The following is a 72,089-nucleotide window of genomic DNA, read 5'->3' as shown; positions in this document are numbered from 1 at the left end:
TCTCAGGCCCCATAACAATCATAATTCAGTCTTCTCATTGCCCATCTCATTGCCCTTGACAATCATAATTGAACCTTCTCTTTGCCCCATGACAATTTGCCACATCTCATTGCTCCATGACAGTCATAATTATACCTTCTTATTGCCCCATGGCAATTTATCCTATCTCATTGTCACGATTCGGCAGGCTGGAGGTGGATCCTCTGTGCCAGAGAGGGATTGGCGTGGACCGTGTCAGTGGACCGGTTATAAGTTGCTACTGGTATTCACCAGAGCCCGCCGCAAAGCGGGATGGTCTTGCAGCGGCGGTAGCAACCAGGTCGTATGCACTGGCAATGGCTCAACCTCTCTGACTGCTGAGATAAGCGCGGTAGAAGGGAGTAGGCAAGAGCAAGGTCAGACGTAGCAGAAGGTCGGGGCAGGCGGCTAGGTTCGTAGTCAATGGAGGAATAGCAGGAGGTCTGGAACACAGTATGGGTAACACAGTAAAGCTTTCTCAAGGAACAAGGCAACAAGATCCGGCAAGGGAGTGCAGGGGAAGTGAGGTATAAGTAGGGCAAGGAACAGGTGCAAGCTAATCAGGGTGATTGGGCCAGGCACCATCATTGGTGCACTGGCCCTTTAAATCTCAGAGCGCTGGCGCGCGTGCGCCCTAGTGAGCGGAGCCGCGCGCGCCAGAGCATGACAGCCGGGGACCGGGACAGGTAAGTGACCTGGGATGCGATTCGCGGGTGGGCGCGTCCCGCTATGCGAATCGCATCCCCGCCGGCCATGTCAGTGCAGCGCTCCCGGTCAGCGGGTCTGACCGGGGCGCTGCAGGGAGAGAAACGCTGCGAGCGCTTCGGGGAGGAGCAGGGACCCGGAGCGCTCGGCGTAACAGTACCCCCCCCCTTAGGTCTCCCCCTCTTTTTGTCGGGATGTCGCTCCACAGAGGACGAGGACATCGGGAGCGATTGTAGAGTCTCCTTCTGGGGGACAGTGAAGTCCTGGGTATAAACATGAATGGCAGACCGGTCAGAAGGAGTGGGAATGGGGAGGGGGGGCAGAGGGTGAGGCTTGGCACGGGGCAGAGTGTCACCAGGACGGGGACTATGAGGGGGCACGGCACAGTCCTGACAGGCCTTGGGGAGACCAGGCACAGGAGGAGACACTGAGGACCGACAGACTGGGCTGGGAGCAGATGTGAGGTACTCCTTGCGGCAAGCAGGATCCCAATTCTTGATCTCCCCGGTGGTCCAGTCAAGGGTGGGAGAATGGTGCTGGAGCCATGGCAGACCGAGGAGGATTTCAGAGGTACAGCCGGGCAAAACCAAAAATTCAATTTCCTCGAGATGCGGTCCAATGTTCATAAGCAGGGACACTGTGCGATAACGCACAGTGCAGTGCAGCTTGACCCCGTTGACCAAAGAAATATAGAGCGGCTTGATGAGACGGGTCACCGGGATGCAGTACGTATCAAGCAAAGAGGCCAGAATAAAATTTCCAGAAGAACCAGAGTCCAAGACGGCCACAACAGAGAAGGAGGAGTTGGCAGAAGGAGAAACCCGTACGGGCACAGAGAGAGATGGAGAAGCAGACTCCGTACCCTGAGACGCCAGGCCCACATGAGCAGGTTGCCTGCGTGCATTTTCCAGACGTGGAGGACGAATAGGGCAATTCACCAAGAAATGTTCGGTACTAGCGCAGTACAGACATAGATTTTTATCCCTACGGCGAGACCTCTCTTCAATAGTCAGGCGAGACCGATCTACTTGCATAGGCTCCTCGGCGGCAGGCACAGGGGTAGATTGCAAGGGATACCGAGAGAGAGGTGCCCAGGGATTAAGGTCTTTTTCCTAGCGGAGTTCCTGGTGTCTTTCCGAAAAACGCATGTCAATGCGGGTGGCCAAATGGATAAGTTCATGCAGGTTGGCAGGAATCTCTCGTGCGGCCAGCACATCTTTGATGTTACTGGATAGGCCTTTTTTAAAGGTCGCGCAGAGAGCCTCGTTGTTCCAAGATAATTCGGAAGCTAGAGTACGAAATCGGATGGCGTACTCGCCTACTGAAGAATTACCCTGGACCAGGTTCAGCAGGGCAGTCTCGGCAGAAGAAGCTCGGGCTGGTTCCTCGAAGACACTGCGAACCTCAGAGAAGAAGGAGTGTACAGAGGCGGTGACAGGGTCATCGCAGTCCCAGAGCGGTGTGGCCCAAGACAAAGCCTTCCCAGACAGGAGACTGACCACGAAAGCCACCTTCGACCGTTCTGTAGGAAGTTGGTCCGACAACATCTCCAAATGAAGGGAACATTGTGACAGAAAACCACGGCAGAGTCTAGAGTCCCCATCAAATTTGTCCGGCAGGGACAAGCGGAGGTTAGGAGCGGCCACTCGCTGCGGAGGAGGTGCAGGAGCTGGTGGAGGAGATGGTAGCTGTTGTTGCAGATGCTGTAGTTGCGACTGAAGTTGCTGTACCATGGTGGACACTTACGACAGCTGGTGACTTAGATGGGCGATCTGTCGGGATTGCTGGGCGACCACCGTGGTGAGGTCAGAGACAACTGGCAGGGGAACCTCAGCGGGATCCATGGCCGGATCTACTGTCACGATTCGGCAGGCTGGAGGTGGATCCTCTGTGCCAGAGAGGGATTGGCGTGGACCGTGTCAGTGGACCGGTTCTAAGTTGCTACTGGTATTCACCAGAGCCCGCCGCAAAGTGGGATGGTCTTGCAGCGGCGGTAGCAACCAGGTCGTATCCACTGGCATCCACTGGAAGGGAGTAGGCAAGAGCAAGGTCAGACGTAGCAGAAGGTCGGGGCAGGCGGCTAGGTTCGTAGTCAATGGAGGAATAGCAGGAGGTCTGGAACACAGTATGGGTAACACAGTAAAGCTTTCTCAAGGCACAAGGCAACAAGATCCGGCAAGGGAGTGCAGGGGAAGTGAGGTATAAGTAGGGCAAGGAACAGGTGCAAGCTAATCAGGGTGATTGGGCCAGGCACCATCATTGGTGCACTGGCCCTTTAAATCTCAGAGCGCTGGCGCGCGTGCGCCCTAGTGAGCGGAGCCGCGCGCGCCAGAGCATGACAGCCGGGGACCGGGACAGGTAAGTGACCTGGGATGCGATTCGCGGGTGGGCGCGTCCCGCTATGCGAATCGCATCCCCGCCGGCCATGTCAGTGCAGCGCTCCCGGTCAGCGGGTCTGACCGGGGCGCTGCAGGGAGAGAAACGCCGCGAGCGCTTCGGGGAGGAGCAGGGACCCGGAGCGCTCGACGTAACACTCATGCTCCATGACCAACATAATTTAGCCTTTTCATTGCCTCATAAAAAATGGTCCCATTCTATTACCCCATGACAATTATAATTTAGCCTTCTCATTGCCTCTGGAGAATTTACCACATGTCAATCAGGTCCCTTTAATATTGATAGCCTATCCTTGGGATCCTTACGGCCAGTTATATCAAACCTATAGTCCTCCAGATGTTGCAAAACTACAACTCCCAACTGTGTGGCTTCTACCTGAGAAGCCACCCAGCCTCAGTGGAGGAGAAAACGCTGAAAACCATACATTTTAATTTTTTACACCTGACCTGTAACACCTGACCCCTACACCAGCTGAACAGTCTCTGCAAGTAAACACTCTGACCCCTCTGACTCAAAACTGGTTAAGCTGTTTTGTACTTTAGACACAAAAGGAGGATCCCATTAAAAAATATAAAGGGGTTGTTGTAGGACAATCCATTCAAGCTGCACCCATACTGAACTGAAACATCCTTTAAAATAATAACATTGCAGTTACAGTAATAAGAATATGACAAACACAGCGTCTGTAAGATTTCTCCACACTCTCCCCAAAAGCACATTATGCCATCCAAATATTTCTTTCAGGTACATAATATTTCCTTCACTGTCTTAAACTCTCTCCAGGTCTGTTTTTCTGTGGCTACCAAATTGTTTCTCATCTTGGAAACATAATTCAACGCTGATTTTTTCCCCATTCTTTTTTTTTTATATATAAATTGTACAAATGGGCTATACAAGGTAACAGGGGGATATAACAGAAATGTCTCAATTTATTTCAGAGAACGCAAACCAGTGGTTAATGTTACCCTTGGTCAACACAATGTTCCCTCTCGTCTATTATTATCCTATATTCTTAAAAATGTCAGCCTATTCTGCAGGAATATAAAAGGAAGGAATGAAAACGACTGGAAATGAACTCGATATAGATTTTACCGTTGGGCAATGATGACTATCTCCGGATTCTACCTGGGCACATGTGAATGACTGTTTGGCTCGGTACTAGGAGGCAGACACTGACGAAGTGCATCATTTATTAAGAGAACGACACCAGATTGGGGAAGCAAATTTGTTCTCTTTTATTCTAATAGCGTGAATTTAGCACGTAACCATGTAAATCTAAAATAATGTGTCCGTAAAATTCATCCGGAATAGTAGACATGGGACCATTATTTAGAAAGCAGTTATACGGAGATTAAAGAGGTTTGTTCACAGAGCCTCTACAGAGACTCATGGGGTCCCTACGAAGCTGAAGGCACTCAATAAGCCGCCATACGGTATCTTTATTTGACACCATGTTGCAGATACATTCTACCCATAGAAGCAATGTTTTGGGAAATTTGTAATTTCCTAATATGGCACCTGATAACGCTTGAGACAATGTTTTTCTGTTGGGCTCCAAGTGAAATGGAAAAAAAAAGAGAACCAGAGAAACACAAAAGTACTGTAGAGCCCAATAGACTTTATGGGTGATCAGCTACACCTCTTTATAAATTGCCACTTTTATACAGTCATAATGTGGCTATGAGCATTTAGGAAATTTAACAGGGCTAATTTAATATCAGCTTGGCACCAAGTATTTCTTGCTCAAAAAATTGCTATTTCGCGCCAGTTATTCTACTTTCCAAAAAGTGGTTGGAACTTAGCAAAAGGTGCTTCGGACACATTTACTATAAATGACTTGAAATTGACATGATGTATATGTTGTAGATTTCAGTGTGCAGCACAAGGACAGTCAAAGATGCCCCAAATTTAACCCCTTAGGGACTCAGCCTATTTTCACCTTAAGGACTCAGCCCTTTTTTGCAATTCTGACCACTGTCACTTCATGCATTAATAACTCTGGTATGCTTTTACCGATTATTCTGATTTCGAGAAAGTTTTTTCGTGACATATTCTACTTTAACACAGTGGTAAATTTTCATCGTTACTTGCATCCTTTCTTGGTTAAAAATACCCAAATTTAAGGAAAATTTTGAAAATTTAGCATTTTTCTAACTTGGAAACTCTCTGCTTGTAAGGAAAATGGATATTGCAAATAAATCATGAGGTTGAAATGTTTTTCTTTTGAAAGACATCAGAGGGCTTCAAAGTTCAGCAACAATTTTCCAATTTTCCACAAAATTTTGAAGTGGATTTGAGGGGTCTTCTTATTAGATATAGCCCATAAATGCCCCCATTATGAAAACTGCACCCCCCCCCCCAAAGTATTCAAAAGGTTTCACAGGAATAGCAGCAAGGTAAAGGAGAAAGTTCAAAATCTTCATTTTTTACACTCACATGTAGACCCAGTTTTTGAAATTTTACAAGGGATGAAAGGAGAAAAAGCCCCCCAAAATGTGTAACCCAATTTCTCTTGAGTAAGGAAATACCTCATATGTGGATGTCTCTGTGTGTGCACTACATGACTCAGAAGGGAACGAGCGACAATGGGATTTTGGAGAGTGAGTTTTTCTGAAATGGTTTTTGGGGGGTATGTCACATTTAGGAAGCCCCTATGGTGCCAGAACAGCAGAAAAAAACCCACAAGGCATACTATTTTGGAAACTTTACCCCCCAAGGGACATAACAAGGGGTCCGCTGAGCCTTAACACCCCACAGGTGTTTTACGACTTTTCGTTAAAGTCGGATGTGTAAATGATTTTTTTTTCACTAAAATGCTGGTTTTCACCCAACTTTTACATTTTTACAAGGGGTTATAGGACAAAATTCCCCCCCAAATTTGTAACCCCATCTCTGGGTATGGAAATACCCCATATGTGGAGTACTCTGCTGGCACACTACAATGCTCAGAAGAGACGAAGTCACATTTGGCTTTGGGAAAGCATTTGTCTTTGGGGGGATGTCGCATTTAGGAAGCCCCTATGGTGCCAGAACAGCAAACAAAAACCACATGGCATACCATTTTGGAAACTACACCCCTCAAAGAATGTAACAAGGTGTACAGTGAGCCTTAATACCCCACAGGTGCTTGACAAATTTGAAAATGAAAAATTATATTTTTTTCACTAAAATGCTGGTGTTACCCCAAATTTTTTATTTTCACAAGGGGTAATTGGAGAAAAAGCCTCCCAAAATTTGAAACCCCATTTCTTCTGATTAATACCCCATATGTGGATGTAAAATGCTCTGCGGGCAAACTACAATGTTCAGATGAGGAGGAGCACCATTGGGCTTTTTGTGAGAGAATTTGGTTGGAATAGAAGTGAGAGGCCATGTGTGTTTGCAAAGCCCCCTGTGGTGCCAGAACAGTGGACACTCCCACATGTGACCCCATTTTGGAAACTACACCCCTCAGAGAATTTAATAAGGGTGCAGTGAACATTTACACCCTACTGGCATTTGACAGATCTTTGGAACAGTGGGCTGTGCAAATGAAAAATTATTTTTTCCATTTTCACGTACCACTGTTGCAAAAATCTGTCAGACACCTGTGGGGGCGTAAATGCTCACTGTACCCCTTATTACATTATATGAGGGGTGTAGTTTCCAAAATGGGGTCACATGTGGGGGGGAGTCTGCTGTTCTGGCACTATGGGGGCTTTGTAAAAACACATGGCCTTCAATTTCAGACACCTTCTCTTGCCAAAATCCCAATGCGCTCCTTCTCTTCTGAGCATTGTAGTTCGCCCGCAGAGCACTTTACATCCACATATGGGGTATGTTCTTACTCAGAAAAAATGGGGTTACAAATTTTGGGGGATTTTTTTCCTATGCTCCCTTGTGAAAATGAAAAATGTAGGGTGACAACAGCATTTTAGTGAAATTAATTTATATTTTTTTATTTTCACATCCAACTTTAACGAAAATTTGTCAAACACCTGTGGGGTGTTAAGGCTCACTATACCCCTTGTTACATTCCGTGAGGGGTGTCGTTTCCAAAATGGGGTCACATGTGGGTCTTTATTGTCTTGCGTTTATGTTAGAACCGCTGTAAAATCAACCACCCCTGTGAAAATCACCAATTTAGGCCTCAAATGTACATAGTGTGCTCTCACTTCTGAGCCTTGTTGTGCGTCTGCACAGCATTTTACGCCCACATATGGGGTATTTACGTACTCAGAAAAAATTGCGTTCCAAATTTTGGGGATCTTTTCTTCCTTTTACCGCTTGTGAAAATTAAAAGTATGGGGCAACACCAGCATGTTAGTTTAAAAACTTTTTTTTTTTACACTAACAGGCTGGTGTAGACCCCAACTTTACCTTTTCATAAGGGGTAAAAGGAGAAAAAGCCCCCCAAAATTTGTAACGCAATTTCTCCCGAGTAAGTAGATACCCCATATGTGACCCTAAACTGTTTCATTGAAATACGAGAGGGCTCTCCGAAGCGAGAGAGCACCATGCGCATTTGAGGCCTAAATTGGGGATTTGAATCCCGCCACAAAAATACCCTATGACAGTGTTTGCCAAACAGGGTGTCTTGAGCTGTCGCAAATCTTCCAGCATGCCTTGACAGTCAGTGGCTGTCCAGCAATACTGTTGATTTTCAACAGCTGGAGGCTCCGTTTTGGAAACAGTGCAGTACACGACTTTTTTTTTTATTGGGGGGGGGGGGGGGGACTGTGTAGAGGTATGTAGTGTTTTACTTTTTATATTGTTAAGTGTAGTGTTTTTAGAGTACATTCACATGGGCAGAGGTTTACAGTGAGTTTCTCGCTGGGAGTTTGAGCTGCGGCGGAAAATTTACCACATCTCAAACTTGCAGCAGAAGTCTTTGTAAACCTGCCCGTGTGAATGTACCCTGCAAACCTGCAGCTATTGCAAAGCTACAACTCCCAGCATGCACTGACAGACCATACATGCTGGGAGTTGTAGTTATGCAACAGCTGGAGGCACATTGGTTGCGAAACACTGAGAGTTTAACTCAGTGTTTCGCAACCAGTGTGCCTCCAGCTGTTGCAAAACTAGAACTCCCAGCATGTACAGTCTCTCAGTGCATGCTGGGAGTTGTATTTTTGCAGCAGCTGGAGGTACACTGGTTGCAAAACACTGAGATAGGTAACAAACTCTGTTTCACAACCAATGTGTCTCCAGCTGTTGCAAAACTGCAACAATCAGCATGCATTGACAGCTGAAGGGCATGCTGAGAGTTGTAGTTTTGTAACAGCTGGAGGCACATTGCTACAACTCCCAGCATACCCTTTGATAGTCTATGCATGTTGGGAGTCTTAGTTATGCAACAGCTGGATGCACTTTTTCATAGAAAAAATGTGCCTCCAGCTGTTGCATAACTACAACCCCCAGCATGCACAGACTACCAGAGGGCATGCTGGTAGTTGTAGTTGGAACTCCGGCTGTTGCAAAACTACAACTCCCAGCATGCCCTTTGGCTTTGCATGCCGAGAGTTGTTGCTAAGCAAAACCAGGAGGTGAACAGGCCTCACCTCCTTCTGTATCCTGCCGCAGGGACCGCTGCCACTGTATCCTGCCGCCGGGACCGATCCTGCTGCTCCTGTCACCACCACCAATCCTGAGGGGACCCCCGCCGGACCAGGGCAAGGTAGGAGACCCCCGCTGGCGCCGATCTCCAATCCAATCGCCGTCCCGATCAATCACGTGAGGCACCCATGCCACCTGACTCCTGCTGAGTAAGGGTGAATGGGGCTGTCCCGGACAGCCCCATTCCCCCCTGTTTTTCCGGGTCACCAGAGACCCGATTGACCCAGAATAATTGCAAATCGCAGGTCTGAATTGAGGCGCGATTTGCAGCGATCGCCGATATGGTGGGACCTCAGGACCCCCCTCAGCGATGATTTCAGCAGGCATCCTGGTCAGGTCCCCACCCGGTGAGCAGAGGGGATTGGAAATACTCAGGGCGTACAGGTACGCCCTGAGTCCTTAAGGACCAGGGATAAAGGGTGTATGCATGAGCCCTGCATCCCCAAGAGGTTAATATGAGGCAGGCCTCTCTTGCTCCAGCGCACTTTGCATTAAGACCATCATATGATATACTAGTCTTAACAAATCAACTTTTTCTGTGTTTTAGGGAATCTATATGATGGGGAGAAAATGGTTCCCTGCCTGACATACAGATGAGGTACTGTGAGGCTTTTTGGTGGACAACCCTTGTGAGATGAGTGCTCATGTGAGATACCATAATTACTAAGATGCACTGAGAGGGCTCACAAGACATAATATGTTTAGTGGATGACCATTTCCCAATTTATTAGATTTTAGGATGCTGAAGGATCACTGCATTAAGAACAACTGGCACCTGACCTTTTTTGGCTAATAATGGGATATGAGTGCTTAACAATTAACTCTCAAATAATGCATTGCTCTCCTCTACACAGCAAAAGGCAACATTTGTCAGTCATGGATAAATATGGTGACTTGAATGCCTTTGACCATGGGAATATTTTTGGGGACCAGGCACGTATTGGCTGTTCTTTAACCATGATATGAAGAGTATAAAATGACAAGATGAACCATGAACATCCAACAGAAGATCACAAAGTGGCAAGCTAACTGTGGTTCCCCCATGATCTCAGGATTAATGTACCACACTGGACAAACTTTCCCACAGTAAAACAGCAGGTAGGTACAGCAAATTTCCACAATAACTATGTTATAACTATGTCATGCTTTTACTGGGGTTCAATAGCTAAAGACTGACAAGTAAAGTAACAAACAATGCCATACGTGGGCCAAGGAAGAATGTCAATGAAGATCATCTGACAAGTGTTTTTTCCTGCTTAACAATACCTATGGCCGGGTCTGCATCTGGCATAAACAGCATGAAACTGTATCTTGTGCATCCACCATTGGGGTTCAACAGTCTGGTGGTAGTGAATATGTAAGCTGACCACTATCTTCAGCAGGTCTTCCTTAGCCACAGTGCCATCTTGCAACAGGACAATGCTAGGTGACATTAGACTCAGATCAATTTGGAGTGGATGGAGGAACACGACAAATAATTCTCCACACTGCCCATTGAACAAGATTAGGATATGCTGGAATGGGTTATGAGATATGTTTCCACTCCTCCGTGAACATGGGTCAAGTATGGAGAATGTTTGTCATCTTGAGGAATCAGTTCTCCAATGTCTTCATGATCACCCAAAAAAGGCGAACCAACCTGTTATTGAGTCAATGTTTATGAAAGGTTCTGTTGGCTCTGTGGCGAGCAGTGTTCTCTTGCAGGGCTGTGGTCCAGATTCACATCCCACCAAGAACAACATTTGGAAATAGTTTGTATGTTCTCTTCGTGTTTATGTGGGTGTCTTCCCACAGTTTAAAACTTACTGATTGTGAGTCCTAATGGGGACAGAGGCCAATTTGAGTGTACAGTGCTGAAGAAGCTATGTGCGCTATATAAAAATAGCATTAATATTGTTCCAATTGTATTAAACAATAACATATGGAGGCTCTATATGTACATTCGTACTAGTCAACAGAAATATATAGAAAAAGACAGAGGAGACACAATGCGCATCTAAGCGTAGTAAAAAAAATATATATAGATAATCTGAGTGTAAAAGAAAATAATTAAATTAAATTAAAAATGGATGTCGGCTCCAAGGAAGGGGGGGAGCAGCCGTTTCCAGATTCGTGTTTTCAGTTGTTAAGTTAGGTTTGCTCACCTTTCTGTGTTGTACCGTGGGCACAACACCAGTAGACGCTTGTTTCCCACTATTCTGGGGGACACAGATTGGAGGAGTGCAGCCGGCACTAGACCCATTCTCACCGGCGGAGGACGGTCACTGGAATGGAAGAATATCGGTCCCGTGGTCCCGAGAAAAAAGAGAAGTGCTTCTGTGGGCGCTCACCTCCGTCACAGATGTAGTCCGTCACAGGTATGTGGAAGTTTCCGAGAACTTGGAAAAATAAAACCGCTTGGACACGGATGTATTTGGGAAAATAAAAAGAAGGTTTATTCCTTCAGCATGCAATACAGCAACGCGTTTCGAGGGGCAGGGACCCCCTCTTCATCAGGCTATCTGATTGGGCAGTGTGGATGTCCTTTATTTATACCTCATTTGCCCACGAAAATCACATGTGTGTGTTACATAACATGAAAATAAAACAATAAAGAAAAAAAAAAAAAGAAAAAAATTATCAAAATAAATAAATAAAATCCATAGAAAAGAAGACATGTGTATTACATATCACAAGACATGTGTATTACATATCACATATGCAATACAAGATAAGGTGCATAATATAATGGTTAGTCAAAGTGACCATCTGTGGGTTATTTTACAGAATGCTCACTTCCATTTTTAATGTAAATGTCTTCTTTTCTATGGATTTTATTTATTTATTTTGATTATTTATTTATTTATTTTTTTTTCTTTATTGTTTTATTTTCATGTTATGTAACACACACGTGATTTTCGCGGGCAAATGAGGTATAAATAAAGGACATCCACACTGCCCAATCAGATAGCCTGATGAAGAGGGGGTCCCTGCCCCTCGAAACGCGTTGCTGTATTGCATGCTGAAGGAATAAACCTTCTTTTTATTTTCCAAAATACATCCGTGTCCAAGCGGTTTTATTTTTCCAAGTTCTCGGAAACTTCCACATACCTGTGACGGACTACATCTGTGACGGAGGTGAGCGCCCACAGAAGCACTTCTCTTTTTTCTCGGGACCACGGGAACGATATTCTTTACATTCGTACTAGAGATGAGTGAGCTCTTGAAAAATTAGATTTGGCCGATTCGCCGAATTTTACTAAAGAATTTCGTTCAGTCAGAATTTCCAAAGTTTTAATGTCCCGGGCCCCTGCGTGTGGTTACAAAGGACCAAATTTAACAAGGAATCACATGTCACATAGCGGCACAATGACAGAGCCTGAAGGTGGCATCAGTATGAGGTATAGTGACTGAATGACCGCCTGGAGTTTGAGGCAACATGAGGAGATCGTATAGTGTCTGAATGGCACAGCCTGGAGTTGGCTGAAGCATTAGGAGACCATATAGTGGCTGAATGGCACAGCCCGGAGTTAGCGGCAGCATGAGTAGAACATATAGGTGGAGATTTATCAAAAATTGTGCAGAGAGAAAGTTGCACAGTTGCTCATAGCAACCAATCAGCTTGCTTGTTTCATTTTTAACAAGGCCTCTGTAAAATGAAAGAAGCAATCATATTGGTTGCTATGTGCAACTGGGCCACTTTTCCTTTGCACAGGTTTTGATAAATCTCCCCCTGGAGTTTGTGATAGCATGAGGAGACTATATAGTGTCAGAATGGTACAGCCTGGAGGTGGCTGAAGCATGAGAAAACCATTTAGTGGCTGAATGTCACAGCCTGGAGTTGGCGGCAGCATGAGTAGAACATATAGTGGCTGAATGGCACAGCCTGGAGGTTGTAAAGCATGAGGAGACCATATAGTGGCTGAATGGCACATCCTGAAGTTGGCTGAAGCATGAGGAGACCATATAGTGGTTTAATGATACAGCCTGGAGGTGGTAAAGCATGAGGAGACCATATAGTGGCTTAATGGCACAGCCTGGAGTTGGCGGCAGCATGAGTAGAACATATAGTGGCTGTATGGAACAGCCTAGAGTTTGTGGCAGCATGAGGAGACCATATAGTGGCTGAATATCACAGCCTGGAGTTGGCAGCAGCATGAGGAGACTATATAGTGGCTGAATTGCACAGCCTGGAGTTGGCGTAAGCATGAGGAGACCATATAGTGGCTGAATGGCACAGCCTGGAGTTGGCTGAAGCATGAGGAGACCATATAGTGGCTGAATGGCACAGCCTGGAGGTGGTAAAGCACGAGGAGACCATATAGTGGCTGAATGGCACAGCCTGGAGGTGGTAAAGCATGAGGAGACCATATAGTGGCTGAATGGCACAGCCTGGAGTTGGAGGCAGCATGAGGAGACCATATAGTGGCTGAATGGCACAGCCTGGAGTTTGTGGCAGCATGGGGAGACCATATAGTGTCTGAATGGCACAGCCTGGAGGTGGCTGAAGCATGAGGAGACCATATAGTGGCTGAATGGCACAGCCTGGAGGTGGTGAAGCATGAGGAGACCATATAATAGCTGAATGGCACAGTCTGGAGTTGGCTGAAGCATGATGAGACCATATAGTGTCTGAATGCACAGCCTGAAGTGGGATGAAGCATTAGGAGACCATATTGTGGCTGAATTGCACAGTCTGGAGGTGGCTGAAGCATGAGGAGACCATATAGTGGCTGAAGCATGAGGAGACCATATAGTGGCTGAAAGGAAAAGCCTGGAGTTGTCTGAAGCATGAGGAGACCACATAGCGGCCTAATGTCAAAGCCTGGAGTTGGCTGAAGCATGAGGAGACCGTACAGTGGCTGAATGGCACAACCTGGAGTTGGCAGAAACATGAGGAGACGATATAGTGGCTGAATAAGACAGCATGGAGGTGGCAGCAGCAGCATCAGGAGTCCTGAAAGTGACCCAGTGACAGAGTGGTGCGGTGGGTGGCAATACCAGTACCCGGTGATGAAGCTGGGTGAAAAAAGGTCTGATGCGGAGTCATGTTTTTAACTGGGGAGCAGCACTTTAAATCTGTTTGGCCCTATCCATATTTGTGAAGTGTTGGTGTGGCACCATGGTCAATCTAGTCTGATGCATCAGGCATTGGTGGGTGGAAATTCTGGCTGATCCATCCCTGATTCATCTTCCCAAAGGTCAGTCTCTCCACATTTTTCTTGGACAGACAAGTTCTCCTTGAGGTGAAACACCCGCTCTGATGGAACACTACTAGCCGGGTAGGACAGCTTTTCCAGGGAAAATTCTCTGCCAGTTGTGCCACAAATCAAGTTTGGCTGCCCAGAAGTCCAGCGGATCTTCAAAGTGTGTTGGCATGGGCATGTGAAGGTATGCCACCACCTGCTGGTTCAGGTCTTGCTCCAGGTCTACCTGCTGCTGATGAGTTGCTTCAATATGTGGGTGAAGAAAGTTACTTATGTACTTATGTGGGTATAAAAAGGCCCCCCATTTTGTGGCGTTAGCAAGGGTCCAATAAGGTGAAGAGCAAGAAATCATCCCGCTGCTGAATGATGACAATTTGGCTGTCACTAAGCAAGCAAGTGAGCATCCATCGTGCCATTTGTGCAAGAGACTCGGAGGGACTCGATTCCTCCATCTCCTTTGCATACTGCCACGGTGTGTCTGGGTCCTCTGTCTTGTCTTCCTCATAACCCTCTAGCTCCTCTGGCTGCTCCTGCTCCTCCTCTCCTGCCAGATTTCTAGAAAAACCACCCTTTATGGTGAAACCTAAACTGTGCTCCACAGTGCTCCTCCCCCTCCTCATCCAGTTCAGCACCCACAGGGCTCATGTGGCTGTGAGATGTAGGCGCCACATATTCATTGCCCTGACCAGCCATTGTTTCCAACATGTTTTGTAAGAACTGAAGCAGTGGAATGACTTTGTTCATCCTGTAATCCTGGCGACTTACTAATAATGTGGCTTCCTCAAAGGGCCTGAGCAAACGGCAGGTGTTATGTATGAGCTGCCACTGGTTCACATTGAAGTTACACAGGGTAGTACCCCTACCTGTTTGGATCATAAAGAAATCGGTGATGGATTTTCTCTGTTCATATAGTCGGTCCAACATATTGAGGGTGGAATTCCAATGTGTGGAAACTTCACAAATCAGACTATGTTGGCGGATACCGTTCTGACGTTGGAGCTTAATGAGGGTTTGCTTTGCCTTGTATGAGTGGCCGAAGTGCATGCAAAGTTTCCTTTCCATTGTTAGGATTTCTTGCAAATGGGGGGAACACTTCAGGAACCGCTTGACAACCAGATTGAACACGTGTGCCATGCCGGTGCCATCCCAGTCACAGCACAGATAAGATGTTCTACCTGTTATCAGTCACCGTGGTTCCCATTTCCAGTTTTCGTGGAGTGAGCAATGCTCAGATTTCTTTACAAATGACTCTTAGCAGTTCCTCCCCTGTGTGACTCCGTTCGCCATGGTATGCTGAAGGGGCACGGAGACTTGTCTGGCAGTGGAGGCTGAAGACACGGTGGAGGATGGGGAGGTGGTGTCGCACACTGTCACAGGACTGCTCCCAGGCCAAGCCAACTATGGGTTGTGTCTGAGGAACCCACCGACTGTTGACTGGGGATATCAGATGTTACTTGTGATGAAGTGGATGACCGTGTTAACTAATCGATTACAGCAGATGGGTTGCTGGTCGAGACATGACTGCTAGCTGATACCAGGAGCTCAGGCCTCTTGCTGCGACTCCTGCTGCCACTCGCCCCTAGTCTGCTGCGACCTCTGCCTGCGCCTTATGAATTTAGGCCCCTGCCAATCCTCTTGTCACATCCTGGCACTTTTCTGCCTGACATACTTAGTGCATGTATGAGGGGAGTTCAATACGCTTCACTACGCTTAAAACAGTATTTGTCTAGAACAGCAGCAGGTGTGTACTTTTGGCTGTCCTTTCACAGCGCTACAGTACGCTTAAAAAAAAATATTTTAGTAAAACACCAGCTGGTGATTACTTTTCCCTGGCCTTTCACAGTATCTAAGCCCTTGAGAGTTTAACAGGTACAAAATAGTACACTACTTAGATGTACATATGTGGTATGCACTTATCAGGGCAGAAAATGTGCTACAGTACGCTTAAAAGTATGTATTTTTGCCGAACACCAGCAGTAGTGTTGAGCGGCATAGGCCATATTCGAATTTGCGAATATTCGCGAATATATGGACGAATATTCATCATATATTCGCGAATATTCGCATATTCGTAATATTCTCGTTTTATTTTAGCATATGCGAAAATACGCATATGCGAAAATTTTCATATGCGAAAATTAGCAGATACGAAAATTACCATAAACAGAGATTCGCATGTGCGAAAATTAGCATATGCAAATTTTCGTATATGCGAAAATTCGCACACCAGTCTCATACAGTAGTATTAGAGCCTTCTTTACCTCACACAAGCTGGAAGCAGAGAGGGGGTGATCACTGTGATGTGTACTGTGAAAAAAATAAAAATAAAAAAATATTCGTAATTACGAATATATAGCGCTATATTCGCGAATATTCGCGAATTCGCGAATATGCGATATTCGCGAATAAAATTTGTATTGCGAATATTCGCGAGCAACACTAACCAGCAGTACACAACAGTGCTGCAGCACACAGGCGCTGTGTACTAAACCAAAAATTGCACTTTCTCACAGACTATTAGGAATGGATTGCTGGGTATGAGTTATACCATCCACAGACTAGTATAACCAGCAGACCATTTGTGGTGGAACAAACAGGGCAGAAAAATGTGCCACAGTATGCTTCAAAAAAATGCATTGGAGGAAAACACCAGCCGGTGATTACTTTTGCCTGGACTTTCACAGTGTGTAGGCCATTGACAGATTAACAGCTACAAAATAGTACACTACTTAGATATAGGTATCTGGTATGCACTTATGAGGGCAGAAAAATGCGCTACAATATGCTTTAAAAAAACATATGTTTTCAAAACACCAGCAGTGCACAACAATGCTGGAACACACAAAAGCTGTGTATTAAACCCAAAATTGCACTCTGTTAAATACTATTAGGAATGGATTGCTGGGTAGTATACCCTCTACAGACTAGTAAAACAAGCAGATGATTTCTTGTGGAACAATGACACAGAATTGCACTGAAAAATTATTCCTCCCTCCTTGTTGAAATGTATTAGGCAACACAGGTGTCACGATGCCGGCTGGCAGGTAGTGGATCCTCTGTGCCAGAGAGGGATTGGCGTGGACCGTGCTAGTGGATCGGTTCTAAGTCACTACTCGTTTTCACCAGAGCCCGCCGCAAAGCGGGATGGTCTTGCTGCGGCGGTAGTGACCAGGTCGTATCCACTAGCAACGGCTCAACCTCTCTGGCTGCTGAAGATAGGCGCGGTACAAGGGAGTAGACAGAAGCAAGGTCGGACGTAGCAGAAGGTCGGGGCAGGCAGCAAGGATCGTAGTCAGGGGCAACGGCAGGAGGTCTGGAACACAGGCTAGGAACACACAAGGAAACGCTTTCACTGGCACGATGGCAACAAGATCCGGCGAGGGAGTGAAGGGGAAGTGAGGTGATATAGGGAAGTGCACAGGTGATAACACTAATTGGAACCACTGCGCCAATCAGCGGCGCAGTGGCCCTTTAAATCGCAAAGACCCGGCGCGCGCGCGCCCTAGGGAGCGGGGCCGCGCGCGCCGGGACAGGACTGACGGAGAGCGAGTCAGGTACGGGAGCCGGGGTGCGCATCGCGAGCGGGCGCTACCCGCATCGCGAATCGCATCCCGGCTAGAGGCGGTATCGCAGCGCCCCGGGTCAGTGGAACTGACCGGAGCGCTGCAGTGAGGAGAGTGTAGCGAGCGCTCCGGGGAGGAGCGGGGACCCGGAGCGCACGGCGTAACAGTACCCCCCCCCTTGGGTCTCCCCCTCTTCTTGGAGCCTGAGAACCTGAGGACCAGACTTTTGTCCAGGATATTGTCCTCAGGTTCCCAGGACCTCTCTTCTGGACCACAACCCTCCCAATCCACTAAAAAGAAGGTTTTCCCTCTGACCTTTCTTGATGCTAAAATCTCTTTGACGGAGAAGATGTCCGAGGAGCCGGAGACAGGAGTGGGAGGAACAGATTTGGGAGAGAAACGGTTAATGATAAGTGGTTTAAGAAGAGAAACGTGAAAGGCATTAGGAATACGAAGAGAAGGGGGAAGAAGAAGTTTGTAAGAGACAGGATTAATCTGGCGCAAAATTTTGAAAGGACCAAGATAGCGTGGTCCCAACTTATAGCTAGGGACACGGAAGCGGACATATTTAGCGGAGAGCCATACCTTGTCTCCAGGGGAAAAAATGGGAGGAGCTCTTCTTTTCTTATCCGCGAATTTCTTCATGCGTGAAGAAGCCTGTAAGAGAGAATTTTGGGTCTCTCTCCATATGATGGAAAGATCACGAGAAATTTCATCCACAGCGGGCAGACCAGAGGGCAAGGGGGTAGGGAGGGGAGGAAGAGGGTGACGGCCGTACACCACGAAAAATGGGGATTTGGAGGAAGATTCAGAGACTCTGAAATTATACGAGAATTCGGCCCAAGGTAGAAGATCTGCCCAGTCATCCTGGCGGGAGGAAACAAAATGTCGTAAATAATCACCCAAGACCTGGTTAATTCTTTCTACTTGTCCATTGGATTGAGGATGATATGCAGAAGAAAAATTTAATTTAATCTTGAGTTGTTTACAGAGAGCCCTCCAGAATTTAGACACGAATTGGACGCCTCTATCCGAGACGATCTGCGTAGGCAACCCGTGAAGACGAAAAATGTGTACAAAAAATTGTTTAGCCAACTGAGGCGCTGAAGGAAGACCAGGAAGAGGGATGAAATGTGCCATTTTGGAGAATCGATCAACGACCACCCAAATAACAGTGTTGCCATGGGATGGGGGTAAGTCAGTAATAAAATCCATACCAATCAGAGACCAAGGCTGTTCGGGGACAGGCAGAGGATGAAGAAAACCAGCGGGCTTCTGGCGAGGAGTCTTATCCCGGGCACAGATAGTGCAGGCTCGCACAAAGTCCACCACATCAGTCTCTAGAGTCGGCCACCAATAGAAGCGAGAGATGAGTTGCACAGATTTCTTGATGCCCGCATGACCTGCGAGATGGGAGGAGTGACCCCATTTGAGGATTCCGAGGCGTTGGCGTGGAGAAACAAAGGTCTTTCCTGGAGGAGTTTGCCTGATGGAGGCTGGAGAAGTGGAAATCAGGCAGTCAGGAGGAATGATGTGTTGAGGAGAGAGTTCAACTTCAGAAGCATCTGAGGAACGAGAGAGAGCATCGGCCCTAATGTTCTTATCGGCAGGCCGAAAGTGAATTTCAAAATTAAATCGGGCAAAGAACAGAGACCACCTGGCCTGACGAGGATTCAGCCGTTGGGCAGACTGGAGGTAGGAGAGGTTCTTGTGATCGGTGTAAATAATAACTGGAAATCTTGATCCCTCCAGCAGATGCCTCCATTCCTCAAGTGCTAATTTAATGGCTAGAAGCTCTCGATCCCCGATGGAGTAGTTCCTCTCCGCCGGAGAGAAGGTCCTAGAAAAAAAACCACAAGTAACAGCATGCCCGGAAGAGTTTTTTTGTAGAAGGACAGCTCCAGCTCCCACTGAGGAGGCATCAACCTCCAATAGGAAGGGTTTAGATGGGTCAGGTCTGGAGAGCACGGGAGCCGAAGAAAAGGCAGACTTGAGCCGTTTAAAGGCGTCTTCCGCTTGAGGAGGCCAAGACTTGGGATCGGCATTTTTTTTGGTTAAAGCCACAATAGGAGCCACAACGGTAGAAAAATGTGGAATAAATTGCCTGTAATAATTGGCGAACCCCAAAAAACGTTGGATGGCACGGAGTCCGGAGGGGCGTGGCCAATCTAAGACGGCAGAGAGTTTGTCTGGATCCATTTGTAGTCCCTGGGCAGAGACCAAGTATCCTAGGAAAGGAAGAGATTGGCATTCAAACAGACATTTCTCTATTTTGGCATAGAGTTGATTGTCACGAAGTCTCTGAAGAACCATACGGACATGCTGGCGGTGTTCTTCTAGATTGGCAGAAAAAATCAGGATATCGTCCAGATATACAACAACACAGGAGTATAGGAGATCACGAAAAATTTCATTAACAAAGTCTTGGAAGACGGCAGGGGCGTTGCACAGGCCAAAGGGCATGACCAGATACTCAAAGTGTCCATCTCTGGTGTTAAATGCCGTTTTCCATTCATCCCCCTCTCTGATGCGGATGAGATTATAAGCACCTCTTAAGTCCAGTTTGGTAAAAATGTGGGCACCTTGGAGGCGATCAAAGAGTTCAGAGATGAGGGGTAGGGGGTAGCGGTTCTTAACCGTGATTTTATTAAGACCGCGGTAGTCAATGCAAGGACGTAGAGAGCCATCTTTTTTGGACACAAAGAAAAATCCGGCTCCGGCAGGAGAGGAGGATTTACGGATAAAGCCCTTTTTTAAATTTTCCTGGACGTATTCAGACATGGCAAGAGTCTCTGGGACGGACAGAGGATAGATTCTGCCCCGGGGTGGAGTAGTGCCCGGGAGGAGGTCAATAGGACAATCATAAGGCCTGTGAGGAGGTAGAGTCTCAGCTTGTTTTTTGCAAAAAACGTCCGCAAAGTCCATATAGGCCTTAGGGAGACCGGTTACAGGAGGAACCACAGAGTCACGGCAAGGGTTACTGGGAACCGGTTTTAGGCAGTCCTTGGAACAAGAGGGCCCCCAACTCCTGATCTCCCCAGTGGACCAATCCAGGGTTGGGGAATGGAGTTGAAGCCAGGGAAGTCCAAGGAGAATTTCAGAAGTGCAATTGGGGAGGACCAAAAGTTCAATCCTCTCGTGATGAGATCCGATGCACATTAGAAGGGGCTCCGTGCGGAAACGTATGGTACAGTCCAATCTTTCATTGTTTACACAATTGATGTAGAGGGGTCTGGCGAGACTGGTCACCGGGATGTTGAACCTGTTGACGAGAGAGGCCAAAATAAAATTTCCTGCAGATCCGGAGTCCAAGAAGGCCACAGCAGAGAAGGAGAAGGCAGAGGCAGACATCCGCACAGGCACAGTAAGACGTGGAGAAGCAGAGTAGACATCAAGGACTGTCTCACCTTTGTGCGGAGTCAGCGTACGTCTTTCCAGGCGGGGAGGACGGATAGGACAATCCTTCAGGAAGTGTTCGGTACTAGCACAGTACAGGCAGAGATTCTCCATGCGGCGACGTGTCCTCTCTTGAGGTGTCAGGCGAGACCGGTCGACCTGCATAGCCTCCACGGCGGGAGGCACAGGAACAGATTGCAGGGGACCAGAGGAGAGAGGAGCCGGGGAGAAGAAACGCCTCGTGCGAACAGAGTCCATATCCTGGCGGAGCTCCTGACGCCTTTCGGAAAAACGCATGTCAATGCGAGTGGCTAGGTGAATGAGTTCATGTAGATTAGCAGGGATTTCTCGTGCGGCCAGAACATCTTTAATGTTGCTGGATAGGCCTTTTTTAAAGGTCGCGCAGAGTGCCTCATTATTCCAGGATAATTCTGAAGCAAGAGTACGGAATTGTACGGCATACTCGCCAACGGAAGAATTACCCTGGACCAGGTTCAACAGGGCAGTCTCAGCAGAAGAGGCTCGGGCAGGTTCCTCAAAGACACTTCGAATTTCCGAGAAGAAGGAGTGTACAGAGGCAGTGACGGGGTCATTGCGGTCCCAGAGCGGTGTGGCCCAAGACAGGGCTTTTCCAGACAGAAGGCTGACTACGAAAGCCACCTTAGACCTTTCAGTGGGGAACTGGTCCGACATCATCTCCAAGTGCAATGAACATTGGGAAAGAAAGCCACGGCAAAACTTAGAGTCCCCATCAAATTTATCCGGCAAGGATAGTCGTAGTCCAGAAGCGGCCACTCGCTGCGGAGGAGGTGCAGGAGCTGGCGGAGGAGATGATTGCTGGAGCTGTGGTAGTAACTGTTGTAGCATAACAGTCAGTTGAGACAGCTGTTGGCCTTGTTGCGCTATCTGTTGTGACTGCTGGGCGACCACCGTGGTGAGGTCAGCGACAACTGGCAGAGGAACTTCAGCGGGATCCATGGCCGGATCTACTGTCACGATGCCGGCTGGCAGGTAGTGGATCCTCTGTGCCAGAGAGGGATTGGCGTGGACCGTGCTAGTGGATCGGTTCTAAGTCACTACTGGTTTTCACCAGAGCCCGCCGCAAAGCGGGATGGTCTTGCTGCGGCGGTAGTGACCAGGTCGTATCCACTAGCAACGGCTCAACCTCTCTGGCTGCTGAAGATAGGCGCGGTACAAGGGAGTAGACAGAAGCAAGGTCGGACGTAGCAGAAGGTCGGGGCAGGCAGCAAGGATCGTAGTCAGGGGCAACGGCAGGAGGTCTGGAACACAGGCTAGGAACACACAAGGAAACGCTTTCACTGGCACGATGGCAACAAGATCCGGCGAGGGAGTGAAGGGGAAGTGAGGTGATATAGGGAAGTGCACAGGTGATAACACTAATTGGAACCACTGCGCCAATCAGCGGCGCAGTGGCCCTTTAAATCGCAAAGACCCGGCGCGCGCGCGCCCTAGGGAGCGGGGCCGCGCGCGCCGGGACAGGACTGACGGAGAGCGAGTCAGGTACGGGAGCCGGGGTGCGCATCGCGAGCGGGCGCTACCCGCATCGCGAATCGCATCCCGGCTAGAGGCGGTATCGCAGCGCCCCGGGTCAGTGGAACTGACCGGAGCGCTGCAGTGAGGAGAGTGTAGCGAGCGCTCCGGGGAGGAGCGGGGACCCGGAGCGCACGGCGTAACAACAGGTATCTTCCCCTCTGTAATTCAATGCTGTAGAAAATGACTGGGAGGTTAGTGGCTGCAGTAAAAATCATTTTCAGTGAAAAAAAGCACTGCTCTCTGTCCACCAGAAAGCTGATGTGACGAAGTGAAATGCTGCAGGAAAAAGCTTTTCTGTGTAACACACACATAGGCTGTCCGTCCTATCTCTCTGCAGTGTAATGAATGAAGTGACTGGTCGCAATATGGTTACCGATAAAGATGAGCGAATCGAAGTTGACGAACCCGAATTTGTTACGAATTTCATCAAAAATTCGATTCGCAACTAATGCGAATATCGCCGCGATTCGATCGCGCGAATCGCTTCATTAAACTCCATTTCACAGCATTCCAGGCTATTGGAGACCTATGTTGGCGGATCCACATGTGAGTACATGGACAGGGGATTATGGGAGGGCGGGAAACAGCGGCGGGAATGAGATTCAGCCTATCAGTGTTCACTGACCCCTGTGATGTCACAGCCCCTATATAATCGGCGGCCATCTTGCCTCTCTTCATTTACTCTATGCACTCAGATGGAGAGGACGGGACTGTGTGTGTGTGAAAAGCTCATACCACAGCGTTACACTGCAACTGCTATTCACATTAGCATTAGGGAAAGACAGGAGTGCAGAGTGCTTTGCTGTTACACTGAGAAGGATCATTGATAGCTAAACCTCCTATTCACGTTATTGAGCATTGCAGTAGAGAGGGGCAGATTGCTGTCAGCTGCCTCATACAGATCTCCAAGCTGCCCGAACTTTCTGAAGCATCTTATCTCCTCATTTTTCAGCCCAATTGAGTAAATTTTTTTTGCTCCACAAATCTTCTGCTGTTCAGAATTGTGTGACAGAGTGCAATTTAGGGTTTAATCCCTGGATTTTTATTTTATTTTTTTGTGGTGCTGCACTGTTGGGTCCTGCTGCTGTTCAGAAATACATAGTTTTTTCTGCATATAATTACGCATATATAACTGCCCTCATCAGTGCATACCGCATAGGTACATCCAGGTATTGTACCATTTAGTAGCTGTCAAGGTGCTCCATACCGTCAAAGTCCAAACAATAGTATCCACCAGCTGGTGTTTTACAAAAATACAGAGTTTTTTCTGCATATAGTTATGCTTATTACTGCCCTCATCAGTGCAGACCGCATAGAAACATCCAAGTATTGTACCATTTACTACCTGTTAATCTGTCAAGGTTCTCCATACCGTCAAAGTCCATACAATAGTATCCACCGGCTGGTGTTTTACAAATATACAGATTTTGTTCTGCGTATAGTTAGGCATATTACTGCCCTCATTAGTGCAGACCGCATAGGTACATCCAAGTAGTGTACCATTTAGTACCTGCTAAGCTGTCAAGGTGCTCCATACCGTCAAAGTCCAAACAATAGTATCCACCGGCTGGTGTTTTACAAAATATCTGATTTTTTTCTGCTAATAGTTAGGCATATTACTGCCCTCATCAGTGCATAGCGCATACGTACATCCAAGTATTGTACCATTTAGTACCCATTAAGCTGTCAAGGTGCTCCATACCATCAAAGTCCAAACAATAGCATTCACCGGCTGGTGTGTTACAAAAATACAGAGTTTTTTCTGCGTATAGTTACGCTTATTGCTGCCCTCATCAGTGCAGACCGCATAGGTACATCCAAGTATTGTACAATCTAGTACCTGTTAATCTGTCAAGGGCCTACATACTGTGAAAGGACAGCCGTAAGTAATCACCTGCTGCTGTTCTAGACAAATACTGTTTAAAGAGTAGTGTAGCGCATTGTATTACCCTCATAAACGCACTAAGTATGTCAGGTAGAGAAGTGCCAGGACGTGCACAGAGGAGTGGCAGAGGCCTAAATACTTCAGGCAGAGTTGGCAGCAGACTTTCTGGCGAGTGGCAGCAGGAGTCACAGCGAGAGGCCTGAGCTCCTGTTATCAGCCAGCGGTCATGTCTCCACCAGCAACCCATCTGTTGACGTCGATTGGTTAACACGCTCATCCACATCATCACAAGTGACATCTGACACCCCCAGTCAACAGTCGGGGGGTTCCTCTGACACAACCCTCAGTTGGCATGGCCCGGGAGCAGTCCATGTCCTCCCATTGGCTTTGTCCTATGCTGTTCCCTCTCCTAGAGAAGTATCTTATGCTGTGGGTTCAGCTCCACTATTTACTGAGGACGATCTAATAGAGGACTGGGAGAACCGTGGCTCCGATTTAGTGGTCCAGTCTGCTGCATCACCCAGTGGCCATCCGCTCCCTCCTTCATCCAGCCAAGGCTCCACCACCTCAGCCGAAGGGAGCTGTGTGTCAAACCCTCCTTCTGTCGCTCCTGCTTCTCCCGCTTTTAGTCAGCCATTCCACCAACAATCCATTAGCGAAGCCATGTCCAAGAGACAACAGTATGCTCCCACTCATCCAACGGTGCAGAAGTTGAATGTGCTCCTGTTCAAGTTGCTGGTGTTGCAGTCCCTCCCTTTTCAAGTGGTGGACTCTGCACCTTTCAGAGAATTGATGGCTTGTGCCGAGCCAAGGTGGAGAGTCCCAAGCCGTCATTTCTTTGCGAAGAAGGCAGTACCAGCCCTGCATAAGTTTGTACAAGAGAAGGTGGGCCAGTCCTTGAGCCTGTCGGTCTGTTCAAAAGTGCACGGCAGCGCCGACGTGTGGAGCTGTAACTACGGGCAGGGAAAATACTTGTCTTTTACGGCCCACTGTCCAGCAACTTGGACAGGTCACACCGCTTCCTCCTCCACGCTCTCGCTCCCAGGCAGTTGGTCCTGTTACAGCATGCGACGCCGCCTCCTCATCCTCCACCGTGTCCTCGGCCTCCTCTGCACGTCCAAATCTCGGTGGCCCTTCATCATACCATGTGTGTACGGCATGGTGGTGTCAAGCTGTTCTTCACATGGTTTGCCTTGGTGAACGGAGTCACACAGGGGAGGAACTGCTATAGTTCATTAGTAAAGAAATCCGAGTATGGCTTACTCCACAAAATCTGGAAATGGGAACCATGGTGACCTACAACGGGAAGAACATTGTGTCTGCGCTGCGACAAGGAAGTGTGAAACATGCGCCCTGCATGGCACACGTGTTGAATCTGGTTGTCAAGCACTTCCTCAAGTCTTCACCCCATTTGCAAAACATCCTGAAAATGGCAAGGAAACTGTGCATGCACTTCAGCCACTCGTACACCGCCAAGCACACCTTCCTTGAGCTGCAGCGTCAGAACGGTATCCCACAACAAAGTCTTATTTGTGACGTTGCCACACTTTGGAATTCCACCCTCCATATGTTGGACAGACTATACGAACAAAGAAAAGCCATCACCGATTTCTTGATGATCCAAGCAGATAGGAGTACTCCCCTGTGTAACTTCAATGTGAACCAGTGGCAGCTCATACGTGACACCTGCCGTTTTCTGAGGCCCTTTGAGGAAGCCACATTATTTATGAGTCGCCTGGATTACGCCATGAACGACGTAATTCCACTCCTACATTTCCTACAACAAATGATTGAAACCATGGCTGGTCACGGCAATGGAGACATTACTCCTACATCTCAAGGCTACATAAGCCCTGTGGGGGCTGAACTGGAGGAGGAGGATGATGAGGGGCAGAGTGGAGCACAGTTTAGGTTGGATGAGATGGCTGGTGTTTCTAGTCATCGAACAGGAGAGTAGGAGCAGGAGCAGCCAGAGGAGCTGGAGGGTTATGAGGAAGTTGAGACAGAGGACCCAGACACACCGTGGCAGTATGCAGTGGAGATAGAGGCAGGTAGTCCCTCCGAGTCACTGGCACAAATGGCACAATACACGCTCAGTTGCTTGCGTAGTGACCCCCGAATTGTCAAAATTCGTCAGCGGGATGACTTCGGGATCTCCACCTTATTAGACCCTCGCTACCATCCCAAAATGGGGGCCTTTTTTACACCCACAGAGAGGGAGGACAAACTGACCTACTACAGAGAGATTCTACGTAGTCAGGTCTGACTCGGGGGGCCCTCTGCACTCACCTTCCACTGCCATGGCTGCTGGGGAAGGGAGGGGTGACAGGAGCAGTACCAGCTCAATCAGCAGCAGCCTGAGTCTACAGTCGCTGATGAGTAGCTTTCTTCCCCCGCATAGTGAAGCAACTCATCAGAAGCAGGTAGACATGGAGCAGGACCTGAACCAGACCAGCAGGTGGTGGCATACTTTGACATGGCCATGCCAACAACCATTGAAGATCCGTTGGACTTCTGGGCAGCCAAACTTGATTTATTGCCACAACTAGCAGAGTTTGCCCTGGAAAAGGTGTCCTGCCCGGCCAGTAGTGTGCCATCAGAGCGGGTGTTTAGTGCAGCCAGGACCATAGTCACCCCAAGGCAAACTAGTCTGTCCACTAAAAATGTGGAGAGACTGACGTTTGTCAAGATGAATCAGGGATGGATCAGCCAGGATTTCCAGCCACCAATGCCAGATGTCTCAGAGTAGATTGACCATGCTGCTACACCAATATTTCCCAATTATGGTTGGTTATGAAATCCTTTTGGGTTATCAATTAGGGTTATGAAACCCTCTTTGGTACTGTGATTGCCTGTTCTTGGCTCATCCTGTGTCGTTTAGGAACTACTTGCCTCACTGATGGTTCTGGCCTTGGGCCTTTAATTTTTGGATGTTTAGCAGTAGCTTAATATATGCTTAATGCAAATGTCAACATTGATCTTTAAATGTAAGGGGTTATGAAACCCTCTTGGGTACTTCGAATGCCTGCTCCATACTCCTTCTGTGTCTTTCAGGAACTACTTGCCTCCCTGATCTCAGGCCATGGGCCTTCAATTTTTGGATGTTTAGTAGTAGCTAAATACATGCTTAATGCAAATTTCAACATTCATCTTTAAATGTAAGGGGTTGGTTATGAAACCCTCTTGGGTACTGCGATTGCCTGCTCCTGGCTCATCCTGTGTCTTTCAGGAACTACTTGCCTCACTGATGCTTCTGGCCTTGGGCCTTAAATTTTTTGATGTTTAGCAGTAGCTAAATATATGCTTAATGCAAATGTCAACATTCATCTTTAAATGTAAGGGGTTATGAAACCCTCTTGGGTATTGCGAATGCCTGCTCCATACTCATTCTGTGTCTTTCAGGAACCACTTCCCTCCCTGCCCTCAGGCCTTGGGCCTTCAATTTTTGGATGTTTAGCAGTAGCTAAATACATGCTTAATGCAAATTTCAACATTCATCTTTAAATGTAAGGGGATGGTTATGAAACCCTCTTGGGTACTGCAAATTACTGCTCCTGACTCATTCTGTGTCTTTCAGGAAATAATTGCCTCCCTGATGCCTCAGGCCTTGGGCCTTCAATTTTTGGAAGTTTAGCAGTAGCTAATACATGCTTAATGCAAATTTCAACTATGATCTTTAAATTCTCGGCGCTCTGCTAGGGCCTTCTCCTACCCTGCCGGGGCCGATCCGAGAACCTCACTAAACCATCCAATCGGTGGTAGAGACATGCAGTGTGTACAAAGGGCAGGGACTTAATGAACCCGAGCTTATGACCCGCGCTTAGTTGTGATTCTTCTTTCCTGGCAAATAATTGCAATCCCTGATCCCTATCGTGAACGGGGTTCAGCGGGTTACCCGCACCTGTGGGTGAAAGATAGACACACTCTGGTCCGTTCAGTGTAGTGCACGTGCAGCCCCGGACATCTGAGGGTATAACACACCTGTTATTGCTCAATCTCGCGAGTGATCGTGCAATGTAAGGGGTTATTAAAGCCTCTTGGGTACTGCTGATGCCTACTCCTGACTGCTCCTGTGTCTTTCAGGAACTACTTGACTTCATGATGCTTCTGGGCTTTGGCCTTTATTTTTATGATTTTTGAAATACATACATACATGCTTAATTTAAATTTCAACATTTATGGTGCAATGTGTGGGGTTATGAAACACTCTTGGGTAGTGTTTTTTTTTTTTTTCCTGATAATTATCACAGTAATAAACTTGAATTTTCCACAATAATAACAATTACACCATTGAACGATTGTTGCGTGTGATTTAAAAAAAAACATTTAAAAAAATACGCAGAGGGATGAACTCTGCTTCTTTATTTCATAAAAAATTATTTTATAGAAGAATATCTTTTGGTGGTCCACCGTCCTGCATTATAGAGTCTTCTGGACTCTGGGATATGCGCTTGTTCTTAAACAAAGGTACAAAAAACTAAAATGGCTGGTCAGGGCTATGGAGACGTTGCGCCTACATCTTACGGCCACATGAGCCCTGTGGGTGCTTGTGAGATTAGGTCCTTTGTACCCACATGGCGGGGTCCGGGACACAAATTTTGATTTAAATTTCCAATAAAAAAATCCTACATTTCAATGGTCTCCTCATGCTGCAGCCAACTCCGGGATGCGTCATTCTAGTAATATATAGAGAGCACTCGCTGTCCTAAATTTTCGTTAAAATTTTTCGTAAAAAATGTTTGTCTTTTTTATTAGGGATTGTGAAGCTTTGGTGCGTAATCATGCATCAGCCAACTCCAGCCTGTGTCATTCAGGCAATATTTGGTTTACTGATGGCGCTGCTGGGCCTGGGTCTGGGAATTTCAAATTTTCTCATGGGTAGCACCCGCTATCCATAAGCCTTCTTCATAAATTTCTACAATTGTTGTGTTTTTTTGGAGGGATTGTGAAGCCCTAGTGTGTACTTATGCATCAGCCAACTCCAGGCTGTGTCATTCAGGCAATATATAGGTAGCACCCGCTGTCCTAAATATTCTTAAAATTATTTTAAAAATGGTTGTTTTTTCTTTGGGATTCTGAAGCCCTGGTGTGTACTCAATGCTGCTTCCTGCTACTCTCTGTCAGCCCGTTGGTCCTGCGACAGTGTGCTACTCCGCCTCCACATCCTCCTCTGTGTCTTAAGCCTCCACTGCCAGGACAAGTCTCAGTGGCCGTTCAGCATACCATGTGTGCAGGTCACGGCGGTGTCACACTGCTCTTCAAATGATCCAGCAAATAGACACAGTACCGGCACTGCTGCTGTGTGTAAGGCTATGTCCGTGAGTCAGACGTGTACCTCTGCTATAAGGCTGTGTGGCATTCTGACATCCGAAAACATCCACCTCCTTAAGCGATGCTCAATCCTTCCAGCATTGCATAAACACAGTTCATAGAAGAGAAGAAAATGAGGAGGCAATCACGTAAAGGTTTATGGGAATTGGATTTCGGTGCAGCATTAGACAGCAAACGTGGGACGCCAGAGCGAAGGACAGCGAACCGTGACAATTGTTTCACACCCCTCTGGGCGTTTCTTCAGACAAGTCCACCTCCGGATCTTCGTGCAGGTAAGTACTCTCACCTTGCCTGACGTCACGGAGGGGAGGTAGCTATTGCATACATAGACAAATTAAAAACAAGATACCGCAAGTACGAACAAACTTCAATACATGCAATAAAACATGTTATTATAGAAAAACACTAAGGTCTAGCCGGTCATTAACCCCTTAAGGACCCAGCCATTTTACACCTCAGGACCCGGCCATTTTTTGCAATTCTGACCACTGTCACTTTAAACATTAATAACTCTGGAATGCTTTTAGTTATCATTCTGATTCCGAGTTTTGCATACGTAAAAAAATAAAAATAAAAAAAAATCACTAAAAGGTGTGTTTCCCCCCCCAAATTTCACATTTTTGCAAGGTTTAATAGCAGAAAATACCCCCCAAAGTTTGTAACCACATCTCTTCTGAGTATGGAGGTACCCCATAAGTTGACCTGAAGTGCACTACGGGCGAACTACAATGCTCAGAAGAGCAGGAGTCATATTTGGCTTTTTGAGAGCAAATTTTGCTCGGGGGGCATGTCGCATTTAGGAAGCCCATATGGTGCCAGGACAGCAAAATAACCCCCACATGGCATACCATTTTGGAAACTAGACCCCTTGAGGAACGTAACAAGGCGTAAAGTGAGCATTTACCCACCACTGGTGTCTGTCTGTCAATGTCAACAGTGGGCTGTACAACATTTTTAATTTGCACAGCCCACTCTTCCAAAGATCTGTCAGACACCTGTGGGGTGTAAATTCTCACTGCACCCCTCATTACATTCTGTGAGGGGTGTAGTTTCCGAAATGGGGTCACATGTGTTTTTTTTTTTTTTTTTGCGTTTGTCAAAACCGCTGTAACAATCAGCCACCCCTGTGCAAATCACCTCAAATGTACATGGCGCACTCTCCCTTCTGGGCCTTGTTGTGCTCCACCAGAACACTTTACGCCTACATATGTGTTATCTCCGTACTCGGGAGAAATTGCGTTACAAATTTTGGGGGGCTTTTTTCCCCTTTACCTCTTGTCAAAATGAAAAGTATAGGGCAACACCAGCATGTTAGTGTAAAAAGTTTATTTTTTTACACTAACATGCTGGTGTAGACCCCAACTTCACCTTTTCATAAGGGGTGAAAGGAGAAAAAGACCCCCAAGATTTGTTAGTCAATTTCTCCCGAGTACGGCAATACCCCATATGTGTCCCTAAACTGTTGCCTTGAAATACGACAGGGCTCCGAAGTGAGAGCGCCATGCGCATTTGAGGCCTGAATTAGAGATTTGCATAGGGGTGGACATAGGGGTATTCTACGCCAGTGATTCCCAAACAGGGTGCCTCCAGCTGTTGAAAAACTTCCAGCATGCCTGGACAGTCAACGGCTGTCCGGCAATACTGGGAGTTGTTGTTTTGCAACAGCTGGAGGCTCCATTTTGGAAAGAGTGGCGTACCAGGCGTTTTTCATTTTTATTGGGGAGGGGAGCTGTGTAGGGGTATGTGTATATGTATTGTTTTTTTACTTTTTATTTTATTTTGTGTAAATGTAGTGTAGTGTTTTTAGGGTACAGTCACATGGGCGGGGGGTTACAGCGAGTTTGAGCTGCCGCGCAAAATTTGCTGCATTGCAAACTTGCAGCCCGATACTCACTGTAAGCCCCCTGCCCATGTGAATGTACCCTGTACATTCACAGGGGGGGGACCTCCAGCTGTTGCAAAACTACAACTCCCAGCATGCCTGAGAATGTTTGGGAGTTGTGGTTTTGCAACAGCTGGAGGCACACGGGTTGGGAAACACTGAGTTAGGAAACAATGTTTCTCAACCAGTGTGCCTCCAGCTGTTGCAAAACCACAACTCCCAAACATTCTCAGGCATGCTGGGAGTAGTAGTTCGGCAACATCTTTAGAGCCAGATGTTGCCAAACTACAACTCCCAGCATGCTTGGAGTTGTAGTTTTGCAACATCTGGAGGACTACAGTTTGCAGACCACTAATACAGTGGTTCCCAATCTGTGCCCTTCCAGATGTTGCAAAACTACAACTCCCAGTATGCCAAAACTGTCCAGGCATGCTGGGAGTTGTAGTTCTGCAACCTCTGAAGGGCCAGATGTTACAGCACTACAACTCCCAGCATGCCTGGACAGTAAGGACATGCTGAGGATGTGTAGTTTTGCAACATCTGGAAGGGCACAGTGGTCCAAAAACTGTGGACCTCCAGATGTTGCAAAACTGCAACTCCCAGCATGCCCAGACGCCAAGGGCTGTCTGGGCATGCTGGGAGTTGTAGTTTACAGGGTCCTATTACAGCAATGCATGTCGCTTTACTGCGACGTGCATTGCTGTAAAGGGCCGACCGCGGCTGAAGATATACTCACCTGTCGCCGCCGCTGCCATCTTCATCGTCTGGATCCGGGTCTTCAGGGATGAGGTAAGTACCGGGGCCGGTCCCCAGCACTCCCCCGTCCCCCGCCGCGTCCTCCGGTCTTCCTCCCGTCCTCTCCGGACTTCCAGGGGCCGGGCAGGACGGGAGGAAGTAACCGCCTCCCCTCCTGCGATTGGTCAGTTAACTAACCGACGGATCGCAGGGAATAGGAGGAGGTGGCAGGCTTGCCACCCCGCTCCTATTCTTTAGCATGGTCCTGGCTGTCTGTGACAGCCGGGATCATGCAAAATTACTGGGTGGTCGGGTCCCAGAGACCCGATCAGCCCGGTATCGCCGCAGATCGCAAGGCGATTTGCGGCCCCTAAATGGCCCCCCTTGGCGTTTGCCCTGGATGCCTGCTGAAGGATTTCAGCAGGCATCCGGTTCCGATCTCTGCCCGACGAGCGGCAGAGACCGGAAAACGCCAGGACGTACGGGGACGTCCTGGGTCCTTAAAGCCCAGGGTGCGGGGACGTCCCCGTACGTCCTGGGTCCTTAAGAGGTTAAGCACCAGATTACCTTGGGCGTTCATTTCTAAAATGATCTTGGCTTCTCGTTGCAGAAGGGCTTTTTGACGATCTATCCCCTCTCTGTGGTTAACCTTTTCTAAGCCTAAAAATGTTAAGCAGGTCGCATCACCCTGATGTTCTTCTAAAATATGGCTTATCAATTGTCACTGTGCAAGATTGTAGATGTGCACCATGTCTGTTTTCTACCTGAACTCACATTGTGTTTTCTATCCCCTCTTTTTTTTTTTTTTAACATGTTGTCTGCACTCATCCCCACCCCCTCAGCCCAACCCTATATAAGTAGTAGTTAGCTACACATGGGCCTTTTCTTTCCTGGCAGCCTCCCAGTTTGACTGGGAGAGCATGGTAAGTGTGCTGTAACATCCTGTTCACACTGATGTGGTGCTGTGCAGCGTCCATTGCTGCCGTGGCGCCGTCTGCGGGGAGGTGCGACCCATGGACTGGTTTGAGTGGCATTGGGGCCGTGCTACGCCATTTTATGCTAGGGGCGTTAGGGACCCACTATAAATAGGTGGCCTTGATGTGGCGGGTGGGCTTTGTACTTTTTGATCAAAACGTATATACTAACAACCTGTTAGTTTTTGATATTATGCTGAGAAGCAATCAGATCATTGTGCAAGATTGTAGATGTGCACCATGTCTGTTTTCTACCTGAATTCACAGACGTGTACCTCTGCTATAAGGCTGTGCGGCATTCAGACACCCGAAAACATCCACCTCCTTAAGCGGTGCTCAATCCTTCTAGCATTGCATAAACACAGTTCATAGAAGAGAAGAGAAAATGAAGAGGCACTCACATACAGGTTCATGGCAATCGGTTTTCGGTGCAGCATTAGACAGCAAACGTGGGACGCCAGAGCAAAGGACAGCGGACCGTGACAATTGTTTCACGCCCCTCTGGGTGTTTCTTCCGACAAGTCCACCTCCGGATCTTCGTGCAGGTAAGTACTCTCACCTTGCCTGACGTCACGGAGGGGAGGTAGCTTTTACATACATAGACAAATTAAAAACAAGATACCGCAAGTACGAACAAACTTCAATACATGGAATAAAACATGTTATTATAGAAAAACTCTAAGGTCTAGCCGGTCATTAACCCCTTAAGGACTCAGGGTTTTTCCGTTTTTGCACTTTCGTTTTTTCCTCCTTACCTTTTAAAAATCATAACCCTTTCATTTTTCCACCTAAAAATCCATATTATGGCTTATTTTTTGCGTCGCCAATTCTACTTTGCAGGGACATTAGTCATTTTACCCAAAAATGCAAGACAAAACGGAAAAAAAAAATCATTGTGCGACAAAATCGAAAAAAAACGCCATTTTGTAACTTTTGGGGGCTTCCGTTTCTACGCAGTGCATATTTCGGTAAAAATTACACCTTATCATTATTCTGTAGGTCCATATGGTTAAAATGATACCCTACTTATATAGGTTTGATTTTGTCGCACTTCTGCAAAAAATCATAACTACATGCAGGAAAATTTATACGTTTAAAAATGTCATCTTCTGACCCCTATAACTTTTTTATTTTTCCACGTACAGGGCGGTATGTGGACTCATTTTTTGCGCCGTGATCTGAAGTTTTTATCGACATGATTTTTGTTTTGATTGGACTTTTTCATCACTTTTATTCATTTTTTAATGGTATAAAAAGTGACCAAAATACGCTTTCTTGGACTTTGGAATTTTTTTGCGCGTACGCCATTGACCGTGTGGTTTAATTAATGATATATTTTTATAGTTTGGACATTTACGCACGCGGCGATACCACATATGTTTATTTATTTATTTATTTTTTTACACTGTTTTATTTTTTATGGGAAAAGGGGGGTGATTCAAACTTTTATTAGGGAAGGGGTTAAATGACCTTTATTAATACTTTTTTTTAAACTTTTTTTTGCAGTGTTATAGGTCCCATAGGGACCTATAATACTGCACACACTGATCTCTCATCCTGATCACAGGCATGTATTAACACGCAGGTGATCAGTGTTATCGGCGCTTGACTGCTCCTGCCTGGATCTCAGGCACGGAGCAGTCATTCGTCGATCGGACACCAAGGAGGCAGGTAAGGGCCCTCCCGGTGTCCGGTCAGCTGTTCAGTCCCGAACAGCCCGACTGAGCAGCCGGGTCACTTTCACTTTCACTTTAGAAGCGGCGGTCAGCTTTGACCGCCGCTTCTAAAGGGTTAATACCGCACATCGCCACGATCGGCGATGTGTGGTATTAGCCGCGGGTCCCGGCCGTTGATGAGCACCGGGACCGACGCGATATGATGCAGGATATACGTCCTGCGTCGTTAAGGGGTTAAGCCCCAGATTACCTTAGGCGTTCATTTCTAAAATTATCTTGGCTTCTCGTTGCAGAAGGGCTTTCTGACGATCTATCCCCTCTCTGTGGTTAACCCTTTCTAAGCCTAAAAATGTTAAGCAGGTCGCATCACCCTGATGTTCTTCTAAAATATGGCTTATCAATCTGGGGCTTCCATGACCGGTTCTGATTTTAAAATGCTCCCTGAATCTGATGTTTAAAGCTCGTTTAGTACAGCCCACAGAAAATCAATAATAAAGGCATAAATATTGGAGGGAAATGTATACAATTTAAAGATACTAAGTGTTGTAGGACCAGCTTCGTGATCTATGCTATTTTATGTCCATGCAAAAGATTTTATGTGGGCTGTACTAAACGAGCTTTAAACATCAGATTCAGAGAGCATTTTAGCTCTATCAGAACCGGTCATGGAAGCCCCAGATTGATAAGCCATATTTTAGAAGAACATCAGGGTGATGCGACCTGCTTAACATTTTTAGGCTTAGAAAGGTTTAACCACAGAGAGGGGATAGATCGTCAAAAAGCCCTTCTGCAATGAGAAGCCAAGATCATTTTAGAAATGAACGCCCAAGGTAATCTAGGGCTTAATGACCGGCTAGACCTTAGTGTTTTTCTATAATAACATGTTTTATTCCATGTATTGAAGTTTGTTCGTACTTGCGGTATCTGTTTTTAATTTGTCTATGTATGTAATGGCTACCTCCCCTCTGTGACGTCAGGCAAGGTGAGAGTACTTACCTGCACGAAGATCCGGAGGTGGATTTGTCTGATAAAACGCCCAGAGGGGCGTGAAACAATTGTCACGGTCCGCTGTCCTTCGCTCTGGCATCCCACGTTTGCTGTCTAATGCTGCACCGAAAATAAGGAAAACCGATTCCCATGAACCTGTACGTGAGTGTCTCCTCATTTTCTTCTCTTCTATGAACTCTGCTCTTCAAATGGTTTGCCTTGGTGAGAAGTCTTGGAAACAATGGCCGGTCAGGGCAATGGAGACGTTGCGCCTAAATCTCACGGCCACATGAGCCCTGTGGGGGCTTGTTGGATTTGGACCTTCGTACCCACACGCTGGGGTTTGGGACACGCAAAGGTTGTTTTAAATTTCAAATAAAAAAATGATGGCGCTGCTGGGCCTGGGTCTGGGAATTTTAAATTTTCTCATGGGTAGCACCCGCTATCCAAAATCTTTTTCAAAAATTTCTAAAATTGTGGTGTTTTTTGGGGGGGGATTGTGAAGCCCTGGTGTGAACTCGTCCATCAGCCAACTCCAGGCTGTGTCATTAAGGCAATATTTGGGTTACTGATGCCGCTGTGGGGCCTGGGTCTGGTAATTTCAAATTTTCTCATGGGTAGCACCCGCTATCCAAAATCTTTTTCAAAAATTTCTAAAATTGTGGTGTTTTTTGGGGGGGATTGTGAAGCCCTGGTGTGAACTCGTACATCAGCCAACTCCAGGCTGTGTCATTCAGGCAATATATGGGTTACTGATGCCGTTGTGTCGCCTGGGTCTGGTAATTTCAAATGTTCTCATAGGTAGCACCTGCTATCCAAAATATTTTTCAAAAATGTCTAAAATTGTGGCATTTTTGGGGGGGAATTGTGAAGCCCTGCTGTGTACTCGTGAATCAGCCAACTCCAGGCTCTTTCATTCAGGCAGTATATGCTTTACTGATGTTGCTGTGGGGGCTTGTTGGATTTGGTCCTTCGTACCCACACGATGGGGTCCCGGACACTCAAAATTTGTTTTCATTTTCAAATAAAAAAATGATGGCGCTGCTGGGCCTGGGTCTGGTAATTTCAAATTTTCTCATAGGTAGCACATGCTATCCAAAATCTTTTTCAAAAATTTCTAAAATTGTGGTGTTTTTTTGGGGGGGGGATTGTGTAGCCCTGGTGTGTACTCGTGCATTAGCCAACTCCAGGCTGTGTCATTCAGGCAATATATGGGTTGCTGATGTCGCTGTGGGGCCTGGGTCTGGGAATTTCAAATTTTCTCATAGGTAGCACCCACTATTCAAAATCTTTCAAAAATTTCTAAAATTGTGGTGTTTTTTGGGGGGGATTATGAAGCCCTGGTGTGTACTCGTGCATCAGCCAACTCCAGGCTGTGTCATTCAGGCAATAATGTAGAGTATGTAAAGTAAGGCTAGGTTCACACTACGTTTTGTAACTACGGTTCCCGTATACGGCTGGGAGGAGGGGGCGGGGCTTAATTGCGGTGCCCGCACTCAACCGTATAGGGGAACCGTATTTCTGCGTTTTCGGCCGTATGCGGTTTCCCGACCGCAGGCAAAAACGTGGTCGACTGCGTTTTTGCCTACGGTCGGGAAACCGCATACGGCCGAAAAAGCAACCGACCGGAGGCTGCGGTTCACTCCGGTCGGCTCATAGACATGCATTTAATATGGGTCCCCTATACGGCTGAGTGCGGGCACCGCGATTAAGCCACGCCCCCCTCCTCCCGGCCGTATACGGGAACAGTAGTTACAAAACGTAGTGTGAACCTAGCCTTACTGATGCCGCTGTGGGGCCTGGGTCTGGGAATTTCTAATTTTCTCATAGGTAGCACCCACTATCCAAAATCTTTTTCAAAAATTTCTAAAATTGTGGTATTTTTTGGGGGGGATTGTGAAGCCCTGGTGTGTACTCGTCCATCAACCAACTCCAGGCTGTGTCATTCAGGCAATATATGGGTTGCTGATGTCGCTGTGGGGCCTGGGTCTGGGAATTTCAAATTTTCTCATAGGTAGCACCCACTATTCAAAATCTTTCAAAAATTTCTAAAATTGTGGTGTTTTTTGGGGGGGATTATGAAGCCCTGGTGTGTACTCGTGCATCAGCCAACTCCAGGCTGTGTCATTCAGGCAATAATGTAGAGTATGTAAAGTAAGGCTAGGTTCACACTACGTTTTGTAACTACGGTTCCCGTATACGGCTGGGAGGAGGGGGCGGGGCTTAATTGCGGTGCCCGCACTCAACCGTATAGGGGAACCGTATTTCTGCGTTTTCGGCCGTATGCGGTTTCCCGACCGCAGGCAAAAACGTGGTCGACTGCGTTTTTGCCTACGGTCGGGAAACCGCATACGGCCGAAAAAGCAACCGACCGGAGGCTGCGGTTCACTCCGGTCGGCTCATAGACATGCATTTAATATGGGTCCCCTATACGGCTGAGTGCGGGCACCGCGATTAAGCCACGCCCCCCTCCTCCCGGCCGTATACGGGAACAGTAGTTACAAAACGTAGTGTGAACCTAGCCTTACTGATGCCGCTGTGGGGCCTGGGTCTGGGAATTTCTAATTTTCTCATAGGTAGCACCCACTATCCAAAATCTTTTTCAAAAATTTCTAAAATTGTGGTATTTTTTGGGGGGGATTGTGAAGCCCTGGTGTGTACTCGTCCATCAACCAACTCCAGGCTGTGTCATTCAGGCAATATATGGGTTACTGATGCCGCTGTGGGGCCTGGGTATGGTAATTTCACATTTTCTCATAGGTAGCACCCACTATCCAAAACCTTTTTCAAAAATGTCTAAAATTGAGGTGTTTTTTGGGGGGATTGTGAAGCCCTGGTGTGTACTCGTGCATCAGCCAACTCCAGGCTGTGTCATTCAGACAATATATGGGTTACTGATGCCGCTGTGGGGCCTGGGTCTGGGAGTTTCAAATTTTCTCATAGGTAGCACCCGCTATCCAAAATCTTCGGTTTAAATTTCTTAATTCATCTTTTAATCTTAGGGATTATGAAGGCCTAGTGCCTACTCATGCTGCTGGCAACTCCGCGCTGCGCCATTCATCCACTATATGGTGTCCTCATGCTGCCAACACCTCCATGCTGTGCCATTCAGCCACTGTATGGTCTCCTCATGCTGCCAACACCTCCACGCTGTGTCATTCAGCCACTATATGGTGTTCTCATGCTTCAGCCTCATCCAAGCTGTGTCATTCAGCCACTATATGGTGTCCTCATGCTGCCAACACCTCCACGCTGTGTCATTCAGCCACTATATGGTGTCCTCATGCTTCAGCCTCATCCAAGCTGTGTCATTCAGCCACTATATGGTGTCCTCATGCTGCTAACACCTCTATGCTGTGCCATTCATCCGCTATATGGTCTCCTCATGCTGCCAACACCTCCACGCTGTGTCATTCAGCCCCTATATGGTGTCCTCATGCTTCAGCCTCATCCAAACTGTGTCATTCAGCCACTATATGGTGTCCTCAAGCTGCCAACACCTACACGCTGTGCCATTCAGCCACTATATGATCTCCTCATGCTGCCAACACCTCCACGCTTTGTCATTCAGTCACTATATGGTCTCCTGACACTGATGCCACCACCAGGCTCTGTAATTGTGCTGCTGTGCGGCAATGAAAGCGATGCCGGTAAGCTGCATTTTATTCTGAATAACAGTATTATTTCACTAACCCAGCACACTCCATATGCGTTTTAGAACACAGCAAAGTGTTCTACACCCCTATAGAGGCTGTATGTAGGCTAGAAATAGCCTTTTTTAATATAGATTCGCCGCAAAAAAATTCGGAACGAAATGAACTTTATCGGAAAATTTGGCGAATTGGCCAAATCGAATTTTTGAAAAGTTCGCTCATCTCTAGTTGCCAATTATATAGAGCTGTGACATCACAGGGGTGACTGGCTGCTGATTCAGGGTCATCCCGCCTACCGTTGTTGCCACCTTCCCAGCGTTCCTTTCCACATTTCCTAACATGTGGATCCGCCATTTAAGATGCCCTGGAGCCTGGACCGCACTAAATGGAGTTTAATGAAGTGATTTGCATGATAGAATCACAGCAATATTCGCATTAGTTGTAAATCAAATTTTTCATGAAATTTGTAATGAATTCGGATTTGTCAGCTCCGATTCGCTCAATGGTATTACTATTTCTAATGCACTGATCATTTAGATGCCCTACAATATAGATGTATTGTATATATTACTCTTGTAACAAAAAAATTTAAATTGTATATTCCCCACCTAGACTTTGCCATCCTATACTCATATCTAGATTTTTAATTATATTAGATATAATTCTACATATTATGACTATATTACATATAGTCCTAATATGTAGGATTACATGCAATGACATTACTGTATATTGTAGGGATTTCACTCTGGGGTTAGCTCTGGGATCGTTCTTGACACAAACACAGGACACGTTTCTACTTCATTCAGCAGCAAACAACAGTTCTTTATGCAGGTCTAGCTCCTTGCAAGCTTTATTAGACAGGTTTCAGGATAAACAAAAGCATAACACAGGAACAAAACAAAATCCTAGGCTGTCTAGCCACTAAATACACATTAAATACTTCCCTCTCTATCCACTGGTAAGCTAGTCTCCAACAGCTTAAAACACAAGTTTCCTTCAACCTTTACTCACTGTTCACACACAGCATTTGCAGCCTCTTGCCGTATGTACTAAGACTCCTTGATAATTCTGCGTCCTTTCCTTATATGCAGACTTCCCACACTTCTGCTGGTCCCATAAATTTGGCACCTGATGAGCATATCTGCTAGCTCACCTAGGATAAAGGTCTTGGAAAACACCCTTTCATTGCCCTCAAACTTGCCTCAATGCCACATATTCCCCCCCCCCCTGCTCAGACCTCCGCGAAGGAGCACTTAACTTCAAGAGACAGTGTACAACTGCCTTTCCTTTTACTTGACCATTTTCGTCCAACAGGTTTTGAGGCACTTGGCCTACTTCTTCAGCAGATTCTGTATGCACCACTCCAATGGCGCTCCCTTCTTTTATTCGCACTTTCACCAGCCACCGAGCACAAGACTTTTGGTCAACTTTGACAAATCCCTTGCAGAAGGCTCCATTCATGTAACGCCTTTCCAATGCCACATCTGTATCACCCATTTGCAGGACTTCTAAGACATTCTCCATAATTTCAGGAGGCTTCCCTTTAACCTCTTCAGGACATAGGGCGTATGGATACGCCCTGCATTCCGAGTCCTTAAGGACCGAGGGCGTATCCATACGCCCGTGGGAATTCCAGTCCCCACCGCTAGCCGGTTGGGGACCGGAGCCGGATGCCTGCTGAAATCGTTCAGCAGGCATCCTGGCATATCGCCCAGGGGGGTCATTATGCCCCCCCATGTCGGCAATCGCCGCAGATCGCTGTGACCCGGTGACCCGGAATTACTGGCTGTTCGGGGCCTTCTCTGACGGCCCCGAACAGCCAGAGCCTGCAGGGGTGAGGTGGCACTGGTGCCACCTCACGATCGCCCTGATTCGTCGGCTGGATTACCGGCCGACCAATCAGGGCGTCTGCTGCGGGTGTCACTCCCGCACCCGCTCCGCCCCTCTTCCGGAGGACGTGAGCGGGTGCGGGACGTGCACCCCGGGTGCTGGGGACCCCGATCCCCGGCGTCAATGTTGGGATCGGGGCCCCAGGAGCAGCGGCGGCGGGACTGACCTCATGCTGCTGGATCGTTGCAGGTGAGTGACAGCCTCCTGCTGTTGCTTAGCAACAGCTCCCAGCATGCAAAAAGGGCATGCTGGGAGCTGTAGTTATGCAACAGCAGGAGGCAGACCACCACAACTCCCAGCATTCCCTTATGGGCATGCTGGGACTTATGGTTTTGCAACAGCTGGAGGCACATTTTTTCTATGGAAAAGTGTACCTTCAGCTGTTGTATAACTACAACTCCCAGCTTGCACAAACAGCTAAAGTGCATGCCCGTTGGCTGTCGGTGACTGCTGAGAGTTCTAGTTTTGCAACAGCTGAAGGCACACTGGTTGTGAAACTTAGAGTTTTTTTTTTACCTAACTCAGTGTTTCACGACCGGTGTGCCTCCAGCTGTTGCAAACTCCAACTCTCAGCAGTCAATGTACACCATGCACCGTACATGCTGGGAGTTGTAGTTTTGCAACAGCTGGAGGCACACTGGTTGTGAAACACTGAGTTAGGTCACAAACTCAGTGATACATAACCAGTGTGCCTATAGTTGTTGCAAAACTACAACTCTCAGCAGTCAACGACAGCCAACGGGCATGCTGGGAGTTGTAGTTATGCAACAGCTGGATGTCCCCCCCAATGTGAACGTACAGGGTACACTCACATGGGCGGAGGATTACAGTAAGTATCTGGCTGCAAGTTTGAGCTGCCGCAAACTTTCTGCTGCATCTCAAACTGCCAGCGAGAAACTACTGTGAACCCCTGCCCGTGCGACTGTACCCTAAAAACACTACACTAACACAAAATAAAAAGTAAAAAGCACTACGTATACACATACCCCTACACAGCCCCCCTCCCCTCCCCAATAAAAATGAAAGCGTCTGGTACGCCACTGTTTCCAAAACGGAGCCTCCAGCTGTTGCAAAACAACAACTCCCAGTATTGTCGGACATCCGTTGACTGTCCAGGCATGCTGGGAGTTTTGCAACAGCTGGAGGCACCCTGTTTGGAAATCACTGGCGTAAAATTCCCCTATGTCCACCCCTATGCAAGTCCCTACTTTAGGCCTCAAATGCGCGTGGCGCTCTCACTTTGGAGCCCTGTCGTATTTCAAGGCAACAGTTTAGGGTCTCATATGGGGTATCGCCGTACTCGGGAGAAATTGTGTTACAAATTTTGGGGGGTATTTTCTGCTTTTACTCTTTCTAAAAATGTTAAATTTTTGGGAAAACAAGTCGTGAAACACCTGTGGGGTATAAAGGTTCACTTAACCCCTTGTTACGTTCCCCGAGGGGTCTAGTTTCCAAAATGGTATGCCATGTGTTTTTTTTTTTTTGCTGTCCTGGCACCATAGGGGCTTCCTAAATGCGGCATGCCCCCAGAGCAAAATTGGCTTTCAAAAAGCCAAATGTGACTCCTTCTCTTCCGAGACCTGTAGTGCGCCAGCAGAGCACTTTTCACCCCCATATGGGGTGTTTTCTGAATCGGGAGAAATTGGGCTTCAAATTTTTAGGGGTATTTTCTGCTATTACCCTTTTTAAAAATAAATTTTTTTTGGGAAAACAAGCATTTTAGGTAAAAATTATAATTTTTTTTTACATTTGCAAAAGTCGTGAAACACCTGTGGTGTCTAGGGGTCTAGTTTCCAAAATGGTATACCATGTGGTTTTTTTTTTGCTGTTCTGGCACCATAAGGGTTTCCTAAATGCAACATGCCCCCCCAAAAACCATTTCAGAAAAACGTACTCTCCAAACTCCCCTAGTCGCTCCTTCCATTCTGAGCCCTCTACTGCGCCCGCCGAACACTTTACATAGACATATGAGGTATGTCCTTACTCGAGAGAAATTGGGCTACAAATACAAGTAAAAATGTTGTCCTTTTACCCCTTGTAAAAATTTAAAAATTGGGTCTACAAGAACATGTGAGTGTAAAAAATGAAGATTGTGAATTTTCTCCTTTATTTTGCTGCTATTCGTGTGAAACACCTAAAGGGTTAAAATGCTGACTGAATGTCATTTTGAATACTTTGGGGGGTGTAGTTTTTATAATGGGGTCATTTATGGGGTATTTCTAATATGAAGACCCTTCAAATTCACTTCAAACCTGAACTGGTCCCTGAAAAATACTGAGTTTGAAAATTTTGTGAAAAATCGGAAAATTGTTGCTGACCGTTGAAGCCCTCTGGTGTCTTTCAAAAGTAAAAACACGTCAATTTTATGATGCAAACATAAAGTAGACATATTGTATATGTGAACCAAAAAAAATGTATTCTTAATATCCATTTTCCTTACAAGCAGAAAGCTTCAAAGTTAGAAAAATGCAAAATTTTCAAATTTTTCATCAAATTTACGGATTTTTCACCAAGAAAGGATGCAAGTATCGACAAAAATTTACCACTATGTTAAAGTAGAATATGTCACGAAAAAACAATCTCGGAATCAGAATGACAACTACAAGCATTCCAGAGTTATTAATGTTTAAAGTGACAGTGGTCAGATGTGCAAAAAACGCTCCGATCCTTAAGGCCAAAATGGGCTCTGTCCTGAAGGGGTTAATGCCCCTCCCTTTATTGCACCTCCCTTTAATGCACCTGTCCATCTTCTCCTTGATACAGACTATTCTCAAAATTCTACTTCTGCGGACTTTCTTCTGGTGTTTTCTGAAACGAATCCAGCGCCTCTAAGGGATTCTACCACGACCCCTTCTTCTATCACAGTGACCTCACAAGGACTGCTTTCTCATTAGCCTTTTCATTAGAGACACCGACCTTCACAGGCTAATCTGCAGGCTGAGAACTCTTGGCTCCTACAGGCCTCTCTTCACCCACACCTTCAGATGTGCCACTGACTTTACTTGCAAATTTTGCAGTTATCTCTGATTTAACTTCTGCCTCAGAGAACTTCTCTTCTTCAGCATTGTCACCATCAAATGCCAATATCTCTGCAGCTTCAGAGGACCTCTCATAGGGGGAGATTTATTAAAACCTGTGCAGAGGTGAAGTTGCCCAGTTGCCCGTGGCAACCAATGAGATTGCTTCTTTCATTTTTCAGAGGCCTTGTTAAAAATGAAATAAGCAATCTGATTGGTTGCTATGGGCAACTAGGCAATGTTTTCTCTGCACAGGTTTTGATAAATCTCCCCCATAGGGTTTTACCTCAGTCTCAGCTTCAGAGGACTTCCCATATGGTTTCCTCTCAGTCTCCACTTCAGGGGGCTTCTCATACGGCATCTTCTCATGGTCTTCAGACTCTTCTGTTTCTTCAGTCCATTGCTCAGATTCCGACACTTAGGCTAAGTTTCCACTTGGCTTTTTTTCTGGCAGTTTTTGGAAAACTGCCACTGCAGTTTTTGAGCCAAAGTCAGAAGTGGATCCATAAGGGAGGAGAAGTGTAAGTCCTTCATTTATATGTCCTATTCCTTTTTAATAAATTTCTGGCCTTGGTCAAAAACTGCAGTGGCAGTTTTCCAAAAACTGCCAGAAAAAAAAAAAAAACAAGTGGAAACGTAGAGTAAGCATCTCCAGCAGATTTTTCCCCACAAGCAGTTATTCTTCTTCAACACGGACAGCTGTCAGAAGGCCAGAGTAAAAGATAGGTGTCACGTATGAGCTGCCACTGGTTGACATTGAAGTTGCACAGTGGAGTCCCCTTATCCGTTTGGATCATCAAGAAATCGGTGATGGCTTTTATAGTCGGTCCAACATATGGAGGGGGGGATTCCAATGTGTGGAAACTTTGCAAATCAGACTATGTTGGGGGATACTCTTTTGTTGCTGCAGCTCAAGGAGGGTGTGCTTTGCAGTGTACGAGTGGCTGAAGTGCATGCAAAGTTTTCTTCCCATTGTTACGATGTCTTGCAGAGGGGGGGGGACTTCCGGAGCTGCTTGACAACCAGATTGAACACGGGCGCATGTCTAAGGCTCCCTTGTTGCAACACAGACAAGATGTTCTTCCAGTTGTCGGTCACCATGGTTCCCATTTCCAGTTTTCGTTGAGTAAGCAATGATTCGATTTCTTGATGAATGATTTTTAGCAGTTTCTCCCCTGTGTGACTCCATTTGCCAAGGCAAACCATGTAAAGAACAGCGTGACACCGCCGTGCCCTGCACACATGGTATGCTGGAGGGGCACAGAGACTTGTCCATGCAGTGGAGACTGAGGACACGGTGGAAGATGAGGAGGCAGAGTCGTACACTGTCACAGGACCAATGGCCTGAGAGCGTGACCTGTCCAAGTTGCTGTTGTGGCTATGCAGGAACCACATTCACCCAGTGAGCCGTAAAGGACATGTATTGTCCCTGACCATAGTTACAGCTCCACATGTTGGCGCTGCCATGCACTTTGGTACACAGCGACAGGCTCAAGGACTGGCCCACCTTCTCTTCCACAAAATTGTGCAGGGCTACTGCCTTCTTCACAAAGAAATTACGGGTTGGGACTCTCCATCTCGGCTCGGCGCAAGCCATCAGTTCTCTGAAAGGTGCAGAGTCCACCACTTGAAAAGGGAGGGACTGCATCACCAGCAACTTGGACAGGGGCACATTCAGCTTCGTCATCAATAGATGAGTGGGTGCATACTGTTGTCTCTTGGACATGGCTTTGCCGATGGATTGCTGGCAGAATGACTGACTCAAAGTAGGAGGAGCAGGAGCATCTGGAGCGACAGAAGATGGGTATGACACAGCTCCCTACGGCTGTGGTGGTGGAGCTTTGGCTGGCTGAAACAGGGAGCGGCATGCCACTGGGTAATGCAGCAGGCTGGACCACCACATCGGAACCACGATTCTCCCACCAACAGTCTGCACTGATTGACTGCTACTGCCGTCGACTCCAGGAACCCCTGTTCCACTACCTCCCGGGAAAGTAGGCTGCCGTGAAGCAGGTGGTCTACCCCAGGCATGTTTGGCTCCAGACTTTCTACTTCTGCCACCATGCTGACTGCCAACCATGCTACCACCTTGCTGGCTCAACTGCTGCCTCACGGGCAACTTGCAACCCTCTTCTCCTGATGATGATGAAGCCCCTTCTGCACCTAGCTCCCAAGTGCTATCGGCTTCATCATCATCGAGTTGTATCTGCACGTCACTGATGTCCTCCTCAGGTTCCTCAACAGTGTCTGCTTCAGGAGCCTGAACACTCGCAACACCACCTCCCACGCCACTCTCCTCATCATTACTTGCCTGCCTAGCAGAGGAAGTGACGGATGTCTCCTCCACTTCTTGGCTGGGAAGTAGCTGCTGACTGTCCTGCGGAACCCACCTACTGTTGACTGGGGGTGTCAGATGTCACTTGTGATGAAGTCAATGACCGTGTTAACCAATCAATGATGGCAGATGGATTGCTGGTTGAGACACAACCTCTAGCTAATACTGGAAGCTAAGGGCTCTCGCTGTGGCTCCTGCTGCCACTCACCCCTAGTCTGCTGCGGCCTCTGCCTGATGAATTTAAGCCTCTGCCACTCCTCTGTGCATGTCCTGGCACTTCTCTGTCTGACATACTTAGTGTGTCTATGAGGGGAGTACAATACGCTCCACTATGCTTAAAACAGTATTCGTCTATAACACCAGCAGGTGTGTCCTTTTGGCTGACCTTTTACAGTATCTAGGCCCTTTAGACTTTAACAGCAACAAAATAGTACACCACTTAGATGTATGTATGTGGTATGCACTTATGAGGGGAGAAAAATGCGCTCCAGTACGCTTAAAACAGTATTTGTCTACAACACCAGCAGGTGTGTCGTTTTTCCTGGCCTTTCACAGTATCTAGGCCCTTAAGACATTAACAGCAACAAAATAGTACACCACTTAGATAAACATATGTGGTATACACTTATGAGGGGAGGACAATGTGCTCCAGTACGCTTAAAAGAGTATTTGTCTACAACAACAGCAGGTGTGTATTTTTGGCTGGCCTTTCACAGTATCTATTCCCTTAATATTTTAACAGGAAAAAATGGTACACTACTTAAATGTACGCACAGGTTAAATGTCATCGAGGACAATACGCTTATAGTGCTCTGCTCACCCTAACTGGCTGGATACTATAAGTTTTTCAGTTGTTGTATATACCAGTTCTGCAGCACACAGGCTGTGTACTACGCCCAAAATTGCACTTTCTCTCTCAATCTCACCCCCTCCCTTATCAGTGCTTCTAGGCTGGATTTGGGCTTGAGGTGAATCGCTGCTGTAAAAAAGCTTTTCTGTGCAAGACACTGCTCTCTGTTCTTCTCTGCAATAGAACGCTGATGTGACTGGGAGGTGAATCACTGCTGTAAAAAATGCTTTTCTGTGCAACACACACTGCTGTCTGTTCCTCTCTCTCTCTGCAATAAAACGCTGAAGTGACTAGCCGCTGTCACGTACCTGGATGTGGATGTCACGAAGCTGGTAGTGGACCCTCTACCTGTGTGGCTGATGACTCGGACCATATCGTGGAGCGGAGTCTAAGGTGCTGCTGGTCTTCACCAGAGCCCGCCGGAAAGCAGAATGGATTTGCTGCGGCAGACGACACCCAGGTTGCTACCCCCGACATGGCTCGACCACATGTACTGGGCAAAGCGAGGTATGGGAGGATGAGACAGGCGTAGTCAACGTAGCAGAAGGTCAAGGCAGGCGGCAAAGGTTCAGGGTCAATAAACGTAGCAGGAGGGTCTGGAAATATGGGTAGGCAAAACAGGCTATGGGAACGCCTTCTCTTAGGCAATGAGCACTGAAGATCCGGCAGGGGGGTGTGGGAGGTGCAACAACTTTATAATGTGCTGTTCAGGTGCATTACCAATTATGGACGTACTGGCCCCTTAAATCTCAGAGCACCAGCACGCACGCGCCCTAGGAGACAGGGACACGCGCACTAGAGCTGAGACACAGTGGAGGAGGCAGCAGAGGAACGAGGTAAGTGACGGGCCGGGACTCGCATGTGGGCGTGCCCCACGATGCGAATCCCGGCCCTGCCAGGAACAGGGACATGTGCGGCCGGACTGCAGGTTGTAACAGCCGCAAAATGACTGCCGATTATATAGGGCTGTGACATCACAGGGGTGGCTGGTTGCTGATAGGCTCTATGTGATTCAGTGTCATCCCGCAGACCCTTGTTCCCACCTTCCCAGGATTCCTTGCCCATGTCCTCACATGTGGATCCGCCATTTTAGAGGCTCTGGAACCTGGACAGCACAAAATAGAGTTTAATGAAGTGATTCACTTTTGTTGCCAATCAAATTTTTCTTGAAATTCTGAACAAATTCGGATTCGTCAAATTTGATTTGTTCATCCCTAACTATGACCAAACTCATGCAAAGTGTGTTTTGTAAACTTTTCTCCCAGTCCTGCATTCAACATTTTCTGTTCACCAGACTTTTTCAGTCCAGTCTGCGAAGTGTGAACAGTCCCATCAGTCTTCATGAGGGGTCCCTCACCCTCACATGATTTTGCACTTGGACATAGGTTGGAGCCACCTTGGACAGAGTTCACACAGTCAACTAGCGAGAAACTGCCCACCTTTACTTCAGGGACATTTGTGTGTGACTTCTCTGGCAAACTCTCCCCCTCCCACAGCTGCCAAAAATACGGAAAGTCTCCGCCCAGTAAAAACTCCACATTAAGCTTCTGCACACATCTTATCTCATGGCTTACTGTCCCATAACATGTTTCAAAGTCAATTAGAACAGTCTTACAAGGCTCTGGTCGAATCTTCACAAAAGGTTTTATATCCAGCATGGCTCTGGAATCAGCCTGGTGACAGTCCAGTTCCACGAACAGTGGGATACCACCCACCATCAACTCACGGGTCCTCACGTTCATCTTTTCTGGCCTCCTGACCAGAGGATAATCAGGTGTGAAGACATCTTCTTGCTGAGCTGCAACTAATTTCATCAAGGTGCTCACCATAGCATCCATCTTGGCGACACCAGTTGCTGTCCCCGTCAGTTGCTCCTAGGAATGGCATTTTGATATTGAACCGTCTTAACCATCTTTGCAAGCAAAAACCCACAAGGCTCACCTGAGAGAGCTCTCACTCGCTTGAGGCGATTCATTGCCCCTAGCAACACCTTCACCACAGGCTCAGTCATGTTCTTGTACTCCACAGCTGGGCTTGTCCCACTTGCAACATGCACGGTTGGTTGCTCCCGGCAACAACTTCACTGCAACTCGACCACTGGTTGCTCCTAGCAACGTTGTGCCCCAATTGTAGAGATTTCACTCTGGGGTTAGCTCTGGGATCATCCTTGACACAGACACAGGACACGTTTCTACTTCATTCATTCATTTATGCAAGTCTGTCTCCTTGCCAGCTTTATTAGACAGGTTGCAGGATAAACAAAAACATAACACAGAACAAAACAAAATTCTAAGCCGTCCAGCCACTAACTACACATTAGACACTTCCCTCTCTTTCCACTGGTAAGCTAGTTTCCAACAGCTTAAAACACAAATTTCCTGCAACCTTTACTCACTGTTCACACACAGCGTTTGCAGCCTCTTGCTGTGTGTACTAAGACCCCTTGTCTGTCCACTTCACTGTTGGGAGTCACTCACAGCGACTGGCTGTGTGCTCCACGCAAGGACCCCTGCCTTCCCCCTTTACAGCCACCTCATGGCTTCTGGGGAGAGCTCAGACTATTCTGTTTCGTTTCCTTATGTGTAGACTTCCCATACGCCTGTTGGCCCCATTAATTATGCACCTGATGAGCATCTCTGCTAGCTCACCTAGGATAAAATTCTTGGGAAAACACCATTTCATTGCCCTCAAACCTGCCTCAATGCCACAATATATATATATATATATATACATTAAGAGGACTATAAAATGATAGCATCACAATGTTAAGTATTTCTTTATAGAAAGGGAGAAAAATGCTCTTTTATGATTCTTCCCCATGCCAGAGAAATATTGCCAGTTTCAGTAGGTAAGACTATTTCGGGTCTCATGTGGCAGTGAACGGGTTTCTGTCGTCCGGTTGTTCTAGTCAGCAGAATTTCACAGGCATATAGCAGAAACAGAGCCAAACTGCTGGCGAGGTAGAGTGGGTGATTAATCTAAATGATTTGCTCTCCTCAATATTTTGCCTCTTATGTCTTCGCTTTCTCATCACTGCCAGGGAGAAAAAGTGAGCGAAGTATCTCTCAACAGAAATTGCAACCTACCCAAACCTTGGCTTTGTCTCCTGGCTTCATTTATTTATTTATATATATATATATATATATATATATATATATATATATATATATATATATAATTTTTTTTTTTTTTTTTTTATAGTCCCCGGAGATATAAACACTTTGAGAAATTTAAGTCCAGGACCGCCTGATGCCATCCTCTGTGAAAACAAATAGTTTCCCGATATCATCTGAGCAAACGTCCTGTTGCAATCGTTACTGTTTAACTTCCATGTCTAAATTGTTGCTTACGATTTTACACGCGACAATGATTTATGCTTTTGCCTTTCACTTCTGTTGCAGCCTCGGTTTTTTTCGCGTGCCCTTTCCAGCTCACTCTGTTACCGTTTGGGTATGGCAGTCTTCCATTTTGAGGAAACTCGTGATGGTGACATTTCGTATTTCTTCACTGGACATGCTATATGATTACCATTATTATTTGGTGGATGTCCAGGTTAGAAAACACTATGCTTTGGTTTAATGGGGTACGGGATTCATAACGGCAGCTACAAAGAGTATATATTGTCCTGGAGAACCTAACACATCTCTAAGTTACATGGATAGGTCATAGATTTTAGTAGGCATTGTGAAATGCTTTATTTGCCCTGTGGGGCCACTGTAGGGAAAAGGCAATATATATATATATATATATATATATATATATATATATATATATATATATGGGACAAAACCGGCGCTGTATGGGCCATTACCAAAACTAAGTGATTAAAGGGATAAGTAATGCACTCGCCTAGTGTGGTTGTACCGTAGTTTGCTTGTAATATCACTGTCAGCTCCAATGGCCAGAGTAGGGCACAGAGACATAGTTGTATCACAGTGGTCCTTTATGGCAATGGTAGAAGGACTATAGGAAAAAGTTGATGGTGTCAAGAGCCAGCCGGTAAAGTTCCCAGTAAGGAAGATCGGTCACGGGCAGGTGAAATAAAATTTTAAGAATGTACAGTATTTCATCTGCCTGTGACCGATCTTCCTTACTGGGAACTTTGCCCGGGTGGGGCCTAGCATTCCTTTGCCATCATTAATTTACCAACATCCAATTGCAGGTTTATACACTTGTCTTTTTATTTATTCAAAGAAGAAATCCAGCTCTCCAGGGTGATAAAAAGGAATACTTTATAGTGTGTTGGAGATGCCACGCCCATATAGGTTCCTTTATACACATATGGTGGTACCGTCCAGTGATCCGTACTTGGTGGACTGACATATTCTCCTGTTGCAATGCCATATGTCACTCCTCTGTTCCCTGCTCCCCAGACATAGCACTCCTTTCTGTCAGCATTAAGGAGCCAGGGGTGAACCCCCCCTTTTCCTGCACCTACTCTCGGCGGTAAGACTCCTGATCCCGAAGCATTGGCTCTCTGTTCAATTACCCAAGGTTCCACATTGGGTAGCAAAAATAGATCAAATCTATTGCTTCGAAGAAATCTCCCACTGGGAGTTGCGCGTAAGAGCAGGGTTTCTCAGGGTCTGGTTACCTTGGAGGGATTCAGGTGCTTTCATTGACCTCATGCCCCTTGACATTACCAATCACTGTTTGTTGTGAATACACATCCTACTTTCTAGGTACAGTTGTCTTATCCCCATAACTATCTGACTACTGATTTTAAAATGTTAAGTTATTTCTAAAACTTTACCTGTTGCTAAGTTTAGCCATATACAATTTACCTGTTTGGAGCTAGATGGCTCCAAGTATGCTGTTCTCTACTGAAATATATTGTGCTGAATGTTTTTGATGCTTACAACTGTTCATTGGCCTCTACTACTTATACATCTTGCATGACAAACTCATGCTAGAACAATTTGTCTGTGTTGTCTTTATTAAAAAATCAATAAAAGTATTTGAAAAAAAGGGAATACTTTATTGCTTCATCCAGTGACAGACATAACAGGACACCAAACACTGACATGTTTCCAATCATCAAGACCCTTTTCTTGGCAAGGTTAAGGGTCTTGATGACCCAAAACACATTGTAGTGAGTGGAGATGGGTACTGTTATCCTGTTGTTGAATTATTTTTATTTTTGTATAAGGCCACTTTCACATGCCAGTATTTCAATTACCATTTTGAATCAGTGTTTATAAGCCAAAACTAGAAGACGGTCCATTGTAGCTTGGGTCCAGGCCAAGCCCTTAGTGTCATTCTTTTTTAAGTATGAATTTTGCCACTTTTAGCCCATCTAAAACCTTTTCTTCTGCTTTCTTCCTTTGTATATTCCCCTTTTATTGCTTTATTTCTGTGATCAAGACTGGATTGTGTATGTGCATCTAACTTTATCTCATAGAAAGACACAGTTTATGATTCTCAGCATTGAAATAATACAAAGTGAGTCTATGCTATCTGCTTCTAATCAAGGTTCTTCCACATGGGATCAGAATAAATCTGGCAGATTTTTTGAGATAACAAAACCCAAGTGTGGTTATTGTTATCTGCCAAGAGTTCAAATACTTTTGGCATCCTTTTCAGCACTCAGGAATCTATTCAAGATAAGGTCGGCTTCATAAAGCAATAACATGCGAGTTTTAATACAAAAAAGCAGACACAAAGGGGGTAAGACAAAACTCCGGCATAATCCCGAAATAAATCATTCAATACAGTCGAAGGTTTGGGCTACAATGGAGAAGCACATGGCCAAAGAACTTAACACCGAACTGCATGTGAGCATTATGTCAGCTCTGTTACATATCTCTCCATACCATCTTGTTGGATGATCCATCTAAGACAACCTGAGAGAAGAAGAGACATTCCAAAAGGTCAAATGGAATTTAAAGTTCATTTTTTTTATTATCTAAAACTTAGTAAGAAAAAAATTATATAAACAATATATTTTTTCAATATAGTAGATAGACTGGACAAAAGTGGAGTCGGAACTCAAAATTAGTCAGTCTAAATAGGACGTGACCATGATGGATTTATGGAACATTTGAGACACGTGCTGTTTAAAGGGGCACTCCGCCCCTAGACATCTTATCCCCTACCCAAAGGATAGGGTATAAGATGTCTAATCATGGTGGTCCTGCTGCTGGGGACCCCTGCGATCTCCCTGCTGCACTCGGCATTCATTTAGAGCGTTTGGTGCAGTCCCGGAGGACCCCCGCGATCAGACATCTTATCCCCTACCCTTTGGATAGGGGATAAGATTTCTAATGGTGGAGTACCCCTTTAAAGGTGTACAAAAAAGAGAGAGGTCCATTGCCAATATAGAAAGAGTCCATCCTTATGGTGCGGGGTATTTGAGCCCCCTCCATCACAGATCCTCTGAAGAGAGAAGTCCAGCACATAATTCTTTACCCATTAGCAAAGGAGAGGGCAAAAGAGCCCAATATTGGCGTATGTCTAGATATGGCATTTTCCTGCAGATTTGGGTAGCATTTTACATGTAAAACAAGTAGATAGATTTTAATGTGGATGTGTAAAAGATTTTAATGTGGATGTGGTAAAAAAAAAACATAGCAATCAGCAAATGTGCTCCATCTTGCATGGAAAAGCAATAGATTTTTACCATGAATTTCACGCTTAACTATGCACTAGGTACACCTGCAGACATACACACGTGTAGGGCCGCACGAATGATCCCTGGATTGTTTTTGCAACTCTCTGTTTTAAACATTGGTAGGCTTCACATCTCCTATTACATAGTAGGGGGGGGGGGGGTAGCAGAAAATGAACAATGTTTTTTTTTTTAACCTGTCAAAGAGAAACAATCAGCCAGAGAACACGCATTTGCTATTCTTATTTGGCCAATGATGTAATAGAGCCCTAGGTATACACGCACAAACACATACTGTGCAGTGGGGATCAAAAGTTTGGGTATCCCAGGTAAAAATTTGTATTAATGTGCATAAAAAAGCCAAGAAAAAATGGAAAAATGTTCAAAAGGCATCAAATTACAGATATGGCATTCCTATAATATCTCAACAAAAGTTAGATTTTATTTCCATCATTTACACTTTCAAAGTAACAGAAAACAAAAAAATGGCATCTGCAAACGTTTGGGCACCCTGCAGAGTTAATATTGCCCCCTTTGGCAAGTATCACAGCTTGTAAACGCTTTTTGTAGCCAGCCCAGAGTCTTGCAATTCTTGTTTGAGGTATTTTTGCCCATTCTACTTTACAAAAGTCTTCCAGTTCTTTGAGATTTCTGGACTGTTTGTCACACACTGCTCTTTCAAGGTCTATCCATAGATTTTCAATTATGTTGAGGTCAGGAGATTGTGAAGGCCATGGCAAAACCTTCAGTTTATGCCTCTTGATGTATTCCCCAATGAATTTTGAGGTGTGTTTAGGATCATTATCCATTTGTAGAAGCCATCCTCTCTTTAACTTCAGCTTTTTCACAGATGGCATCAAGTTAGCATCCAAAATTTGCTGAAATTTTATTGAATCCATTTTTCCTTCTACTCGTGAGATGTTCCCTGTGCCACTGGCTGCAATACAACCCCAAAGCATGATTGATCCACCCCCATGCTTAACAGTTGGACAGATGTTCTTTTCATTAAATTCTGTTCCCCTTCTCCAAACGTACCTGCTCCTTCCTTGGCTTCTTTATGCACATTAATACAAATTTTTACCTGGGGTGCCCAAACTTTTGATCCCCACTGTAATGCTGGCATTCAGATCTTGGTGGCATCCTGTCTCTTACTCCTGTTCTGTGCTTTGGATTCTGCTCTAGGCTAATGCTGCAATTCTTCTGTTTCATCTTCCTTTGCAGCTCTCTTCCTAGAACATATAAGCACACATGTCAAATCCCTTTGCTATTTTATGTGACAGTACATGCATCCAAATCCTGTCCCCTTCCTATCCCAGCTCAGCAACAACTACTGACCACTTTCTGGTGCCTGAGGGTTAATGTAGTACTTTAGTGTCCATAAATAAATGTGTGCTGATTCTGTTCCGGAATTCTGTCTTTGTCTGTTTCCCCCTGTGCCATACTCATTCTCCTGTTCCCGACCCAAATTGTTGACTCCAAATCTGTGCCGCCTGCCTCGACCCTCTTGTCTGATATTGAGTCCCTGTTTAACCCCGTGTACCATTTAATATCTCCAGTGCTTGTTCTTTACTGCTGACTATGCTTCCTGTTCAACTGTGCCACCTGGTCCACTGGGTCAGCCACTACCCACACCAGGACCACATTTGGGAAGTGACCTGGTACTCTCTAGAAGGAATGTCCAGCTTCCACATCCTATACAGGAGGATAAAGGGTAATAAGCAAGAGGGTACTTAGACTTCTCTCCTGAGAGTGGCTGAAAGATAAATCTGTGGGTTAGCACAGTGGTTCCCACACTTTTCGTCATTAGACATGCACAGTGGTGTGCATGTGCAAAGTAGCAAATTATATATTCTGTCACAGACATACAAATACACCTGCAGAGTGAAGAATAGGGGATGGGAACAACCAGGGCTGGACCAACCTTACAATAATAATGGGAGAGGGTTTTCATTCTACCTTTTTCTATGTGTATAGAATACCACTTATTATGTATACCACATGGTGATAGGGTTATATTGGTTAACAGGGTTCTCCAGTGATTGTCTTCTAAAATACACCTATGGAGAGGATAAGGAAAAAAAGGAACCTCTCTTACCTTACTCCACCCCCAGTTAAATCACTAAACTCTGACTCCTCGTTTTGGGATCCGGTTTGGTGACTTGACACACGGCCGCTCATCCAATCAGCTCATCCAAAGGCTGGACATTGCTGCAGCTGTTTATTGGATGAGTGAGCGTGTGGCGCCACATCACTTAACCCAGAAGCTCCATACCTTCGGAACCGGAGTTCAGGGATTCCGGTTACTACGCTGGAGCGAGGAAGGTAAGAGAGGTTTCTTTTTTTCCTTACCCCCTCCCTGAGCGTATTTTAAATAGAAGATGATTACAGGAGAACTTTTTTAAGTTGGGCCTATACATATTGGTATAGAGTACATTACCTTTCCATCTTGGGAAGAATTGAGGCCCATATGGAAATGAAAACTTTTGGAAAGTAATAAGACAAAAAAAAAAAAATGAATAAACTTTTAAATTCTTTGCACTCAGTAGAGGCAAAAACTCTCTTGGTGTCCACGGCGAAGCTATTAGATTGCCCCCTTGGTGTACAATTTTGTTGATTAAAGACCATAATTTCCTTGCTCTCTTGAAAATTAGAAATTTGGGTTTGTCTGCCTGTGTAGCGTTTTCTCCTACATGGAACTTTATTACAAGAACAATGCCAAGGGACAATTATAGACTGAATGAAATTGGGAAATATAATTTATTTTATGCACATTACTCTAAATTACACAGACATATTGAGGGTCATATAATGTAAAAAGTGAATTTTAGGATGTTATAGTCTTATCTAAATAAAGGGGTGTGAAAAGTCAATGTTGAATATTTTCCAAGATTTACAAGAATTATGGGCTCGACACATCGTAGTGCACTGAATTCTGGGAGTTTTGCCCATCTCCACTAGATTTAACAAAACCTCATTCTTTGCAGACTGAGTAAATGGACTTTAATGGCAAAGACAATGCATGGAAGAAACAAACACTGGCACCGCAAACATCTTAGCAGGCCAGGTAATAAAGCCAGGCTTAAAGGTGATGATTTAGTTAATGTACGGCATTTAGTTACAGTGTCTATAAAAGCGTTCCTACGGAGATGACTGGAATAGGGAAAACTGTGTCCAAGCAGTTTCAGTGTTGGGTTATAGAATGTTGGGTAGACATCTAGCCTCTATAGGTTACACCTGCATAATAAAAAAAACACAGTTTGAATCTGAGATTTTTGTTATTAGCTTTATGGTTTGCTTATCTCCTAAGTGGTGTAGTGTTCCCTATAAAAGTACTCATCTACTTTCCCCTCTTATCTGTTACCTGTCTTGAACGGGTGTTTTCCTCTGTGGCCTCTAGTGACCATTTAGTGATCACTACAGCATTGCAGAGTTTTTTTTTTTTTTTTGCAGCACTCTAGTGACTACTAAATGGTCACTAGTGGCTGCAGAGGTAAATGCCAGTTCAGGCCTGGCCACAGACAAAAGTACGGAGCAGGGAAGTATGTTTACTTTACCCCTTAGGGGAGCAGGGACTCCTCTTACTTTGATAGGAGTCCCTGCTCCTCTACAGTAAACAGCAATGCACTATGCTTCACTGTTTACTGTATGGCCCATTGAGGTATTTGGCAATGCTATGAGCTGCCATGTATCTTCTTAAAATCATTGGGCCAGTTACTCTGTACCTTGCCCAGGGAGTGTGGTGACAAATCCAAAACAAACTTGGTACCCCCAATTCAAGTAAAGCTTCCCAAAGTTTTGCTAGTCTTTATTCAAAAGTAAGAAAGCACTTAAATAGAATAAAAACAGTTAAGCCATTCCAATGTTATACACATGCTGGGGATGAAGGGAGAAACATGTTAGACCATGTCACCAACATGGCACCCATATTGGATTCAGCTGTCAAACTGTTTATAATTTTCCTTACTTTTAGGACACCTTATATATGTTTTTATTCTATTAGGATGTTTTTGCACGCACACATAGGTATTGTCTCTTTTTGAAGATGAGTCCACTGAAAAAAATAAAATAAATGCTTCTCCTATGTTGTCCTACCACTTGGACCCAAGCAATCAGCTATAAACCTTTAGGAAACATAACAGTAAGTGTTCACTTTTCCTGACCCCACAGGGAAAAATGAGCATTACACATTTCTCATGAAAATTAATATGCTAGCCATGTAATGAACTATGGGACTATGGGACAGCCTTTCTAATGGCCCATAGTCACTCGATACAATGAAGACATACATACTGTACTACAAAAGATGATGGGATAATAGATATTAATAACATATTTCCTTTAGTTTATTTCAGCTCTGGAGATAATAATTTACATCACCAAGCCGAAACTACAATTTCATCTTTTTACGCTTCAGTGCAGCCTTTATATCTGATTATTTCTGCCTCTTTATGACTTTGTACTGTAGTCTTCCTCTGCGGTCTTACTGCCCCTAGGTACATCTCTCTTAGTGTAAATAGGAGATGCCTGTCTAATGGAACATAGAACCAATACAAATCATACATTGGTGTCAGATTTTAATAATCATAAAAAGAGAGCGAATTGCCAACTCATAAGGGTTCCTTGATGAGTCTGCGGCAGAACTGATAGGGGCGCATATGGATTCTCTCACTTGGAAGTTTTCTATGTCTTTATCTCAGCATGATTGGAAAATAACCCTTGAAGCAGGATATTATTGTGTCTATATTAAAAGTGCATGGAATAACATCCCAGCATTGTCAGATGGGATAAAAGAATGTCACAAAATAGTTGGTGCGTTTGCATATGATTTAACCTGCTGCCGTTGGGTTGTGTGTGAGGTCTGCATACTATTCACTTTAATAGGAAAGTACTGCAGGGGGTAGCCTGGAGGCAAGTGCCCTAGGTGTTCATCGTGGGCACCACTGGGACCAGCAGAAAGAGTTATTTATAGAGGTTGAATTATAACAATGATGTCTACGGGTTTGACAGCAGATTCACGGTGGAGAAAAGCCAAACTGCCATTCAAAAGCAGTTTTTCCAGTGCAGGGCTGATGATGATGATGGACAGTAGAGATTAGCGCATTTTTGAAAAATTTGATTCTGCTGATTCGCCGAATTTCCCCCCAAAATTTGGTTTCTGCCAAATTTGTTTGCGGCAAATCTGTATTAAAAACTGCTATTTCTGGCCTACAGAGCCTCAATAGGGGTGTAGAACACTTTGCCTTGCTGTAACATGCATAGGGTGTATGCTGGGTTAGTAAAATAATACTGTTATTCAGTATGACATGCAGATTAGAGGTGTTGCTATTAGAATCACTGTCACAGAGTGGCACAATGACAGAGCCTGGAGGTGGCAACAGTATGAGGAGACCATATAAAGGCTGAATGACACAGCATGGAGATGGCTGCCGCATGAGGAAACAATATAGTGGCTGAATGACCCAGCCTGGAGGTGGCAACAGGCAAAATGTAAGATATTTTTTAACATTTAAATTGAAGATTTCAAATAGATGAACCTAAAAAGTTTTATTTAATGGGCCAGCAGCATGAGGAGACCATATAGTGGCTGAATGACACAGCCTGGAGGTGGCGGACGAATGAGGAGACCATATAGTGGCTGAATGACACAGCCTGTAGTTGGCGGCAGCAGGAGGAGACCATATGGTGGCTAAATAAATCAGCCTGGAGTTGGCGGCAGCAAGAGCAGACCATATAGTGATTGAATGACACAGCCTGGAGATGGCGGCAGCGTGAGGAGAACATATAGTGGCTGAATGACACAGCCTGGAGTTGGCTTCAGAATGAGGAGACTATATAGTGGCTGAATGACCCAGCCTGAAGGTGGCAACAGCCTGACGAGACCATAGGGCATCACAATTGAAAAGATTAAAGATATTTTTTAACATTTAAATTGAAGATTTCAAATAGATGAACCTAAAAAGTTTTATTTAATGTGCCAGCAGCATGAGGAGACCACATGGCGGTACAGTGACACAGCCTGTAGTTGGCGGCAGCATGAGGAGACCATATAGTGGCTGAATGACACAGCCTGGAGTTGGCATCAGCAAGAGCAGACCATGTAGTGGCTAAATTACAAAGCCTGGAGTTGGCGGCAGCATGAGAAGACCATATAGTGGCTGAATGACACAGCCTGGAGTTGGTAGGAGCATGAGGAGACCATTTAGTGGCTGAATGACACAACGTGGAGGTGGTGGCAGCATGAGGAGAACATATGGTGGCAGAATGAGACAGCCTGGAGGTGGCATTAGCATGAGGAGAACATATGGTGGCAGTATGAGACAGCCTGGATGTGGCATTAGCAGCATCAGGAATCCTGAAAGTGACCAGGTGACAAATGGAGTGGTGGGTAACAATACCAGTACCCGGTGACGAAGGTGGGTGAAAAAAGGAGAACTTGGCATCAGATGTGTGGCATCAGGCGGGTGGCAGGATCAGAATAGTAGCTGAGGCAGGTAGGCAGAAGAAAACGGTCTCTTTTGTAAAAGTGTTAGTGTCAAGTAAGTATTGAGGATATGCATTACATAAAACTTAACATTTAATAATATTCTTAGGATAAAATATCTGTACCCAATTTTTTTTTAAATCAAACAAAAGGAAAGGTGTGAAAAAAACACCATGTGCCACCTACACCACCAAGTATTGATATGATGCAAATACCTCTAAAAGGTGGACGGGAACAACGTATGGTCCATTTTAACCGGTGGAGGTAAAAACTTCCCCTGTAAGGCCCTACTCTCGCATTATTAATTCCCTTCTTGGCAAGTGTTACTCACCCTAAAAAGGGTGGCCCCACACAGGAACCTCTCCCTATTTCCACCTGCAAAACCTGTGGCAGTGTTTGTAGGTGGAAATAGGGAGAGGTTCCTGTGTGGGACCACCCTTTTTAGGGGGCGAGTAACACTTGCCAAGAAGGGAATTAATAATGCGAGAGTGAGGCCTTACAGGGGAAGTTTTTACCCCCACTAGTTACAATCAACCATACGTTGTTCCCTTCCACCTTTAAGAGGTCTTTACAACACCTTAACCCCTTAAGGACGCAGGACGTAAATGTACGTCCTGGTGAGGTGGTACTTAACATACCAGGACATACATTTACGTCCTGTGCATAACCGCGGGCATCGGAGCGATGCCCGTGTCATGCGCGGCTGATCCCGGCTGCTGATCGCAGCCAAGGACCCGCCGGCAATGACCGACGCCCGCAATCTCGCGGGCGTCCGCCATTAACCCCTCAGGTGCCGGGATCAATACAGATGCGCGATTTAAGTAGTGCGCGATTTAAATGAACGATCGGATCGCCCGCAGCGCTGCTGCGGGGATCCGATCATTCATAACGCCGCATGGAGGTCCCCTCACCTCCCTCCGTCCGGCTCCCGGTGTCTCCTGCTCTGGTCTGTGATCGAGCAGACCAGAGCAGAAGATGACCGATAATACTGATCTGTTCTATGTCCTATACATAGAACAGATCAGTATTAGCAATCATGGTATTGCTATGAATAGTCCCCTATGGGGACTATTCAAGTGTAAAAAAAATGTAAAAAAATGTAAAAGTAAAAGTAAAAAAAAAGTGAAAAATCCCCTCCCCCAATAAAAAAGTAAAACGTCCGTTTTTTCCTATTTTACCCCCAAAAAGCGTAAAAAACATTTTTTATAGACATATTTGGTATCGCCGCGTGCGTAAATGTCCGAACTATTAAAATAAAATGTTAATGATCCCGTACGGTGAACGGCGTGAACGAAAAAAAAAAAAGTCAAAAATTCCTACTTTTTTAATACATTTTATTAAAAAAAATTATAAAAAATGTATTAAAAGTTTTTTATATGCAAATGTGGTATCAAAAAAAAGTACAGATCATGGCGCAAAAAATGAGCCCCCATACCGCCGCTTAAACGGAAAAATAAAAAGTTAGAGGTCATTAAAATAAAGGGATTATAAACGTACTAATTTGGTTAAAAAGTTTGTGATTTTCTTTTTAAGCGCAACAATAATATAAAAGTACAAAATAATGGGTATCATTTTAATCTTATTGACCCTCAGAATAAAGAACACATGTCATTTTTACCATAAATTGTACGGTGTGAAAACGAAACCTTCCAAAATTAGCAAAATTGCGTTTTTCGTTTTAATTTCCCCACAAAAATAGTGTTTTTTGGTTGCGCCATACATTTTATGATATAATGAGTGATGTCATTACAAAGGACAACTGGTCGCGCAAAAAACAAGCCCTCATACTAGTCTGTGGATAAAAATATAAAAGAGTTATGATTTTTAGAAGGCGAGGAGGAAAAAATGAAAACATAAAATTAAATTGTCTGAGTCCTTAAGGCCAAAATGGGCTGAGTCCTTAAGGGGTTAATACTTGGTGGTGAAGTTGGCACATGGTGTTTTTTGCACACTTTTCCTTTTGTTTGTGTTCCCAAAATGTTTTGGGTACATATAGTTTAGCCTAAAGAAGTTAAAGTAGAACTCCGGTGGAAACAAGTAGAAAACAAATGTTTTCAAATTAACTGTTGCCTGAAGGTTAAACAGTTTTGTATATTCTTTCTATTAAAAAATCTCTGTAGTATATATGTAATATACAGCAGATGATAAGTTCTAGAAGGATTAAGATTTTTAAATAGAAGTGATTAACAAATCTGTTTGTCTTTCTTGCACCAGTTAATTTGAAAAAAAATTTTTCCACTTGAGTTCCCCTTTAAGCTTTAGCTAATGCATATCCTCAATACTTTCTTGTGGTCTGATACCGAGGAATATCTGTAACTGGGGAGCAGCACCTTAAATATGTTTTGCACTATCCCTATTTGTGAAGTGTTGGTGTGGCACCATGGTCAATACACTGTGATGCATCAGGCATTGGGGGGTGGAAATCCTGGCTGATAAATGCCTGATTCATCTTCACAAAGGTCAGTCTCTTCACATATTTTGTGGACAGACGAGTTCTCCTTGGGGTTACTATGGCCCCCGCCACACAAAACACCTGCTCTGATGGCACACTACTGACCGGGCAGGACAGCTTTTCCAGGGCAAACTCTGCTAATTGTGGCAACAAATCAAGTTTGGCTGCCCAGAAGTCCAGCGGATCTTCAAGGTTTGTTGGCATGGTCATATCAAGGTATGCCCCCCACCTGCTGGTTCAGGTCCTGCTCCAGGTTTACCTGCTACTGATGAGTTGCTTCACTATGCAGGTGAAGAAAGCTACTCATCAGCGATGGAGCTGGTACTGCTCCTGCCACACAACCCCTTCCCAGCAGCCATGGCAGTGAAAGGTGAGTGCAGAGGGGCCTCGAGTCAGACCTGCGAGTCGGCCAACTGACTACATAGGATGTATCTGTAGTAAGTCAGTTTGTCCTCCCTCTCAGTGGATGTAAAAAAGGCCCCTATGTTGTGCCAGTAGCGAGGGTCCAATAAGGTGGAGAGCCAGAAGTCATCCCGCTGCCGAATGGTGACAATTCGGCAGTCACTACGTAAGCAAGTGAGCATGCATCGTGCCATTTGTACAAGTGACTCGGAGGAACTCCCTGCCTTCATCTCACGGTGTGGTCTGGGTGCTCTGTCACATCTTCCTCATAACCCTCTAGCTTCTCTAGCTGCTCCTCTAGCTCCTGTCAAATGGCTAGAAAAATGCCCATCTTGCGAAACCTAAACTGTGCTCCACTGTGCCCCTCCCCCTCCTCCTCCAGGTGCCACATCTCTAGTGCCTTGACCAGCCATGGTTTCCAACACATGTTGTAGTAAATGAAGCAGTGGAATGACATTGTTCATCCTGTTATCCTGGCGACTGACTAATAAGATGGCTTCCTCAAGGGCCTGAGCAAATGGCAGGTGTCACATATGAGCTGCCACTGGTTGACATTGAATTTACACAGGGGAGTCCCCCTATCCGCTTGGATCATCAAGAAATCGGTGATGGCTTTCCTCTGTTCGGTCCAAAATATGGAGGGTGGAATTCCAATGTGTGGGAATGTAGCTTATCAGACTATGTTGGGGGATACCTTTCTGATGCTGCTGCTCAATGAGGGTGTGCTTTTCCATGTACGAGTGGCTGAAGTGACTGCAAAGTTTCCTTCCCATTGTTAGGATGTCTTGCAGATGGGAGGAACACTTCAGGTACCGCTTGGCAACCAGATTGAACACGTGTGCCATGCAGGGCGCATGTTTCATTCTTCCTTGTTGCAACACAGACAAGATGTTCTTCCCGTTGTCGGTCACCATGGTTCCCATTTCCAGTTTTTGTGGAGTAAGCCATGATTTGATTTCTTGATGAATGACTTTTAGCAGTTCCTCCCCTGTGTGACTCCGTTTGCCAAGGCAAACCATGTAAAGAACAGCGTGACACTGCTGTTCCCTGCACACATGGTATGCTGAAGGAGCACTGAGACTTGTCCGTGCAAGAGAGGCTGAGGAGACGGGGGAGGATAAGGAGGCGTAATCGCACACTGTCACTGGACCAACAGCCTGAGAAGCGTAAAGGCGAAAACGGCTTGACCTGTCCAAGTTGCTGTTGTGGCTGTGCAGGAAACACATTAACCTAGTGAGTCGTAAAGGACATGTATTGTCCCTGATCATAGTTACAGCTCCACATGTCGGAGCTGCCGTGCACTTTGGTACACACTGTAAGGTTCAAGGACTGGCCCACATTCTGTTCCACCAAATTGTTCATGGCTGGTGCTGCCTTCTGCACAAAGAAATCACGACTTGGGACTCTCCACCTCGTCTCGGCACAAGCCATCAGCTCTCTGAAAGGTGCAGAGTCCACCACTTGAAAAGGGAGGGAATGCAGCACCAGCAATTTGGACAGGTGCACATTCAGCTTCTGCACCGTTGGATGAGTGAGCGCATATTGTTGTTTCTTGGACATGGCTTCTCCAATGCATTGCTGGCGGAATGACTGACTCGAAGTAGGAGTAGCAGGAGCATCTGGAGCGACAGAATATGGGTATGACACACAGCTCCCTTCGGCTGAGGTGGCGGAGCCTTGGCTGGCTGAAACAGGGAGAAGCGTGCCACTGGGTGATGCAGCAGGCTGGACCACCACATCAGAGCCACTGTTCTCCCGGGCCGCTTTATCTGACGCTGCATATGTTGATGCAGGGCCATGGTGCCAACATTGGGACCCTGGCCAAGCTTCACCTTCTTCCGACACATCGTGCATGTGGCCAGGTTAACATCCTCTGGATGCTTGATAAAAAAAAACTGCCGCACTGCCAAGTTGCTGATTTTCCCACCAACAGTCTGCACTGATTGACTACTACTGCCGCCGACTCCAGGAACTCCTGTTCCATTACCTCCTGGGAAGGTATGCTGCCATGAAGCAGGTGGTCTACCCCAGGCACGTTTGGCTTCAGAATTTCCACGTTGCTGGCTAAGCTGCTGTCTCACGGGCAACCTGCAACTTGCAACCCTCTTCTCCTGATGATGATGAAGCCCCTTCTGCACCTGGCTCCCAAGTGCGATCAGCGTTATCATCATCAAGTTGTGTCTGCATGTCACTGATGTCCTCCTCAGGTTCCTCAACAGTGTCTGCTTCAGGAGCCTGAACGCTCGCAACACTGCCTCCCACTCCACTCTCCTTATCACTATTTGCCCGCCTAGTGGAGAAAGCGGCAGATGTCTCGTCCACTTGTTGGCTGGGCAGTAGCTGCTGACTGTCCTCTAGTAGATCATCCTCACTAAATAATGGAGCTGAACCCACAGCATAAGATACTTCTGTGGAGAAGGAAACAGCATAGGACAGAGGCACTGGAAGGACATGGACTGCTCCCGGGCCATGCCAACTAAGGGTTTTGTCTGAGGAACCCACCTAATGTTTACTGGGGGTATCAGATGTCATGTGATTAAGTGGATGGCCATGTTAACCAATCGATGATGGCAGATGGGTTGCTGGTCGAGACACAACTGGATTTTGTGTATATTGGCATGATTTTTGGTGCAAAACTCTCCAAAAACTACTTTAAAAGCTTCCTTTTTGATAACCCACCTGGATTGTGCAGTATAAAACCTCTGTCACGTATGGGCAGGGAAGGAGTGCTGAACTGATCTCACCCACTCCCTCTATCCCGGCCTACTTGCCTATCCACACTAAATAGCGGGTTGACAACCACGGTGACAGTCCCTCCCTAAATATGTGATGGAAGTCACTGTCAACAAAATAAACTACAACACAGACACAGGTCAGGATTCAGTAAGGGAAATAATATCTAACACACACAATGAGTCAATGTCCACTAGCCGAGTCAATACCAGGAGTTGTCAAAGGTGCTAAGTCGCAAATACAGGGAAGAGTCAGGAAGCCAAGCCAGAAAGTCACAATTACCAGAAGATCAGGAATACAGATAATAAATGCTAGATACTTGAGCAAGCTCTTTCACAGGCAAGGCCTGAAAGCAAACTGCAGGTTAATATAGGCAACACAGAGGTGAACTAACAAGGTCAGCTGACTTGCCCAGAGATAGGCATAGCCACAGCAATCAGATAAACAAACACTCTCAGAGATATTTAACTCTTCGGATTGTTACAACCTCCTCATGAACCACTCCAAAAATGCTCCAAAAAAGACTCCAACATTAAAAAAAAAAAGGAGTAGAAAACTGTTCTGAAATTGAAGCGTTTTTGGAGCAATTTTTTAAGTGGAGTTTATACACCAAAATCGATCTGACGGAAATGCAGCAATTGATAGCAGTTCAGACCGACAGAATTCTGACAAAAGAATAAACATGTTCAGGGTATGTTAAAGAATTTTTGTTCATAAGTTTTTTTTATTCAACAGGATTCTGCTGCACAATGCACGCTACAAAATATCAGCTACAAAAAATTCCATTATTTCTGATTCTGGACTCAACAGAAAAATGTTTACAATCCAGGCAGAGATTTTTTCAGATATCACTCAGATATCCATGTCCAGTTGGCACCTGCTGTGATTGAAATGTCTACCTGGAATTTCTTCAGGCGGACATTTCCTAGTGTGAACATACACTTATTTTTTTAGTGGGTATGGAATCCTGAAATTCTGCAGTGTGAATGGGTCAGCTGAAAATCCATTCACACTTGTAATGAGCGCACCTGACCAGTCTGTGTATTTCTCTCTGGTCTGGAAAGAGTTATAGTCTCAGGCCAATAGCAACATAAGTGAGTCTAATTCTAGGCCTCCAGCCTCTGTGGTCTTGCAGCTGATTTATTCTAAGTTTTAGTTTCACTTTCACTAGTTTTGCCATGGCATTCTGTCCAGTGTCAACTTTCAGCTTTTCTGATTTTCTCTTAGCATTCTGTGTGTACTTGGTAGGTTTTGCTTTCCATTTTGTATCCTGTTTTGTGAACCTGTGTTTTGGTTAGTGTTCACATCTGACTCTGTTATCCTGAGTATTTACCCATGTTTAGATGTGTTTAGGATTTTGAGTTTCCTCCAAGGTTAGGTCCTGTCTCACACAGTGGTGTGCCCCCTAACTTGGAGCCTATTTGGATTTGGTATTTTGTGTCTCTCCATTATTGAAGTTTGGTGTTGTAGTTATCCAGTTCCTCCTAGTGTTAGATCCATTTCCTGAGCTTTGCTTTTCCCCTAACATAGAAGTCAGTTTGCATTGTATCTCTTTTGAATTAGTTCTGTGTATGCTGTTCTTGGTCCGTGTTGGTCGTCTGTGAGCATTTGTGTCTGTTTTGTCATTCTAGTATTTGCATCTTTGAGTTATATAGGGGGAGATTTATCAAAACCTGTCCAGAGGAAAAGCTGCTGATTTGCACATGGCAACCAATCAGATTGCTTCTTTCTTTTTTGAAAAGGCCTCTGAAAAATGAAAGAAGTGATCTGATTGGTTGCTATGGGCAACTCAGCAACTTTTTCTTTGAACAGGTTTCGATAAATCTCCCCATAGTCTCTGTCTTCACTCTAACCTTGTTCATCTCCTGAATCCCTGAATAAATCTTGCCATATATAATTCCTAGTTTACCTGTCTTGTTCACATTATCATATCTGGTTCTTTGGCTGTTGTCTGTATGCTATATTCCTGTTACCATGTTTCCCTGATGTCTGCTCAGTGCTACTTTGTATTCCTGCTGTAATTTAGCATTCTGCATTATTGACTATGTCCCCGACTTGTACAGTTCTTGTTTATTGTTTTGACTAAGACGTCCCTGCACCTAAATTTGCGTAGGGATGGCTCCTAGTTTTGAGCTGCCATTTAAGGCAGTTGTGCTAGTATGCAGGAAAAGAGGGTTCATGACAAACCTAATGTTAGCTTGGTGTGAACATACCCTAACAGGCCTCTCCTATATATGTATTACATTACACCTCCTCTTTAGCTGCTGATCACTTGGAGTTCCAAGAGCCAAACCTGCAATGGTCAGCTTATTTCCAGGTTCATTTTTTAACTCTTGTCACAGTAATATATTATTGGGAAAAATGTATTAATCATGATCTGTCCTGCATTTTGCTAGCACATGGGCACTGAGGACATTTGTAAGATTATTTTGTTCTTATGAACAAAAAAAAAAGTAAAAATAAACAGTAATAAAGGAGAAACTATTTTCTTACAATTCACTACAGTTCAAATGGCTCAGAAGACAGCTATATTTGTAATCTCTCTTAAATATTACTGCTCGTAAAGGGATGAGATAATAAGTTAATTAAGTATTGTTGTTTTCTATTGTATATAAATCAGCATAAAAATTAATAATTAAATATTGCAAATTATGTTATTTTCAATTGTGGAAGGTAATAAAAAATCATTGGCTATAATCTGTTGGAACATTCACTGGAGCCAAGTAAACTTTCCTTTCATTATATTTATAGTAATTAACCTGAATGAGTAATTGACAAATAATAGAAATTTACTAAAACAAAATTCTGATAACAGTTCAGGGTGTTGACAAATTGGATCTTCCAACTGACTACCAGTATGGCTACCAAAAGGGGGTGCAGCATTTGCAGACAATATAAGTCCCAATTTCTAATCAGGCCCAGTATATCAGGAACATGGCTCCCAGTCTATGTTACAGCTAATGTTTTGAGGGTCTAGGAGCCAGTATTTAGTTTTTCTTTTTTAGGACAATTTAAGGTTGCATGCAATTTTAGAAAAATAAATCTCAATTTAAAGATGGTTGGTATGTTATCTCAATTCCAAAACTTGTGCCTTCAAATAGTTACCAGTGTTTCGAACAGATTTCCTCTGTCTTAGCCTAAAAGGAAAGTGTAAATAAATGATTTCCCAAAATGACTCCTTACCCCCAGAAAAAAAGCTGTAAGTTATTGCCCACTAGGTGTCTCACTTCCTGCAATCTGCTGTCCACTGCCTGTTGTTAGTGGAATGCTGTCTTTAGTAACAGCTAGATTAGGAGAGAAAGTGGAGGCAGAGCTTAGCATGCATTCTGCACAGGATAGCAAGAGAGAGCCTGGGCTATGTACCTGCAAACTGTGATCCTTTCCCTATCCTTCACAGGATCCTCCTTGTCCCTAAAAGGTAAATTAAGGCTTCTCTTTAAAGGGGTATTCCCATCTCCTTTACAATGTCTCTAGGTGTATAGCATGGCAGCAAGAAAAAGTTTGAAATTGGCTTCATTTAGCAAATTTGCCTGATTCTGAAGATACTACTTCTAATCTATCTCTCATATTGACAATTGGTTTCCCGTGATCCTGTCCACCAGCTCTGCTTTAGAAGCTGAGGTGATGTCACTTTCTGAGTGGCCAGAGAAGCACCTGAGTGTGCATCAGGCTCCCAGCATAGGCTTATCTTAATCCATTCCCCTTGTCTGACAGTTGCAGGCATAGTCCTTTAGTTTGAGAGATGTCAGACAGAAGCAGATGACCTGCCTCTGACCCCATCCCATCCACCATCTATTCCAGGAGTGTAAGCAGACAGCAGCAGCAGAGATAAGAGTTATTCCCATCTAAGCCAGATGATAATTACCCTTTAGTCTCATCAGCCGTTCAGTGTTCAGTGTAACCCCTTCCTTGCTGTGATTATGCTGCTACTGTTTCCTTCCTTTCTGCTCACATAGGACCTGCTCACATGGTGTGCTGCAAGTCATCCCTCACCCCCAGCATAGTACACCCTCTTCATTTCAGTGGACTTTTAGCAGTGTTTTGTCATGGCATAGCAGTAAGGAGTAGGTTCTGTGCTTAGCTGTGACAGTAGACTGGGATTTTGAGTGGATAAAAAGTATATGTTTAGGAAATGCATTGAATGCAGTGACTTGTAGACTACATCCAGTACTTCAAAGTTAATGTGCTACTGTGGGTACATCACATTATACACTGGCATATCCGGATCTGGGTGTATATTTGTGATGTACTGCCTAACAATGGAGCTTACAATGCAGTTTAAAATGGTCATGACTGTTCTGTATAATTATAGGGACTGCCCTCAAACGTATGCATATTAGTACCCCAGTTTTGCACTGACTAGATACTACTTAAATGGGTACTGCGCCCCTGACCATGCCCCTTGTAACATCACATCACACCCTCTCCATTCATGTCTATGGGAGCAGCTGTGGTGGCTTCCATGCCTCTCCCAGAGACATGAATGGAGGGGGGCGTAGCGTGATGTCACAAGGGCCATGGGATGATGTCATGACCATGGCCACCTACACCAAGCATTCTGAACATAATGTTCAGAACGCCGGGTACTGCACAGAGATCGGTGGCATCCAGAGGCCGGACCCAGTGATCAGACATCTTATCCCCTAAAAATATCTAGGGGAAGAGTACCCCTTTAAATTCCTGCAAAACTTGGAATTTTTAGACAAATGACAGGAGTTTTCTGGTAGTCAGACTATATTTCCTTCTCAAACAAGAAGAGAGCAAATGCCAGTCAATATATATTGTTTTTAATTGAAAAGAAAAAAAAAATGTATCCCATATAGGACAGCCATAGTAACAAGAACCTGTGAATCAATATGTTAACCTTGTAGATTCGTGTTATACAAGATATAGGCATCCTATACATTTAAATGGAGAACTATTCAATGTAAAACATAGCCTGAGAGCACAATGGCCGAAGGTCTGTGAGCCATTCCGGCTTCTCCCAAGGTGTACATCCTCTGGTTACATAGAAGTGCGAGCGAATCTGATTACATTTTGCTCTTCATTAAACATGATATTGATTCAGAATTCACATATATTCAACATGACTTCATTCTGTTTCATATTTGCTGAGGAATTATTTCCTTCCAGACACAGTGTTGGTTTATCAGCTTTGAGTGGAACAGACACAGGAGCTAAACAGACTGTAATTTACACCATCTCGGCCTACAAGCTGCTCGGCCCAATTTTAATTTTTATTAACAACTTCCTTTCAAAGACATGCACACGAGGCAAAAATAGACTTTCCAATAGGTTTGAAGATAGTAATGTCTACATTTTGACGCCGCATCTGCAGATGAGAGGCACCAGATAGGAAACGGACAAATTATTACGCAATTATTTCCGAAAAATATGTAGAGCTAAGCATTATCTTGCACCATTACATTATTTCTATGGAAAAAACAAATTAACAAAAAACATTTGTTTTCACAGTTGAATGGGGGGTCTGGCAAGTTGTGTATTTTTTATTGTCACTTCACATCATCATGTTTGCAAGAAAACCAAACATGTTACAAAACAAGTCAATGTTAGGAGTCCTAGACACCATTCATCTCCTGACCCCAGTGTGCCTTTGAAAAACACCTGAATCGCTCTTACTCACTATTCTACCTGCCAGATTGTCTAAGGGCACCACTAAATTAATATCCTTTCTGTTGTTGGCGGCCATAACAGTCATCCCACGATTGTGGAAATCAATCCTTCCTCCTAGTACTTTGTCCTGGCTTCAAGAAACAACCCA

This window comes from Hyla sarda, chromosome 4, assembly GCF_029499605.1.
Source record: "Hyla sarda isolate aHylSar1 chromosome 4, aHylSar1.hap1, whole genome shotgun sequence".
In the NCBI taxonomy this organism is placed as follows: domain Eukaryota; kingdom Metazoa; phylum Chordata; class Amphibia; order Anura; family Hylidae; genus Hyla; species Hyla sarda.
Note: the sequence above shows the minus strand (reverse complement) of the source record.